The sequence below is a fragment of the Balaenoptera borealis genome (assembly GCF_965194805.1).
Source record: "Balaenoptera borealis genome assembly, contig: HAP1_SCAFFOLD_1248, whole genome shotgun sequence".
NCBI lineage: Eukaryota > Metazoa > Chordata > Mammalia > Artiodactyla > Balaenopteridae > Balaenoptera > Balaenoptera borealis.
The window spans coordinates 1-72,089 of NW_028122969.1; the positions used below are offsets into that span (position 1 = coordinate 1).

Genomic DNA, 72,089 nt, shown 5'->3' on the forward strand with positions numbered 1-72,089 from the left:
TGATGGTTTTTTGAGGTTTTGGGATGCCATCTTCTTGGATGCTGAAGATGATTCTAATCTAAGTTCTAGGATAAATCCAAAAACCTTCCTGATACATTTTAAGCTTCCTTTCTGCTTATTATATAAGCTATATTCATTGAAATATATATTTCTCCTAGGCTTAATACCTCTTACTTGCTGGGTAAAAATATGAAGGAGCACAATAATGAAACTCTTTTACACTTATTATTTTGCTGTCTGCTTCGTACCGGTTTTCATTGAAATACTTGTCTATATGTGTTGTGGCTACCTATACATGCACATTTATTGCATTCTGTTGCTTGTTATGCATTTTTTACTGACATACCTTCTCTGTCTGTATGCATTGGCTAGGAATTCATTCACCTCTATCACCTCCATCGTGTCTTCTGGTTAATAGTATTCACTAAAATAGAGTGGGCAAAATTCACTTTCATAATATTGCATGGATGGTACAGAATGCCATTTGTTAGTAAATTCATTAGGCTTCGATACTTGCCACATACCCCAGTTTTCATTAATATCTATGGATTTCTTTTTCGTTAACGTAATATGCTTGTCATGATTTTTCTTTGTCTTTCTAGAACTTATTGTATCTTCCTCCATATAAATCATACGCAATAGATCAGCTTATTCATCTATTAATTATTACTGCTATTATTATTGGTGGTGGTGTTATAACCACTTTATAGGTGAGGAATCTGAAGTAATCAGATAACTTTTCCCTTTCCAAAAGCACTTAAGAAATCCACTTTCGGGTAATCATTTTGAGGTAGGATGAGAAACCGGGCTTGAAGAGGGCAAAAATGACTCTTTCAATTCACCAGTTGGACTGAGCTGTACGTCACCTCTAGGTAATAGCGTGGGAACTGCACAAGCAAAGGGAGACACTGAAGACGACAATGGTAATAGCCGTACTGTTTTCTAATGGACAAAAAAAATGCCTATATTATAAGTTCTATTTCTCCTGCTTTCTGGCAGTATCATGCTCAGAGTGGAGTCCTGGCAAGGAAGTCAGGATACTTAGGTTCTGAAACCTGGTAATGATACTAACATAATGAGAGAACTTGAACAAGTCAACCCGACCTCTCTGAGCCTCAGTTTCCTTACTCACGAAATGAGACTGAGAACATCGAAGTTCTCTAAGGGCCTCCTAGTTCTAAAATGCTTCCAGTCTAGGAAATAGCATAGAAGTCAATACGAGTGCAGGCTGAAGGGAAAGACAGGGCAGGGAGAAGGTTGCTTCCAGCCTAGAGAACAATCTCTGAACCACACCACTTGGCTCTTCTGCCCGTCTGTGCCCAAGATGGGAGCACAGGCAGTTAATAGAGAAGAGTGGAAAACTGCTCAGTCCTTACAGCCATCATTAACTGTCTGATTTTGGGTTTCTCAGGAAGTAGTGATAGTAGAGGTGTCCTGATAGCAAGAACCTTCAGATGATGCCGTTCCTCAAACGTAGTGAGAATTTCTCAACCTCCCTGAGTTTTTCATGACCCTCTTGTTCTTACAGAAAATTTCCAACATCCATCTCTACTTGGAACTCTAAATTCTCTGCAGCATTCTCCTCCTGTGGTGAGCAATGCAACTTCCCTAACACGAAGTGTCTGCAACTTCTCCAGAGTCTCTGCCCCTGCCGTCAGTTCGGCATCGGCTACTGGTACCCCTTTCCAGACACTCATGGGTAGTGCCTACCTTTACCAACATTCTAGCACGACTATGTTATCTGGAGTTACTGACCACAGCCAGATCTCCACTTCAGCTGCTTCCTATCCAGGTGTTCTTGAGTGGGACATCACAGCAAGCACTGAAAAGAATTCTTCTTCACTCGGAGACTTTACTCTGGCACTCACTGACCGCCACACAGCTGCCTCCTCCATGTTTCTGGCAGCCCAGTATGATAAAACTTCAGACGCCAAGAACATGGTCCCTCTACATCCATCGCTTTCTGCCAGCCTTGCTCAGGGAACACCATCTCAGATTCCAAATCAGGGGCAGAGCCGCCTGCCACTTCCCTGCCAGGAAGGAAGCCAGGTATATTACTATCACCAAGGCACACTGGGGTCTTTACTGTATGGAGAACTTGGCTCCTGCCCGCAATCCTACGGCTCGGCGTCATACACAGGAAGTCGGGCCTCTGGGCAACCAGAAATGGGAATGGGACTGAAGGAGATTCAGCCCACAAATATCCGACCACCAGCTTCCACCTCTGCAGTCTGCCACCCTGTGTCTGCTCAACGCATCACAGAAACAAGTTTTCAAGGTGAGTATAACAAACGCCAGAGAAAGTTGAAGAATGAGGTCGGCACTCAAAAATGGGGTCAAATCGACAGCTGGGAAGGGGTGTAGAGGCAGGTAGAATTTAGATCCTGAGCCTTTAATAACCACTACCTTCGCTCAGTGCCCTCTGTTTTTAGACTCTCTATGAGAACACCTAGGGCTTCCCTGGTGGCGCCGTGGTTAAGAATCCGCCTGCCAATGCAATGCGGGGGACACGGGTTCGAGCCCTGGTCTGCGAAGATCCCACATGCCGTGCAGCAACTAAGCGCATGTGCCACAACGACGGAGCCTGCATTCTAGAGCCCGTGAGCCTCAACTACCGAAGCCCACGTGCCTACAGCCCATGCTCCGCAACAAAGAGAAGCCACCGCGATGAGAAGCCCGCACACCGCAACCAAGAGTAGCCCCCGCTAGCCGCCAACTAGAGAAAGCCCGTGCACAGCAATGAGAGACCCAGTGCAGCCAAAAAAATAAATACGTAGAATAAATAAGTTCAAACAGTAAATAAATACATAAACATAAATTACAAAAAAAAGAACACCTAATGCAGGTGGGAAGGTGGGAGGGCCACTGTAGAGGTCATCTATGCTACATGTACAAGAACCCCGAGAGCACACCAATCGGTACCACACTTTTCACTGCTGTAGCCGATCGTTCCCCCTGTACTGCCACACTGTAGCACTCCCTTCCCTCATCTACTGCTATAGTCTCTTCGGAAGGTGTTTCAGAACTCTTGTTATGAGAGTGCCAGTTGAACTGTCCTCACTTCCTTCATTTATACCAGGATTGAAGACCTTGTGGTCCGAGATCCTGTCCAGAGAGCAAGCAGGCTAAGACTCTGTCTTTGTTGATGTATTTCATCAGCAAGGGCTCTACCCCCTCTCCTAGTTCATGGTGTGACGTGTTCTTGGCCTCTCGGGAAAGTGGGGAGAATGGAAAGGACCCTATATGAGAATGCTAGGCTTTGTAAAACATTTCAGGTTTTTAAAAATAAGACTCATTTTGTATTGGACTTATAACAGTCCTATGAAATACAAAGCGAGCCGAGAATCAGCGACAGGAAAGGCTCACCAGTAAGAATTACAACAGTCACCGCTTACCTCGTAGCATAGGGCACTGTCCATGATCCTTAAGAAGAGTTAGTAGAAATGCCTTGCCCATCTTGCCCCTGAACCCCTTGAAAGGTACACGACTGCTGTGTTGGTGTTTAGGGGGAGCATCTCACTTACCAGGGACTGACTTCTCCCTTGATCCCTTTGTAGGGATGGAGACCTCCCCCCTGGTGATGAAAAATTCCCTGGGATTGCAACCTCCAAGCCAGACGTTTTGTGTGACACAAAGTCAAGAACTCCCCAAGTCCTGCAGTAGCAGAAACAGCCACATACTTGAGAGTAACCCACCATCTGAACTTGGGGACATTTCAGTGACAGCTCCAGTCCAGAGTGCCAGGCGTCTCCTGGCCCTGCCTCCAGCTCCAAGCCAGGGACAAATAGAGAGTAAGCACGTGGATGATATCAAAACCAAGCTTTCAAAGCCTCTGGATGCCTACCAGATCCCAACAGAGAACCAAGATCCTCCACTACTCCCTTTAGGAATCCCTGATATTCACCAGCCGCTGGCCTGCACCAATCCCCTCAGCCAAGAGGAGCAGCCTGGTTCTGAAAATGCTGATCTGGGAGAGAACAGCCGGAGTCGTCAGGACCTAGGGACACTTGAAAATGGGATTGAACCTAGCAGTGGTCTTGCAGACATTACTACACTGGCGGAGGATATTCACCTTCCCCAGCTCTTTAATCCTTTGAAAGATCTTGATCAATCCCAAGGTCCCAACGTGATCAAAGCTAAAGACACCAGAGCCATTAAGGTGAATCAGGTGCAGGAAAAGCCAAGTGTCATAAAGGTTCCCTCTGATCAACCCAGGAAGAACAAACAGAAAGCCTCTGAGCCTATCAGTGGCGCTCCCAAGGCCAAAATCCAGCCAAAGAATCCAGAGTGCCTGTTAGGGGGAGAAGTGGTTATATGCCACGCTGCAGTCAGTGACAGGGCTCCTGTGAACACGGCCAAGCACTCTCAAGGCAAACCTCAGAAAGCTGCATCCAGAAAGATCAGCAAAACTAAGAGCCACGGGCAGGAAAAGACCAAAAGGACCAGAGGGAGAAACAAGGCTGAGGAGAACAAGCAGTCAGGGAACAAAGTCAAGGCAGAAGAGAAGCCAGCAATCCCCCACACGAAGCGAAAGGAACACCAAACTGAGCTTCTCCAACAGAGCTTTCAAAAGCCTCGAACCTCCCTTGGCGTGCGCATGCTGGAGTCTGTGAAGGTTCTTCATGCGCTGGGGAAGAAGAATGAGACGAAAACTGGGCGCTCTTCCTGTCGGCTCTTGGGAAAGTCAAGCAACCCCAAAGACCCCCAGCCACCCCCAGCTATCCAGCCATGGCGGCATACCCCACGTGAGGGGAAGGGTCCTGAGAAAACGCAAGTCCAAGCCCAGAAACCAGACAGCAGTGCTGAAACAGAGTGTCCGTCTCCAGCCCAGTATGAGCGGCCTCCTCCTGGGAAGGTCAAGTTGATACCTCTGCCTTTTTCTGCCTGGGACAAGCCTCAAGCTCGACCCGCTCCTCGGAGGCCACAGTCTCTGGCCTCACATCGGCCTGCTGGGGCTTACCGTGCCCAGCCTGGTTCTACTGACTCAGCTCAACCTGCTGCAGCCAATTCATCCCAGCCAGCTCCTGCCTCTTTGCCAGGCCCCGCCAAACCAGCTCAGCCAACTGTGACCAACCCAACCCAACCGGCTTGGCCCAACCATACCCAGCCTCGTGTCCCTCAGTCTGCTGCTCCTAGGCCTGCACCCTCCAAAACTTCATCTGGCGCTCCTCTCCAGCGGGAGCCTGTTCCCCCTGCTGTGAATAAGCGCCAGTCCCCACCCAAGCTCCAAACCCACTTTCTACTCCAAGACTTCAGCAAGCAACGAGTTCCATGGAGGGAACCCAACGTGCCTGAGCCAGTCATGTCAAAGCCCATCGAACAAGAGCAGAGGCCAGAGCGAGAGGCCATGAAGAGGCGGGCTCAACAACAACGGGAGAATGCTGCCAGATACACCTCTTCGGGCAAGCTGCAATTTTTCACCGAGAGGGAAAACGAAATGGAAATTGCCGACTACTACGGATACGTCAAGTGAGAGCTGCTAGGATTCTTGGTGCCACCTTGGCTACCAGCTGTTCTTCCATACACAGGTAAGACAGGTATAGAACTGAATAAGTAAATGGAATACAATTAATAGACGAGTAACAAACCTTTCGAATTTTCAGATGCTGCTAACTGGGGCGTGAGAAAGGAAGGACTGAAAGTTGGATGGGAGAATGAAGGAAAGGGGTAAAAACTGAGCAAAGAGGAAGGAACTTGGCCCAGGGCTAGGAAGGCCAAAAGAGACGTATGGATTTAGGAAAGGAAGCAGGAGCGAGGATGAAATGGCAGAAGTAAAAAGCAGGGTCAGAGGTCTGGGTTGAAAGAACACAATTGGAGTAGAGTTGAAGGTGACAGAAGATGAGTCTAGGTTTACTAGGAGAAATAGAAAAAGTCTCTCGGGGACGCTGGCCTTAAGTCTCACAACCACCAGATAGGTATTTCAGAAAACAAGAGGTTCAGGACACATCTCTGAAAGGTCTGAGTTGCCTTATTCAGGTGTGACTGTAGTGGGGGAATAGGGAAATCTACCAGAGAAGTGGCTAGGGCTCAGAGTTATCCTAGGGGCAGCTGACGACAGGGGCAGAGCCAAGGGAACTGCTGGATCAGGAGGCCCACGAACAAAGCAGGGGCATAGCCGCCTGTCACTTCCCTGCCAGGAAGGAAGCCAGGTATATTACTGTAACCAAGGCACACTGGGGTCTTTACTGTATGGAGAACTTGGCTCCTGCCCGCAATCCTACGGCTCGGCGTCACACACAGGAAGTAGGGCCTCTGGGCAACCAGAAATGGGAATGGGACTGAAGGAGATTCAGCCCACAAATATCCGACCACCAGCTTCCACCTCTGCAGTCTGCCACCCTGTGTCTGCTCAACGCATCACAGAAACAAGTTTTCAAGGTGAGTATACAGACGGCAGAGAAAAGTTGAACAATGAGGTCAGCATTCAAAAATGGGGTCAAATCGACAGCTGGGAAGGGGTGTAGAGACAGGTAGAATTTAGATCCTGAGCCTTTAATAACCACTACCTTCTCTCAGTGCTCTCTGTTTTTAGACTCTATATGAGAACACCTAGGGCTTCCCTGGTGGCGCCTGCCAATGCAGGGGACACGGGTTCGAGCCCTGGTCTGCGAAGATCCCACATGCCGTGCAGCAACTAAGCGCATGTGCCACGACGACGGAGCCTGCATTCTAGAGCCCGTGAGCCTCAACTACCGAAGCCCACGTGCCTACAGCCCATGCTCCGCAACAAGAGAAGCCACCGCGATGAGATGCCCGCACACCGCAACCGAGAGTAGCCCCCGCTAGCCGCCAACTAGAGAAAGCCCGTGCACAGCAATGAGAGACCCAGTGCAGCCAAAAACATAAATACGTAGAATAAATAAGTTCAAACAGTAAATAAATACATAAACATAAATTACAAAAAAAAAGAACACCTAATGCAGGTGGGAAGGTGGGAGGGCCACCGTAGAGGTCATCTATGCTACATGTACAAGAACCCCGAGAGCACACCAATCGGTACCACACTTTTCACTGCTGTAGCCGATCGTTCCCCCTGTACTGCCACACTGTAGCACTCCCTTCCCTCATCTACTGCTATAGTCTCTTCGGAAGGTGTTTCCGAACTCTTGTTATGAGAGTGCCAGTTGAACTGTCCTCACTTCCTTCATTTATACCAGGATTGAAGACCTTGTGGTCCGAGATCCTGTCCAGAGAGCAAGCAGGCTAAGGCTCTGTCTTTGTTGATGTATTTCATCACAAAGGGCTCTACCCCCTCTCCTAGTTCATGGTGTGACGTGTTCTTGGCCTCTCGGGAAAGTGGGGAGAATGGAAAGGACCCTATATGAGAATGCTAGGCTCTGTAAAACATTTCAGGTTTTTAAAAATAAGACTCATTTTGTATTGGACTGACAACAGTCCTATGAAATACAAAGAAAGCCGAGAATCAGTGACAGGAAAGGATCACCAGTAAGAACTACAGCAGTCACCGCTTACCTCGTAGCATAGGGCACTGTCCGTGATCCTTAAGAAGAGTTAGTAGAAATGCCTTGCCCATCTTGCCCCTGAACCCCTTGAAAGGTACACGACTGCTGTGTTGGTGTTTAGGGGGAGCATCTCACTTACCAGGGACTGACTTCTCCCTTGATTCCTCTGTAGTGATGGAGACTTCCCCGCTGATGAAAAATTCCCTGGGATTGCAACCTCCAAGCCAGACAGCTTTCCTATGGAATGACAGAGAACTTGTCAAGGTGAAACACCAGTCTGCGGGAGAAAGGGAGGAAGAGAATGATGGAAATCGTTTCTGGGAAACTATTTTTACATTATGTGTTGTTTGTTCCCGGTAAATAAACTGAAATCTTCTTAACAGTACAACAAAATCTAAACCACTAAAGCCAACAATACAGGAGTATAACGTTCGAAAAAAATTTCTTTGGCTGCGCAGCATGTGGGATCTTAGCTCCCCAACCAGGGATTGAACCCACGCCTGCTGCGTTGGAAGCGCAGAGTCTTCACCACGGGACCACCGGGGAAGTCCCAGGACTATCACTTTTAAAGGAGAAGGTACAAACCCCTCGGTTCTATGAACTGGAGATTTTTAGTAAGAAGTCAATATATTTGTTGTTAGGCACATTTTATGTTAGGCTGTCTCCCTGCACAGGATGCAGGCGCCTTGAGAATGGAAGTCATATCCCTCTATAGTACGTCCCTCTTCTTTCTGCTTTGCAGTTTGCTGCTCCACTTGTTCAACCCCACCTAGTAATAACCTATACTTCCCTTGTTCCTGTTTTCCCATCTGGAAAACAGACAAAAGGCAACCAAACAACGCAAAGGTCTCAACAAATAAGGGATATCCAAAACCAGAGATGGCCAGAACTTCTGTACCCCTGATGAAATAGTCCTCATACAAAACCTGATAATCAAATTCCTTAATGCTAGGAATCACAGTGAAAAATAGTATCTGAACTGACTTCTGTCAGATGAGTGAGAACTAAGGTTAATTCAGTGTATCTGAAGCATAGAAAGTGAGGGCAAAAGTGGCACAAGATGGGGCTAGAGAAGCAGAGAGGATTCTAGACCACGCAGAGTCTTAAAGGCCAACAGTGTGTTTTCTATTCTCAAAACAATGCTTGTGAGCGATGTTTATGAGCAACGTTCCAACTTGCTTTGAAGGTTTCTTGTGTGAAGAGTGGATTGGAAGGAAACAAGATATATGGACACCAGTTAGGACCTAATCGCAACAGACAGGCAAGTTCAGTATTAGGAAGTTGAGGAAGAGCTGGCTGACAGATTCCAAAGAAATTCAGGAGATGAACTGAAGCGGGCTTAATGGGGTAGGAGATGGAGGAAAGGAAGGTCTTAGGGAATTCAAGGGTTTACTGCACACATGAGCAAAGTCTCAAAATTAATCATTTGAACGTACAGAGGCGGATCTCCCAAATGACACCGGTTAGGAAGCAACGGTACGCCCTTTAGAATTCCTAGAGACAACACAAATCAACTGTTTCGATGGAAAATTCGGCGGGACTCTTGATTTCCATGGGAATACAGAGAAAAGAGACACTGATCTGGCTTGCAGGTATATTTAGGAAGTTGTTAGCCGGACATCACCTACTAGTATCATGTAAGTAGGCCGTCCGAAGTAGGAAGCTTAGGGGAAAAACCTGGAGGAAAACTTAAAAGCTTAAGCCACACCTCTACACTACACCACCTTTCACAATTTCTTCTCAGATAAGCATCATCCCCATCAGTGAAGAAACTCGTTCGTACCTCATAATAGGAAAAACAGGCCTAAAGATTCAATGTGTGTCTTGGGAGGTCCCATCTATGCGATATCTTCCTGGGACCAGAAAAGGCCCCAGGAAGATCCATCTCTGCACCCCTGAAAGCTTACCACCAAGGAAAATGACTAGGTCCATAGATTTCCTCCCTCAAACCAGCTTACCTCACACATAGATCATTAGCAACTCCGCCCTTACTCACATTATCACAGTCACAAGAGTGGTTAGGGAGAAAAGCACTAACCAGGGGAACTAAAACAGAGGCAATCCAGGCCAAGCTGGGCTGGTGGCAGATATCTTGCTCCTTACGCTCGGGTGCATAATGCGACTCACCACAGTGCCTTTTTCACAGACCCTTTTGAACGTTTCTCCACAGAATCCAACAGCTCAAGTTAGTTCATGACGCTTCAAGGTCAACAATCGTCAAGAGAAAAACATGCAATATGTCTTACAATGTTGGATTCCTTACAAACAGGACAAGGAGATAACCATGTAGACAAAACCAGAGCATTTGAAAACATCTGTATTCTACAAACACACCAGTGAATGCTATAAATAAGGTACTATGACATAAAACAAAATGAAAACTAGATGTGAGACTGTTCTCTTCAGTGTACAGACTTCATGGCAGTTGCTGCACACTATCTAGCTACTTAGATCTTTAACTCTCTGTTCTGTTAATACCAAATGAGGCCCAAGTGTGTCAACCTGTTTCCCACAGAAACCAAAAAGTCTACATGCATCTCTTTTCTCCTGTGCCCTTTCACCTTACCTGCTCCCAATTCTCCACCAACGTCCTCCTCTTTCTCTAATTATTCTCCTCTTCATTTTGCTTGGCCTTGCCCCCAAGCATGCAAGACAGAGAGTCCTAGAGGTCCAAGATTCTAGAGTGGCTGTTTGCAAGGCGGAGGAGATTACAGTAACTGCCACACTGTATATACTTCTGTGCAAAGAAAAAGGGACAGTGTTCAGAATGTCTCTCACATATAACAAGAGCTGGAGATGGCAGGATACCTGTGTGGCCCAAGGAACTAGAGCTAGCAAATTATGGGCCAAACAATTGCAACCAAAGGCTGGAAGAAGAAAGGTCTGCAACCAGCTCTGTCTCCTAGCTCTCTGGTATTTGCTGCCAACGGGCAGAGTCTATTTCGTGAAGCATCAAGCACTGAAAAGAAGACTCCTGCTGCTGGAAGTTGACAGGAAGTAACGTCCAATGCAAGATCAAGGCTTGTCCTCGAAGCAATGCCCATAATGGAAGAAAAAAAAAAAAGAGAAAGCGGAAGAGAAATGTTAAGTCGCAAGTCCAACCTGGCCCCCAGCCTAGCCCAGCCCAAGGAAGGTAGGAGTCAAGGAGAAGAAACTAAAAGAGAAGAGCCTTGGACCACAACATTCTCCACAAGGTACACTCAAGAAACTTCACCCTACTCTTGAACCAAGTTACAAAGAGAGCTTCTTAATCCCTACTTTGGCTCCTTAAAAGCTGCTATCAGTTCACTCATTAGACACATCTGATTTCAGAACAACTGTAATAGTTCAAACTAGATGGCTCTTTCCTTCCTAAGGATTATTAATTAAAGAAGATCTATATAGCTCTAAGTATATGATACATAAAATAGAATACTCTGTAGAATATAAGTAACTCTTAGTTCAGTGTATTAATGAACGTCTGTAAGAAATGTTGCAATGATTTCCCTAATGGAAGAGCCTGGGGGAGGTAAATCTGTCTTCTAGGATTTCCTCCTCCCCAAAGCTCAGAAACTCAGGTGTTGTTTTAGCTCTCCTACACTCTCTTCACCCAAGCCCGCCTTCCTGTTGGGGATCGGACCTCCCTATTGGCTCTCTCATACCTTTCAACTGCCTGCTTTGTGACATCACTCTCCTCCCAAACCTACTACCACTTGGTAGAGCCTTGGGGTTTCCGTGGAGCTGTTTGGACCAGTAACCAGTGACCTCTGTACTGGACACGTGCGCCGTTCAGCTGCAGCCACTCAGACATCCTCTAGTGTTGTCTCCTCATCCCTTGTACCTGCAGTGGATGCTTCCTCTTCTCTGACCATGTCAGGTAAGAAAAGAAACTTTGGAAAGTTTTGCGTTCGATTTCTTTTGCCCCTAAATTGAGTAGGAGATTCAAAATAGCATGGAATAATGAGGGAAAGTATTGAACTACAAGTCTGGAGACCTAATTTCACTTTTGACTTTGACGTTTACTATCTGTGTGACTTTGGACAAATCACTGGCTGTCTCACAAAGCCTGTTGCTTTCCTTAACTGTTACGTTAGGATACCACGTTGGGTTGATCACTCTGATCCCCTTCTTTTCCAGTATTGAGCCTTAAAGGGTACCCATGTAGAAAACGAAATCAGACACTTCTCAAGAGTGTTTCAACAGAAACATAGAAAAGCCAGGGGACATAGAAAACTAGCAATATATACCAAGATGTTTCATCTCTAATGGTCTCCCTCCACTAGGATTTCGACTAGTTGAAAAGAGAGAATAGGGAGAGAGGATGGAGAGTACTGGGCTCTACAGGGAGGCACAGAGTCGAGCGTAAGGAAGTTTAGGATGGTTTTCATTAGCACAGGCCAACAGGCACCAAGAGATGGGAGAAAATGTAAGAATGAAGAGGGAAAGCATAGAGGAGCTCTCAAGAAAAACGGAGTTTGCAATGGAATGCTGATGGGAACCAAAGATTTTCAATTAAAGCAGAAACAGCACAGAGGGAAACCTGCTCAGAGCAGGGCAAAACCAAGTTGATGGTAGCAAACCCTTACATTAACAGACTTAAGAAGGAAAGTAAGGCCAGAACAGGGGATCACCGGGAAAGGCAGCTTATCAGAAAAGTCATACTCCGTTTTCTTTCTTTTATTGCCTCTCTGAATACAGTTGGCCACTTGACAGTTTTGAATATAAACATTTTAGAAATACGTTTTAGAAATGATGCCTCCTATAAACAAGCAACCACAGTGGTTATCTAGGGGGCTGCTTTTCAGTGTTTTATTCTTTCTAATTTTTAAACTAGGTAGACATTTCACCAATTCAACATTTTAAGTGATATCTTCTAAATTGAATCAGAAGGACTATTTTCCTTGGTGTGATATGTAGGTTCTAAGGCAAGGCTGCTTTTCATTTTTACAGTTATTTCCTTCCTAACACAGAGAGCACATTGATCAACAGCCATCGTTCGCTTGTAGAGCTTAGCTACCGAAGAAGAAGAAGAAAAAGTCAAGCCCCACATCTCTAATTCCCCCCCCCACTTAGGGAATTCCCTGGCGGTCCAGTGCTTAGGACTCGGTGCTTTCACGGCCAGGGCCACGCGGCGCGGCCAAAGAAACAAAACAAACAAACATCCACGTTTATCGAAAACCATATTGTGGAGTCCTGTGGATTTTCTTACATTTGAAAATCTTTTTTAATTGGATTCTAGGCATGATGGTTTTTTGAGGTTTTGGGATGCCATCTTCTTGGATGCTGAAGATGATTCTAATCTAAGTTCTAGGATAAATCCAAAAACCTTCCTGATACATTTTAAGCTTCCTTTCTGCTTATTATATAAGCTATATTCATTGAAATATATATTTCTCCTAGGCTTAATACCTCTTACTTGCTGGGTAAAAATATGAAGGAGCACAATAATGAAACTCTTTTACACTTATTATTTTGCTGTCTGCTTCGTACCGGTTTTCATTGAAATACTTGTCTATATGTGTTGTGGCTACCTATACATGCACATTTATTGCATTCTGTTGCTTGTTATGCATTTTTTACTGACATACCTTCTCTGTCTGTATGCATTGGCTAGGAATTCATTCACCTCTATCACCTCCATCGTGTCTTCTGGTTAATAGTATTCACTAAAATAGAGTGGGCAAAATTCACTTTCATAATATTGCATGGATGGTACAGAATGCCATTTGTTAGTAAATTCATTAGGCTTCGATACTTGCCACATACCCCAGTTTTCATTAATATCTATGGATTTCTTTTTCGTTAACGTAATATGCTTGTCATGATTTTTCTTTGTCTTTCTAGAACTTATTGTATCTTCCTCCATATAAATCATACGCAATAGATCAGCTTATTCATCTATTAATTATTACTGCTATTATTATTGGTGGTGGTGTTATAACCACTTTATAGGTGAGGAATCTGAAGTAATCAGATAACTTTTCCCTTTCCAAAAGCACTTAAGAAATCCACTTTCGGGTAATCATTTTGAGGTAGGATGAGAAACCGGGCTTGAAGAGGGCAAAAATGACTCTTTCAATTCACCAGTTGGACTGAGCTGTACGTCACCTCTAGGTAATAGCGTGGGAACTGCACAAGCAAAGGGAGACACTGAAGACGACAATGGTAATAGCCGTACTGTTTTCTAATGGACAAAAAAAATGCCTATATTATAAGTTCTATTTCTCCTGCTTTCTGGCAGTATCATGCTCAGAGTGGAGTCCTGGCAAGGAAGTCAGGATACTTAGGTTCTGAAACCTGGTAATGATACTAACATAATGAGAGAACTTGAACAAGTCAACCCGACCTCTCTGAGCCTCAGTTTCCTTACTCACGAAATGAGACTGAGAACATCGAAGTTCTCTAAGGGCCTCCTAGTTCTAAAATGCTTCCAGTCTAGGAAATAGCATAGAAGTCAATACGAGTGCAGGCTGAAGGGAAAGACAGGGCAGGGAGAAGGTTGCTTCCAGCCTAGAGAACAATCTCTGAACCACACCACTTGGCTCTTCTGCCCGTCTGTGCCCAAGATGGGAGCACAGGCAGTTAATAGAGAAGAGTGGAAAACTGCTCAGTCCTTACAGCCATCATTAACTGTCTGATTTTGGGTTTCTCAGGAAGTAGTGATAGTAGAGGTGTCCTGATAGCAAGAACCTTCAGATGATGCCGTTCCTCAAACGTAGTGAGAATTTCTCAACCTCCCTGAGTTTTTCATGACCCTCTTGTTCTTACAGAAAATTTCCAACATCCATCTCTACTTGGAACTCTAAATTCTCTGCAGCATTCTCCTCCTGTGGTGAGCAATGCAACTTCCCTAACACGAAGTGTCTGCAACTTCTCCAGAGTCTCTGCCCCTGCCGTCAGTTCGGCATCGGCTACCGGTACCCCTTTCCAGACACTCATGGGTAGTGCCTACCTTTACCAACATTCTAGCACGACTATGTTATCTGGAGTTACTGACCACAGCCAGATCTCCACTTCAGCTGCTTCCTATCCAGGTGTTCTTGAGTGGGACATCACAGCAAGCACTGAAAAGAATTCTTCTTCACTCGGAGACTTTACTCTGGCACTCACTGACCGCCACACAGCTGCCTCCTCCATGTTTCTGGCAGCCCAGTATGATAAAACTTCAGACGCCAAGAACATGGTCCCTCTACATCCATCGCTTTCTGCCAGCCTTGCTCAGGGAACACCATCTCAGATTCCAAATCAGGGGCAGAGCCGCCTGCCACTTCCCTGCCAGGAAGGAAGCCAGGTATATTACTATCACCAAGGCACACTGGGGTCTTTACTGTATGGAGAACTTGGCTCCTGCCCGCAATCCTACGGCTCGGCGTCATACACAGGAAGTCGGGCCTCTGGGCAACCAGAAATGGGAATGGGACTGAAGGAGATTCAGCCCACAAATATCCGACCACCAGCTTCCACCTCTGCAGTCTGCCACCCTGTGTCTGCTCAACGCATCACAGAAACAAGTTTTCAAGGTGAGTATAACAAACGCCAGAGAAAGTTGAAGAATGAGGTCGGCACTCAAAAATGGGGTCAAATCGACAGCTGGGAAGGGGTGTAGAGGCAGGTAGAATTTAGATCCTGAGCCTTTAATAACCACTACCTTCGCTCAGTGCCCTCTGTTTTTAGACTCTCTATGAGAACACCTAGGGCTTCCCTGGTGGCGCCGTGGTTAAGAATCCGCCTGCCAATGCAATGCGGGGGACACGGGTTCGAGCCCTGGTCTGCGAAGATCCCACATGCCGTGCAGCAACTAAGCGCATGTGCCACAACGACGGAGCCTGCATTCTAGAGCCCGTGAGCCTCAACTACCGAAGCCCACGTGCCTACAGCCCATGCTCCGCAACAAAGAGAAGCCACCGCGATGAGAAGCCCGCACACCGCAACCAAGAGTAGCCCCCGCTAGCCGCCAACTAGAGAAAGCCCGTGCACAGCAATGAGAGACCCAGTGCAGCCAAAAAAATAAATACGTAGAATAAATAAGTTCAAACAGTAAATAAATACATAAACATAAATTACAAAAAAAAGAACACCTAATGCAGGTGGGAAGGTGGGAGGGCCACTGTAGAGGTCATCTATGCTACATGTACAAGAACCCCGAGAGCACACCAATCGGTACCACACTTTTCACTGCTGTAGCCGATCGTTCCCCCTGTACTGCCACACTGTAGCACTCCCTTCCCTCATCTACTGCTATAGTCTCTTCGGAAGGTGTTTCAGAACTCTTGTTATGAGAGTGCCAGTTGAACTGTCCTCACTTCCTTCATTTATACCAGGATTGAAGACCTTGTGGTCCGAGATCCTGTCCAGAGAGCAAGCAGGCTAAGACTCTGTCTTTGTTGATGTATTTCATCAGCAAGGGCTCTACCCCCTCTCCTAGTTCATGGTGTGACGTGTTCTTGGCCTCTCGGGAAAGTGGGGAGAATGGAAAGGACCCTATATGAGAATGCTAGGCTTTGTAAAACATTTCAGGTTTTTAAAAATAAGACTCATTTTGTATTGGACTTATAACAGTCCTATGAAATACAAAGCGAGCCGAGAATCAGCGACAGGAAAGGCTCACCAGTAAGAATTACAACAGTCACCGCTTACCTCGTAGCATAGGGCACTGTCCATGATCCTTAAGAAGAGTTAGTAGAAATGCCTTGCCCATCTTGCCCCTGAACCCCTTGAAAGGTACACGACTGCTGTGTTGGTGTTTAGGGGGAGCATCTCACTTACCAGGGACTGACTTCTCCCTTGATCCCTTTGTAGGGATGGAGACCTCCCCCCTGGTGATGAAAAATTCCCTGGGATTGCAACCTCCAAGCCAGACGTTTTGTGTGACACAAAGTCAAGAACTCCCCAAGTCCTGCAGTAGCAGAAACAGCCACATACTTGAGAGTAACCCACCATCTGAACTTGGGGACATTTCAGTGACAGCTCCAGTCCAGAGTGCCAGGCGTCTCCTGGCCCTGCCTCCAGCTCCAAGCCAGGGACAAATAGAGAGTAAGCACGTGGATGATATCAAAACCAAGCTTTCAAAGCCTCTGGATGCCTACCAGATCCCAACAGAGAACCAAGATCCTCCACTACTCCCTTTAGGAATCCCTGATATTCACCAGCCGCTGGCCTGCACCGATCCCCTCAGCCAAGAGGAGCAGCCTGGTTCTGAAAATGCTGATCTGGGAGAGAACAGCCGGAGTCGTCAGGACCTAGGGACACTTGAAAATGGGATTGAACCTAGCAGTGGTCTTGCAGACATTACTACACTGGCGGAGGATATTCACCTTCCCCAGCTCTTTAATCCTTTGAAAGATCTTGATCAATCCCAAGGTCCCAACGTGATCAAAGCTAAAGACACCAGAGCCATTAAGGTGAATCAGGTGCAGGAAAAGCCAAGTGTCATAAAGGTTCCCTCTGATCAACCCAGGAAGAACAAACAGAAAGCCTCTGAGCCTATCAGTGGCGCTCCCAAGGCCAAAATCCAGCCAAAGAATCCAGAGTGCCTGTTAGGGGGAGAAGTGGTTATATGCCACGCTGCAGTCAGTGACAGGGCTCCTGTGAACACGGCCAAGCACTCTCAAGGCAAACCTCAGAAAGCTGCATCCAGAAAGATCAGCAAAACTAAGAGCCACGGGCAGGAAAAGACCAAAAGGACCAGAGGGAGAAACAAGGCTGAGGAGAACAAGCAGTCAGGGAACAAAGTCAAGGCAGAAGAGAAGCCAGCAATCCCCCACACGAAGCGAAAGGAACACCAAACTGAGCTTCTCCAACAGAGCTTTCAAAAGCCTCGAACCTCCCTTGGCGTGCGCATGCTGGAGTCTGTGAAGGTTCTTCATGCGCTGGGGAAGAAGAATGAGACGAAAACTGGGCGCTCTTCCTGTCGGCTCTTGGGAAAGTCAAGCAACCCCAAAGACCCCCAGCCACCCCCAGCTATCCAGCCATGGCGGCATACCCCACGTGAGGGGAAGGGTCCTGAGAAAACGCAAGTCCAAGCCCAGAAACCAGACAGCAGTGCTGAAACAGAGTGTCCGTCTCCAGCCCAGTATGAGCGGCCTCCTCCTGGGAAGGTCAAGTTGATACCTCTGCCTTTTTCTGCCTGGGACAAGCCTCAAGCTCGACCCGCTCCTCGGAGGCCACAGTCTCTGGCCTCACATCGGCCTGCTGGGGCTTACCGTGCCCAGCCTGGTTCTACTGACTCAGCTCAACCTGCTGCAGCCAATTCATCCCAGCCAGCTCCTGCCTCTTTGCCAGGCCCCGCCAAACCAGCTCAGCCAACTGTGACCAACCCAACCCAACCGGCTTGGCCCAACCATACCCAGCCTCGTGTCCCTCAGTCTGCTGCTCCTAGGCCTGCACCCTCCAAAACTTCATCTGGCGCTCCTCTCCAGCGGGAGCCTGTTCCCCCTGCTGTGAATAAGCGCCAGTCCCCACCCAAGCTCCAAACCCACTTTCTACTCCAAGACTTCAGCAAGCAACGAGTTCCATGGAGGGAACCCAACGTGCCTGAGCCAGTCATGTCAAAGCCCATCGAACAAGAGCAGAGGCCAGAGCGAGAGGCCATGAAGAGGCGGGCTCAACAACAACGGGAGAATGCTGCCAGATACACCTCTTCGGGCAAGCTGCAATTTTTCACCGAGAGGGAAAACGAAATGGAAATTGCCGACTACTACGGATACGTCAAGTGAGAGCTGCTAGGATTCTTGGTGCCACCTTGGCTACCAGCTGTTCTTCCATACACAGGTAAGACAGGTATAGAACTGAATAAGTAAATGGAATACAATTAATAGACGAGTAACAAACCTTTCGAATTTTCAGATGCTGCTAACTGGGGCGTGAGAAAGGAAGGACTGAAAGTTGGATGGGAGAATGAAGGAAAGGGGTAAAAACTGAGCAAAGAGGAAGGAACTTGGCCCAGGGCTAGGAAGGCCAAAAGAGACGTATGGATTTAGGAAAGGAAGCAGGAGCGAGGATGAAATGGCAGAAGTAAAAAGCAGGGTCAGAGGTCTGGGTTGAAAGAACACAATTGGAGTAGAGTTGAAGGTGACAGAAGATGAGTCTAGGTTTACTAGGAGAAATAGAAAAAGTCTCTCGGGGACGCTGGCCTTAAGTCTCACAACCACCAGATAGGTATTTCAGAAAACAAGAGGTTCAGGACACATCTCTGAAAGGTCTGAGTTGCCTTATTCAGGTGTGACTGTAGTGGGGGAATAGGGAAATCTACCAGAGAAGTGGCTAGGGCTCAGAGTTATCCTAGGGGCAGCTGACGACAGGGGCAGAGCCAAGGGAACTGCTGGATCAGGAGGCCCACGAACAAAGCAGGGGCATAGCCGCCTGTCACTTCCCTGCCAGGAAGGAAGCCAGGTATATTACTGTAACCAAGGCACACTGGGGTCTTTACTGTATGGAGAACTTGGCTCCTGCCCGCAATCCTACGGCTCGGCGTCACACACAGGAAGTAGGGCCTCTGGGCAACCAGAAATGGGAATGGGACTGAAGGAGATTCAGCCCACAAATATCCGACCACCAGCTTCCACCTCTGCAGTCTGCCACCCTGTGTCTGCTCAACGCATCACAGAAACAAGTTTTCAAGGTGAGTATACAGACGGCAGAGAAAAGTTGAACAATGAGGTCAGCATTCAAAAATGGGGTCAAATCGACAGCTGGGAAGGGGTGTAGAGACAGGTAGAATTTAGATCCTGAGCCTTTAATAACCACTACCTTCTCTCAGTGCTCTCTGTTTTTAGACTCTATATGAGAACACCTAGGGCTTCCCTGGTGGCGCCTGCCAATGCAGGGGACACGGGTTCGAGCCCTGGTCTGCGAAGATCCCACATGCCGTGCAGCAACTAAGCGCATGTGCCACGACGACGGAGCCTGCATTCTAGAGCCCGTGAGCCTCAACTACCGAAGCCCACGTGCCTACAGCCCATGCTCCGCAACAAGAGAAGCCACCGCGATGAGATGCCCGCACACCGCAACCGAGAGTAGCCCCCGCTAGCCGCCAACTAGAGAAAGCCCGTGCACAGCAATGAGAGACCCAGTGCAGCCAAAAACATAAATACGTAGAATAAATAAGTTCAAACAGTAAATAAATACATAAACATAAATTACAAAAAAAAAGAACACCTAATGCAGGTGGGAAGGTGGGAGGGCCACCGTAGAGGTCATCTATGCTACATGTACAAGAACCCCGAGAGCACACCAATCGGTACCACACTTTTCACTGCTGTAGCCGATCGTTCCCCCTGTACTGCCACACTGTAGCACTCCCTTCCCTCATCTACTGCTATAGTCTCTTCGGAAGGTGTTTCCGAACTCTTGTTATGAGAGTGCCAGTTGAACTGTCCTCACTTCCTTCATTTATACCAGGATTGAAGACCTTGTGGTCCGAGATCCTGTCCAGAGAGCAAGCAGGCTAAGGCTCTGTCTTTGTTGATGTATTTCATCACAAAGGGCTCTACCCCCTCTCCTAGTTCATGGTGTGACGTGTTCTTGGCCTCTCGGGAAAGTGGGGAGAATGGAAAGGACCCTATATGAGAATGCTAGGCTCTGTAAAACATTTCAGGTTTTTAAAAATAAGACTCATTTTGTATTGGACTGACAACAGTCCTATGAAATACAAAGAAAGCCGAGAATCAGTGACAGGAAAGGATCACCAGTAAGAACTACAGCAGTCACCGCTTACCTCGTAGCATAGGGCACTGTCCGTGATCCTTAAGAAGAGTTAGTAGAAATGCCTTGCCCATCTTGCCCCTGAACCCCTTGAAAGGTACACGACTGCTGTGTTGGTGTTTAGGGGGAGCATCTCACTTACCAGGGACTGACTTCTCCCTTGATTCCTCTGTAGTGATGGAGACTTCCCCGCTGATGAAAAATTCCCTGAGATTGCAACCTCCAAGCCAGACAGCTTTCCTATGGAATGACAGAGAACTTGTCAAGGTGAAACACCAGTCTGCGGGAGAAAGGGAGGAAGAGAATGATGGAAATCGTTTCTGGGAAACTATTTTTACATTATGTGTTGTTTGTTCCCGGTAAATAAACTGAAATCTTCTTAACAGTACAACAAAATCTAAACCACTAAAGCCAACAATACAGGAGTATAACGTTCGAAAAAAATTTCTTTGGCTGCGCAGCATGTGGGATCTTAGCTCCCCAACCAGGGATTGAACCCACGCCTGCTGCGTTGGAAGCGCAGAGTCTTCACCACGGGACCACCGGGGAAGTCCCAGGACTATCACTTTTAAAGGAGAAGGTACAAACCCCTCGGTTCTATGAACTGGAGATTTTTAGTAAGAAGTCAATATATTTGTTGTTAGGCACATTTTATGTTAGGCTGTCTCCCTGCACAGGATGCAGGCGCCTTGAGAATGGAAGTCATATCCCTCTATAGTACGTCCCTCTTCTTTCTGCTTTGCAGTTTGCTGCTCCACTTGTTCAACCCCACCTAGTAATAACCTATACTTCCCTTGTTCCTGTTTTCCCATCTGGAAAACAGACAAAAGGCAACCAAACAACGCAAAGGTCTCAACAAATAAGGGATATCCAAAACCAGAGATGGCCAGAACTTCTGTACCCCTGATGAAATAGTCCTCATACAAAACCTGATAATCAAATTCCTTAATGCTAGGAATCACAGTGAAAAATAGTATCTGAACTGACTTCTGTCAGATGAGTGAGAACTAAGGTTAATTCAGTGTATCTGAAGCATAGAAAGTGAGGGCAAAAGTGGCACAAGATGGGGCTAGAGAAGCAGAGAGGATTCTAGACCACGCAGAGTCTTAAAGGCCAACAGTGTGTTTTCTATTCTCAAAACAATGCTTGTGAGCGATGTTTATGAGCAACGTTCCAACTTGCTTTGAAGGTTTCTTGTGTGAAGAGTGGATTGGAAGGAAACAAGATATATGGACACCAGTTAGGACCTAATCGCAACAGACAGGCAAGTTCAGTATTAGGAAGTTGAGGAAGAGCTGGCTGACAGATTCCAAAGAAATTCAGGAGATGAACTGAAGCGGGCTTAATGGGGTAGGAGATGGAGGAAAGGAAGGTCTTAGGGAATTCAAGGGTTTACTGCACACATGAGCAAAGTCTCAAAATTAATCATTTGAACGTACAGAGGCGGATCTCCCAAATGACACCGGTTAGGAAGCAACGGTACGCCCTTTAGAATTCCTAGAGACAACACAAATCAACTGTTTCGATGGAAAATTCGGCGGGACTCTTGATTTCCATGGGAATACAGAGAAAAGAGACACTGATCTGGCTTGCAGGTATATTTAGGAAGTTGTTAGCCGGACATCACCTACTAGTATCATGTAAGTAGGCCGTCCGAAGTAGGAAGCTTAGGGGAAAAACCTGGAGGAAAACTTAAAAGCTTAAGCCACACCTCTACACTACACCACCTTTCACAATTTCTTCTCAGATAAGCATCATCCCCATCAGTGAAGAAACTCGTTCGTACCTCATAATAGGAAAAACAGGCCTAAAGATTCAATGTGTGTCTTGGGAGGTCCCATCTATGCGATATCTTCCTGGGACCAGAAAAGGCCCCAGGAAGATCCATCTCTGCACCCCTGAAAGCTTACCACCAAGGAAAATGACTAGGTCCATAGATTTCCTCCCTCAAACCAGCTTACCTCACACATAGATCATTAGCAACTCCGCCCTTACTCACATTATCACAGTCACAAGAGTGGTTAGGGAGAAAAGCACTAACCAGGGGAACTAAAACAGAGGCAATCCAGGCCAAGCTGGGCTGGTGGCAGATATCTTGCTCCTTACGCTCGGGTGCATAATGCGACTCACCACAGTGCCTTTTTCACAGACCCTTTTGAACGTTTCTCCACAGAATCCAACAGCTCAAGTTAGTTCATGACGCTTCAAGGTCAACAATCGTCAAGAGAAAAACATGCAATATGTCTTACAATGTTGGATTCCTTACAAACAGGACAAGGAGATAACCATGTAGACAAAACCAGAGCATTTGAAAACATCTGTATTCTACAAACACACCAGTGAATGCTATAAATAAGGTACTATGACATAAAACAAAATGAAAACTAGATGTGAGACTGTTCTCTTCAGTGTACAGACTTCATGGCAGTTGCTGCACACTATCTAGCTACTTAGATCTTTAACTCTCTGTTCTGTTAATACCAAATGAGGCCCAAGTGTGTCAACCTGTTTCCCACAGAAACCAAAAAGTCTACATGCATCTCTTTTCTCCTGTGCCCTTTCACCTTACCTGCTCCCAATTCTCCACCAACGTCCTCCTCTTTCTCTAATTATTCTCCTCTTCATTTTGCTTGGCCTTGCCCCCAAGCATGCAAGACAGAGAGTCCTAGAGGTCCAAGATTCTAGAGTGGCTGTTTGCAAGGCGGAGGAGATTACAGTAACTGCCACACTGTATATACTTCTGTGCAAAGAAAAAGGGACAGTGTTCAGAATGTCTCTCACATATAACAAGAGCTGGAGATGGCAGGATACCTGTGTGGCCCAAGGAACTAGAGCTAGCAAATTATGGGCCAAACAATTGCAACCAAAGGCTGGAAGAGGAAAGGTCTGCAACCAGCTCTGTCTCCTAGCTCTCTGGTATTTGCTGCCAACGGGCAGAGTCTATTTCGTGAAGCATCAAGCACTGAAAAGAAGACTCCTGCTGCTGGAAGTTGACAGGAAGTAACGTCCAATGCAAGATCAAGGCTTGTCCTCGAAGCAATGCCCATAATGGAAGAAAAAAAAAAAAGAGAAAGCGGAAGAGAAATGTTAAGTCGCAAGTCCAACCTGGCCCCCAGCCTAGCCCAGCCCAAGGAAGGTAGGAGTCAAGGAGAAGAAACTAAAAGAGAAGAGCCTTGGACCACAACATTCTCCACAAGGTACACTCAAGAAACTTCACCTTACTCTTGAACCAAGTTACAAAGAGAGCTTCTTAATCCCTACTTTGGCTCCTTAAAAGCTGCTATCAGTTCACTCATTAGACACATCTGATTTCAGAACAACTGTAATAGTTCAAACTAGATGGCTCTTTCCTTCCTAAGGATTATTAATTAAAGAAGATCTATATAGCTCTAAGTATATGATACATAAAATAGAATACTCTGTAGAATATAAGTAACTCTTAGTTCAGTGTATTAATGAACGTCTGTAAGAAATGTGGCAATGATTTCCCTAATGGAAGAGCCTGGGGGAGGTAAATCTGTCTTCTAGGATTTCCTCCTCCCCAAAGCTCAGAAACTCAGGTGTTGTTTTAGCTCTCCTACACTCTCTTCACCCAAGCCCGCCTTCCTGTTGGGGATCGGACCTCCCTATTGGCTCTCTCATACCTTTCAACTGCCTGCTTTGTGACATCACTCTCCTCCCAAACCTACTACCACTTGGTAGAGCCTTGGGGTTTCCGTGGAGCTGTTTGGACCAGTAACCAGTGACCTCTGTACTGGACACGTGCGCCGTTCAGCTGCAGCCACTCAGACATCCTCTAGTGTTGTCTCCTCATCCCTTGTACCTGCAGTGGATGCTTCCTCTTCTCTGACCATGTCAGGTAAGAAAAGAAACTTTGGAAAGTTTTGCGTTCGATTTCTTTTGCCCCTAAATTGAGTAGGAGATTCAAAATAGCATGGAATAATGAGGGAAAGTATTGAACTACAAGTCTGGAGACCTAATTTCACTTTTGACTTTGACGTTTACTATCTGTGTGACTTTGGACAAATCACTGGCTGTCTCACAAAGCCTGTTGCTTTCCTTAACTGTTACGTTAGGATACCACATTGGGTTGATCACTCTGATCCCCTTCTTTTCCAGTATTGAGCCTTAAAGGGTACCCATGTAGAAAACGAAATCAGACACTTCTCAAGAGTGTTTCAACAGAAACACAGAAAAGCCAGGGGACATAGAAAACTAGCAATATATACCAAGATGTTTCATCTCTAATGGTCTCCCTCCACTAGGATTTCGACTAGTTGAAAAGAGAGAATAGGGAGAGAGGATGGAGAGTACTGGGCTCTACAGGGAGGCACAGAGTCGAGCGTAAGGAAGTTTAGGACGGTTTTCATTAGCACAGGCCAACAGGCACCAAGAGATGGGAGAAAATGTAAGAATGAAGAGGGAAAGCATAGAGGAGCTCTCAAGAAAAACGGAGTTTGCAATGGAATGCTGATGGGAACCAAAGATTTTCAATTAAAGCAGAAACAGCACAGAGGGAAACCTGCTCAGAGCAGGGCAAAACCAAGTTGATGGTAGCAAACCCTTACATTAACAGACTAAGAAGGAAAGTAAGGCCAGAACAGGGGATCACCGGGAAAGGCAGCTTATCAGAAAAGTCATACTCCGTTTTCTTTCTTTTATTGCCTCTCTGAATACAGTTGGCCACTTGACAGTTTTGAATATAAACATTTTAGAAATACGTTTTAGAAATGATGCCTCCTATAAACAAGCAACCACAGTGGTTATCTAGGGGGCTGCTTTTCAGTGTTTTATTCTTTCTAATTTTTAAACTAGGTAGACATTTCACCAATTCAACATTTTAAGTGATATCTTCTAAATTGAATCAGAAGGACTATTTTCCTTGGTGTGATATGTAGGTTCTAAGGCAAGGCTGCTTTTCATTTTTACAGTTATTTCCTTCCTAACACAGAGAGCACATTGATCAACAGCATCGTTCGCTTGTAGAGCTTAGCTACCGAAGAAGAAGAAGAAAAAGTCAAGCCCCACATCTCTAATTCCCCCCCCCACTTAGGGAATTCCCTGGCGGTCCAGTGCTTAGGACTCGGTGCTTTCACGGCCAGGGCCACGCGGCGCGGCCAAAGAAACAAAACAAACAAACATCCACGTTTATCGAAAACCATATTGTGGAGTCCTGTGGATTTTCTTACATTTGAAAATCTTTTTTAATTGGATTCTAGGCATGATGGTTTTTTGAGGTTTTGGGATGCCATCTTCTTGGATGCTGAAGATGATTCTAATCTAAGTTCTAGGATAAATCCAAAAACCTTCCTGATACATTTTAAGCTTCCTTTCTGCTTATTATATAAGCTATATTCATTGAAATATATATTTCTCCTAGGCTTAATACCTCTTACTTGCTGGGTAAAAATATGAAGGAGCACAATAATGAAACTCTTTTACACTTATTATTTTGCTGTCTGCTTCGTACCGGTTTTCATTGAAATACTTGTCTATATGTGTTGTGGCTACCTATACATGCACATTTATTGCATTCTGTTGCTTGTTATGCATTTTTTACTGACATACCTTCTCTGTCTGTATGCATTGGCTAGGAATTCATTCACCTCTATCACCTCCATCGTGTCTTCTGGTTAATAGTATTCACTAAAATAGAGTGGGCAAAATTCACTTTCATAATATTGCATGGATAGTACAGAATGCCATTTGTTAGTAAATTCATTAGGCTTCGATACTTGCCACATACCTCAGTTTTCATTAATATCTATGGATTTCTTTTTCGTTAACGTAATATGCTTGTCATGATTTTTCTTTGTCTTTCTAGAACTTATTGTATCTTCCTCCATATAAATCATACGCAATAGATCAGCTTATTCATCTATTAATTATTACTGCTATTATTATTGGTGGTGGTGTTATAACCACTTTATAGGTGAGGAATCTGAAGTAATCAGATAACTTTTCCCTTTCCAAAAGCACTTAAGAAATCCACTTTCGGGTAATCATTTTGAGGTAGGATGAGAAACCAGGCTTGAAGAGGGCAAAAATGACTCTTTCAATTCACCAGTTGGACTGAGCTGTACGTCACCTCTAGGTAATAGCGTGGGAACTGCACAAGCAAAGGGAGACACTGAAGACGACCATGGTAATAGCCGTACTGTTTTCTAATGGACAAAAAAAATGCCTATATTATAAGTTCTATTTCTCCTGCTTTCTGGCAGTATCATGCTCAGAGTGGAGTCCTGGCAAGGAAGTCAGGATACTTAGGTTCTGAAACCTGGTAATGATACTAACATAATGAGAGAACTTGAACAAGTCAACCCGACCTCTCTGAGCCTCAGTTTCCTTACTCACGAAATGAGACTGAGAACATCGAAGTTCTCTAAGGGCCTCCTAGTTCTAAAATGCTTCCAGTCTAGGAAATAGCATAGAAGTCAATACGAGTGCAGGCTGAAGGGAAAGACAGGGCAGGGAGAAGGTTGCTTCCAGCCTAGAGAACAATCTCTGAACCACACCACTTGGCTCTTCTGCCCGTCTGTGCCCAAGATGGGAGCACAGGCAGTTAATAGAGAAGAGTGGAAAACTGCTCAGTCCTTACAGCCATCATTAACTGTCTGATTTTGGGTTTCTCAGGAAGTAGTGATAGTAGAGGTGTCCTGATAGCAAGAACCTTCAGATGATGCCGTTCCTCAAACGTAGTGAGAATTTCTCAACCTCCCTGAGTTTTTCATGACCCTCTTGTTCTTACAGAAAATTTCCAACATCCATCTCTACTTGGAACTCTAAATTCTCTGCAGCATTCTCCTCCTGTGGTGAGCAATGCAACTTCCCTAACACGAAGTGTCTGCAACTTCTCCAGAGTCTCTGCCCCTGCCGTCAGTTCGGCATCGGCTACTGGTACCCCTTTCCAGACACTCATGGGTAGTGCCTACCTTTACCAACATTCTAGCACGACTATGTTATCTGGAGTTACTGACCACAGCCAGATCTCCACTTCAGCTGCTTCCTATCCAGGTGTTCTTGAGTGGGACATCACAGCAAGCACTGAAAAGAATTCTTCTTCACTCGGAGACTTTACTCTGGCACTCACTGACCGCCACACAGCTGCCTCCTCCATGTTTCTGGCAGCCCAGTATGATAAAACTTCAGACGCCAAGAACATGGTCCCTCTACATCCATCGCTTTCTGCCAGCCTTGCTCAGGGAACACCATCTCAGATTCCAAATCAGGGGCAGAGCCGCCTGCCACTTCCCTGCCAGGAAGGAAGCCAGGTATATTACTATCACCAAGGCACACTGGGGTCTTTACTGTATGGAGAACTTGGCTCCTGCCCGCAATCCTACGGCTCGGCGTCATACACAGGAAGTCGGGCCTCTGGGCAACCAGAAATGGGAATGGGACTGAAGGAGATTCAGCCCACAAATATCCGACCACCAGCTTCCACCTCTGCAGTCTGCCACCCTGTGTCTGCTCAACGCATCACAGAAACAAGTTTTCAAGGTGAGTATAACAAACGCCAGAGAAAGTTGAAGAATGAGGTCGGCACTCAAAAATGGGGTCAAATCGACAGCTGGGAAGGGGTGTAGAGGCAGGTAGAATTTAGATCCTGAGCCTTTAATAACCACTACCTTCGCTCAGTGCCCTCTGTTTTTAGACTCTCTATGAGAACACCTAGGGCTTCCCTGGTGGCGCCGTGGTTAAGAATCCGCCTGCCAATGCAATGCGGGGGACACGGGTTCGAGCCCTGGTCTGCGAAGATCCCACATGCCGTGCAGCAACTAAGCGCATGTGCCACAACGACGGAGCCTGCATTCTAGAGCCCGTGAGCCTCAACTACCGAAGCCCACGTGCCTACAGCCCATGCTCCGCAACAAGAGAAGCCACCGCGATGAGAAGCCCGCACACCGCAACCGAGAGTAGCCCCCGCTAGCCGCCAACTAGAGAAAGCCCGTGCACAGCAATGAGAGACCCAGTGCAGCCAAAAAAATAAATACGTAGAATAAATAAGTTCAAACAGTAAATAAATACATAAATATAAATTACAAAAAAAAGAACACCTAATGCAGGTGGGAAGGTGGGAGGGCCACTGTAGAGGTCATCTATGCTACATGTACAAGAACCCCGAGAGCACACCAATCGGTACCACACTTTTCACTGCTGTAGCCGATCGTTCCCCCTGTACTGCCACACTGTAGCACTCCCTTCCCTCATCTACTGCTATAGTCTCTTCGGAAGGTGTTTCAGAACTCTTGTTATGAGAGTGCCAGTTGAACTGTCCTCACTTCCTTCATTTATACCAGGATTGAAGACCTTGTGGTCCGAGATCCTGTCCAGAGAGCAAGCAGGCTAAGACTCTGTCTTTGTTGATGTATTTCATCAGCAAGGGCTCTACCCCGTCTCCTAGTTCATGGTGTGACGTGTTCTTGGCCTCTCGGGAAAGTGGGGAGAATGGAAAGGACCCTATATGAGAATGCTAGGCTTTGTAAAACATTTCAGGTTTTTAAAAATAAGACTCATTTTGTATTGGACTTATAACAGTCCTATGAAATACAAAGCGAGCCGAGAATCAGCGACAGGAAAGGCTCACCAGTAAGAATTACAACAGTCACCGCTTACCTCGTAGCATAGGGCACTGTCCATGATCCTTAAGAAGAGTTAGTAGAAATGCCTTGCCCATCTTGCCCCTGAACCCCTTGAAAGGTACACGACTGCTGTGTTGGTGTTTAGGGGGAGCATCTCACTTACCAGGGACTGACTTCTCCCTTGATCCCTTTGTAGGGATGGAGACCTCCCCCCTGGTGATGAAAAATTCCCTGGGATTGCAACCTCCAAGCCAGACGTTTTGTGTGACACAAAGTCAAGAACTCCCCAAGTCCTGCAGTAGCAGAAACAGCCACATACTTGAGAGTAACCCACCATCTGAACTTGGGGACATTTCAGTGACAGCTCCAGTCCAGAGTGCCAGGCGTCTCCTGGCCCTGCCTCCAGCTCCAAGCCAGGGACAAATAGAGAGTAAGCACGTGGATGATATCAAAACCAAGCTTTCAAAGCCTCTGGATGCCTACCAGATCCCAACAGAGAACCAAGATCCTCCACTACTCCCTTTAGGAATCCCTGATATTCACCAGCCGCTGGCCTGCACCGATCCCCTCAGCCAAGAGGAGCAGCCTGGTTCTGAAAATGCTGATCTGGGAGAGAACAGCCGGAGTCGTCAGGACCTAGGGACACTTGAAAATGGGATTGAACCTAGCAGTGGTCTTGCAGACATTACTACACTGGCGGAGGATATTCACCTTCCCCAGCTCTTTAATCCTTTGAAAGATCTTGATCAATCCCAAGGTCCCAACGTGATCAAAGCTAAAGACACCAGAGCCATTAAGGTGAATCAGGTGCAGGAAAAGCCAAGTGTCATAAAGGTTCCCTCTGATCAACCCAGGAAGAACAAACAGAAAGCCTCTGAGCCTATCAGTGGCGCTCCCAAGGCCAAAATCCAGCCAAAGAATCCAGAGTGCCTGTTAGGGGGAGAAGTGGTTATATGCCACGCTGCAGTCAGTGACAGGGCTCCTGTGAACACGGCCAAGCACTCTCAAGGCAAACCTCAGAAAGCTGCATCCAGAAAGATCAGCAAAACTAAGAGCCACGGGCAGGAAAAGACCAAAAGGACCAGAGGGAGAAACAAGGCTGAGGAGAACAAGCAGTCAGGGAACAAAGTCAAGGCAGAAGAGAAGCCAGCAATCCCCCACACGAAGCGAAAGGAACACCAAACTGAGCTTCTCCAACAGAGCTTTCAAAAGCCTCGAACCTCCCTTGGCGTGCGCATGCTGGAGTCTGTGAAGGTTCTTCATGCGCTGGGGAAGAAGAATGAGACGAAAACTGGGCTCTCTTCCTGTCGGCTCTTGGGAAAGTCAAGCAACCCCAAAGACCCCCAGCCACCCCCAGCTATCCAGCCATGGCGGCATACCCCACGTGAGGGGAAGGGTCCTGAGAAAACGCAAGTCCAAGCCCAGAAACCAGACAGCAGTGCTGAAACAGAGTGTCCGTCTCCAGCCCAGTATGAGCGGCCTCCTCCTGGGAAGGTCAAGTTGATACCTCTGCCTTTTTCTGCCTGGGACAAGCCTCAAGCTCGACCCGCTCCTCGGAGGCCACAGTCTCTGGCCTCACATCGGCCTGCTGGGGCTTACCGTGCCCAGCCTGGTTCTACTGACTCAGCTCAACCTGCTGCAGCCAATTCATCCCAGCCAGCTCCTGCCTCTTTGCCAGGCCCCGCCAAACCAGCTCAGCCAACTGTGACCAACCCAACCCAACCGGCTTGGCCCAACCATACCCAGCCTCGTGTCCCTCAGTCTGCTGCTCCTAGGCCTGCACCCTCCAAAACTTCATCTGGCGCTCCTCTCCAGCGGGAGCCTGTTCCCCCTGCTGTGAATAAGCGCCAGTCCCCACCCAAGCTCCAAACCCACTTTCTACTCCAAGACTTCAGCAAGCAACGAGTTCCATGGAGGGAACCCAACGTGCCTGAGCCAGTCATGTCAAAGCCCATCGAACAAGAGCAGAGGCCAGAGCGAGAGGCCATGAAGAGGCGGGCTCAACAACAACGGGAGAATGCTGCCAGATACACCTCTTCGGGCAAGCTGCAATTTTTCACCGAGAGGGAAAACGAAATGGAAATTGCCGACTACTACGGATACGTCAAGTGAGAGCTGCTAGGATTCTTGGTGCCACCTTGGCTACCAGCTGTTCTTCCATACACAGGTAAGACAGGTATAGAACTGAATAAGTAAATGGAATACAATTAATAGACGAGTAACAAACCTTTCGAATTTTCAGATGCTGCTAACTGGGGCGTGAGAAAGGAAGGACTGAAAGTTGGATGGGAGAATGAAGGAAAGGGGTAAAAACTGAGCAAAGAGGAAGGAACTTGGCCCAGGGCTAGGAAGGCCAAAAGAGACGTATGGATTTAGGAAAGGAAGCAGGAGCGAGGATGAAATGGCAGAAGTAAAAAGCAGGGTCAGAGGTCTGGGTTGAAAGAACACAATTGGAGTAGAGTTGAAGGTGACAGAAGATGAGTCTAGGTTTACTAGGAGAAATAGAAAAAGTCTCTCGGGGACGCTGGCCTTAAGTCTCACAACCACCAGATAGGTATTTCAGAAAACAAGAGGTTCAGGACACATCTCTGAAAGGTCTGAGTTGCCTTATTCAGGTGTGACTGTAGTGGGGGAATAGGGAAATCTACCAGAGAAGTGGCTAGGGCTCAGAGTTATCCTAGGGGCAGCTGACGACAGGGGCAGAGCCAAGGGAACTGCTGGATCAGGAGGCCCACGAACAAAGCAGGGGCATAGCCGCCTGTCACTTCCCTGCCAGGAAGGAAGCCAGGTATATTACTGTAACCAAGGCACACTGGGGTCTTTACTGTATGGAGAACTTGGCTCCTGCCCGCAATCCTACGGCTCGGCGTCACACACAGGAAGTAGGGCCTCTGGGCAACCAGAAATGGGAATGGGACTGAAGGAGATTCAGCCCACAAATATCCGACCACCAGCTTCCACCTCTGCAGTCTGCCACCCTGTGTCTGCTCAACGCATCACAGAAACAAGTTTTCAAGGTGAGTATACAGACGGCAGAGAAAAGTTGAACAATGAGGTCAGCATTCAAAAATGGGGTCAAATCGACAGCTGGGAAGGGGTGTAGAGACAGGTAGAATTTAGATCCTGAGCCTTTAATAACCACTACCTTCTCTCAGTGCTCTCTGTTTTTAGACTCTATATGAGAACACCTAGGGCTTCCCTGGTGGCGCCTGCCAATGCAGGGGACACGGGTTCGAGCCCTGGTCTGCGAAGATCCCACATGCCGTGCAGCAACTAAGCGCATGTGCCACGACGACGGAGCCTGCATTCTAGAGCCCGTGAGCCTCAACTACCGAAGCCCACGTGCCTACAGCCCATGCTCCGCAACAAGAGAAGCCACCGCGATGAGATGCCCGCACACCGCAACCGAGAGTAGCCCCCGCTAGCCGCCAACTAGAGAAAGCCCGTGCACAGCAATGAGAGACCCAGTGCAGCCAAAAACATAAATACGTAGAATAAATAAGTTCAAACAGTAAATAAATACATAAACATAAATTACAAAAAAAAAGAACACCTAATGCAGGTGGGAAGGTGGGAGGGCCACCGTAGAGGTCATCTATGCTACATGTACAAGAACCCCGAGAGCACACCAATCGGTACCACACTTTTCACTGCTGTAGCCGATCGTTCCCCCTGTACTGCCACACTGTAGCACTCCCTTCCCTCATCTACTGCTATAGTCTCTTCGGAAGGTGTTTCCGAACTCTTGTTATGAGAGTGCCAGTTGAACTGTCCTCACTTCCTTCATTTATACCAGGATTGAAGACCTTGTGGTCCGAGATCCTGTCCAGAGAGCAAGCAGGCTAAGGCTCTGTCTTTGTTGATGTATTTCATCAGAAAGGGCTCTACCCCCTCTCCTAGTTCATGGTGTGAAGTGTTCTTGGCCTCTCGGGAAAGTGGGGAGAATGGAAAGGACCCTATATGAGAATGCTAGGCTCTGTAAAACATTTCAGGTTTTTAAAAATAAGACTCATTTTGTATTGGACTGACAACAGTCCTATGAAATACAAAGAAGGCCGAGAATCAGTGACAGGAAAGGATCACCAGTAAGAACTACAGCAGTCACCGCTTACCTCGTAGCATAGGGCACTGTCCGTGATCCTTAAGAAGAGTTAGTAGAAATGCCTTGCCCATCTTGCCCCTGAACCCCTTGAAAGGTACACGACTGCTGTGTTGGTGTTTAGGGGGAGCATCTCACTTACCAGGGACTGACTTCTCCCTTGATTCCTCTGTAGTGATGGAGACTTCCCCGCTGATGAAAAATTCCCTGGGATTGCAACCTCCAAGCCAGACAGCTTTCCTATGGAATGACAGAGAACTTGTCAAGGTGAAACACCAGTCTGCGGGAGAAAGGGAGGAAGAGAATGATGGAAATCGTTTCTGGGAAACTATTTTTACATTATGTGTTGTTTGTTCCCGGTAAATAAACTGAAATCTTCTTAACAGTACAACAAAATCTAAACCACTAAAGCCAACAATACAGGAGTATAACGTTCGAAAAAAATTTCTTTGGCTGCGCAGCATGTGGGATCTTAGCTCCCCAACCAGGGATTGAACCCACGCCTGCTGCATTGGAAGCGCAGAGTCTTCACCACGGGACCACCGGGGAAGTCCCAGGACTATCACTTTTAAAGGAGAAGGTACAAACCCCTCGGTTCTATGAACTGGAGATTTTTAGTAAGAAGTCAATATATTTGTTGTTAGGCACATTTTATGTTAGGCTGTCTCCCTGCACAGGATGCAGGCGCCTTGAGAATGGAAGTCATATCCCTCTATAGTACGTCCCTCTTCTTTCTGCTTTGCAGTTTGCTGCTCCACTTGTTCAACCCCACCTAGTAATAACCTATACTTCCCTTGTTCCTGTTTTCCCATCTGGAAAACAGACAAAAGGCAACCAAACAACGCAAAGGTCTCAACAAATAAGGGATATCCAAAACCAGAGATGGCCAGAACTTCTGTACCCCTGATGAAATAGTCCTCATACAAAACCTGATAATCAAATTCCTTAATGCTAGGAATCACAGTGAAAAATAGTATCTGAACTGACTTCTGTCAGATGAGTGAGAACTAAGGTTAATTCAGTGTATCTGAAGCATAGAAAGTGAGGGCAAAAGTGGCACAAGATGGGGCTAGAGAAGCAGAGAGGATTCTAGACCACGCAGAGTCTTAAAGGCCAACAGTGTGTTTTCTATTCTCAAAACAATGCTTGTGAGCGATGTTTATGAGCAACGTTCCAACTTGCTTTGAAGGTTTCTTGTGTGAAGAGTGGATTGGAAGGAAACAAGATATATGGACACCAGTTAGGACCTAATCGCAACAGACAGGCAAGTTCAGTATTAGGAAGTTGAGGAAGAGCTGGCTGACAGATTCCAAAGAAATTCAGGAGATGAACTGAAGCGGGCTTAATGGGGTAGGAGATGGAGGAAAGGAAGGTCTTAGGGAATTCAAGGGTTTACTGCACACATGAGCAAAGTCTCAAAATTAATCATTTGAACGTACAGAGGCGGATCTCCCAAATGACACCGGTTAGGAAGCAACGGTACGCCCTTTAGAATTCCTAGAGACAACACAAATCAACTGTTTCGATGGAAAATTCGGCGGGACTCTTGATTTCCATGGGAATACAGAGAAAAGAGACACTGATCTGGCTTGCAGGTATATTTAGGAAGTTGTTAGCCGGACATCACCTACTAGTATCATGTAAGTAGGCCGTCCGAAGTAGGAAGCTTAGGGGAAAAACCTGGAGGAAAACTTAAAAGCTTAAGCCACACCTCTACACTACACCACCTTTCACAATTTCTTCTCAGATAAGCATCATCCCCATCAGTGAAGAAACTCGTTCGTACCTCATAATAGGAAAAACAGGCCTAAAGATTCAATGTGTGTCTTGGGAGGTCCCATCTATGCGATATCTTCCTGGGACCAGAAAAGGCCCCAGGAAGATCCATCTCTGCACCCCTGAAAGCTTACCACCAAGGAAAATGACTAGGTCCATAGATTTCCTCCCTCAAACCAGCTTACCTCACACATAGATCATTAGCAACTCCGCCCTTACTCACATTATCACAGTCACAAGAGTGGTTAGGGAGAAAAGCACTAACCAGGGGAACTAAAACAGAGGCAATCCAGGCCAAGCTGGGCTGGTGGCAGATATCTTGCTCCTTACGCTCGGGTGCATAATGCGACTCACCACAGTGCCTTTTTCACAGACCCTTTTGAACGTTTCTCCACAGAATCCAACAGCTCAAGTTAGTTCATGACGCTTCAAGGTCAACAATCGTCAAGAGAAAAACATGCAATATGTCTTACAATGTTGGATTCCTTACAAACAGGACAAGGAGATAACCATGTAGACAAAACCAGAGCATTTGAAAACATCTGTATTCTACAAACACACCAGTGAATGCTATAAATAAGGTACTATGACATAAAACAAAATGAAAACTAGATGTGAGACTGTTCTCTTCAGTGTACAGACTTCATGGCAGTTGCTGCACACTATCTAGCTACTTAGATCTTTAACTCTCTGTTCTGTTAATACCAAATGAGGCCCAAGTGTGTCAACCTGTTTCCCACAGAAACCAAAAAGTCTACATGCATCTCTTTTCTCCTGTGCCCTTTCACCTTACCTGCTCCCAATTCTCCACCAACGTCCTCCTCTTTCTCTAATTATTCTCCTCTTCATTTTGCTTGGCCTTGCCCCCAAGCATGCAAGACAGAGAGTCCTAGAGGTCCAAGATTCTAGAGTGGCTGTTTGCAAGGCGGAGGAGATTACAGTAACTGCCACACTGTATATACTTCTGTGCAAAGAAAAAGGGACAGTGTTCAGAATGTCTCTCACATATAACAAGAGCTGGAGATGGCAGGATACCTGTGTGGCCCAAGGAACTAGAGCTAGCAAATTATGGGCCAAACAATTGCAACCAAAGGCTGGAAGAGGAAAGGTCTGCAACCAGCTCTGTCTCCTAGCTCTCTGGTATTTGCTGCCAACGGGCAGAGTCTATTTCGTGAAGCATCAAGCACTGAAAAGAAGACTCCTGCTGCTGGAAGTTGACAGGAAGTAACGTCCAATGCAAGATCAAGGCTTGTCCTCGAAGCAATGCCCATAATGGAAGAAAAAAAAAAAAGAGAAAGCGGAAGAGAAACGTTAAGTCGCAAGTCCAACCTGGCCCCCAGCCTAGCCCAGCCCAAGGAAGGTAGGAGTCAAGGAGAAGAAACTAAAAGAGAAGAGCCTTGGACCACAACATTCTCCACAAGGTACACTCAACAAACTTCACCCTACTCTTGAACCAAGTTACAAAGAGAGCTTCTTAATCCCTACTTTGGCTCCTTAAAAGCTGCTATCAGTTCACTCATTAGACACATCTGATTTCAGAACAACTGTAATAGTTCAAACTAGATGGCTCTTTCCTTCCTAAGGATTATTAATTAAAGAAGATCTATATAGCTCTAAGTATATGATACATAAAATAGAATACTCTGTAGAATATAAGTAACTCTTAGTTCAGTGTATTAATGAACGTCTGTAAGAAATGTGGCAATGATTTCCCTAATGGAAGAGCCTGGGGGAGGTAAATCTGTCTTCTAGGATTTCCTCCTCCCCAAAGCTCAGAAACTCAGGTGTTGTTTTAGCTCTCCTACACTCTCTTCACCCAAGCCCGCCTTCCTGTTGGGGATCGGACCTCCCTATTGGCTCTCTCATACCTTTCAACTGCCTGCTTTGTGACATCACTCTCCTCCCAAACCTACTACCACTTGGTAGAGCCTTGGGGTTTCCGTGGAGCTGTTTGGACCAGTAACCAGTGACCTCTGTACTGGACACGTGCGCCGTTCAGCTGCAGCCACTCAGACATCCTCTAGTGTTGTCTCCTCATCCCTTGTACCTGCAGTGGATGCTTCCTCTTCTCTGACCATGTCAGGTAAGAAAAGAAACTTTGGAAAGTTTTGCGTTCGATTTCTTTTGCCCCTAAATTGAGTAGGAGATTCAAAATAGCATGGAATAATGAGGGAAAGTATTGAACTACAAGTCTGGAGACCTAATTTCACTTTTGACTTTGACGTTTACTATCTGTGTGACTTTGGACAAATCACTGGCTGTCTCACAAAGCCTGTTGCTTTCCTTAACTGTTACGTTAGGATACCACATTGGGTTGATCACTCTGATCCCCTTCTTTTCCAGTATTGAGCCTTAAAGGGTACCCATGTAGAAAACGAAATCAGACACTTCTCAAGAGTGTTTCAACAGAAACACAGAAAAGCCAGGGGACATAGAAAACTAGCAATATATACCAAGATGTTTCATCTCTAATGGTCTCCCTCCACTAGGATTTCGACTAGTTGAAAAGAGAGAATAGGGAGAGAGGATGGAGAGTACTGGGCTCTACAGGGAGGCACAGAGTCGAGCGTAAGGAAGTTTAGGACGGTTTTCATTAGCACAGGCCAACAGGCACCAAGAGATGGGAGAAAATGTAAGAATGAAGAGGGAAAGCATAGAGGAGCTCTCAAGAAAAACGGAGTTTGCAATGGAATGCTGATGGGAACCAAAGATTTTCAATTAAAGCAGAAACAGCACAGAGGGAAACCTGCTCAGAGCAGGGCAAAACCAAGTTGATGGTAGCAAACCCTTACATTAACAGACTTAAGAAGGAAAGTAAGGCCAGAACAGGGGATCACCGGGAAAGGCAGCTTATCAGAAAAGTCATACTCCGTTTTCTTTCTTTTATTGCCTCTCTGAATACAGTTGGCCACTTGACAGTTTTGAATATAAACATTTTAGAAATACGTTTTAGAAATGATGCCTCCTATAAACAAGCAACCACAGTGGTTATCTAGGGGGCTGCTTTTCAGTGTTTTATTCTTTCTAATTTTTAAACTAGGTAGACATTTCACCAATTCAACATTTTAAGTGATATCTTCTAAATTGAATCAGAAGGACTATTTTCCTTGGTGTGATATGTAGGTTCTAAGGCAAGGCTGCTTTTCATTTTTACAGTTATTTCCTTCCTAACACAGAGAGCACATTGATCAACAGCCATCGTTCGCTTGTAGAGCTTAGCTACCGAAGAAGAAGAAGAAAAAGTCAAGCCCCACATCTCTAATTCCCCCCCCCACTTAGGGAATTCCCTGGCGGTCCAGTGCTTAGGACTCGGTGCTTTCACGGCCAGGGCCACGCGGCGCGGCCAAAGAAACAAAACAAACAAACATCCACGTTTATCGAAAACCATATTGTGGAGTCCTGTGGATTTTCTTACATTTGAAAATCTTTTTTAATTGGATTCTAGGCATGATGGTTTTTTGAGGTTTTGGGATGCCATCTTCTTGGATGCTGAAGATGATTCTAATCTAAGTTCTAGGATAAATCCAAAAACCTTCCTGATACATTTTAAGCTTCCTTTCTGCTTATTATATAAGCTATATTCATTGAAATATATATTTCTCCTAGGCTTAATACCTCTTACTTGCTGGGTAAAAATATGAAGGAGCACAATAATGAAACTCTTTTACACTTATTATTTTGCTGTCTGCTTCGTACCGGTTTTCATTGAAATACTTGTCTATATGTGTTGTGGCTACCTATACATGCACATTTATTGCATTCTGTTGCTTGTTATGCATTTTTTACTGACATACCTTCTCTGTCTGTATGCATTGGCTAGGAATTCATTCACCTCTATCACCTCCATCGTGTCTTCTGGTTAATAGTATTCACTAAAATAGAGTGGGCAAAATTCACTTTCATAATATTGCATGGATGGTACAGAATGCCATTTGTTAGTAAATTCATTAGGCTTCGATACTTGCCACATACCCCAGTTTTCATTAATATCTATGGATTTCTTTTTCGTTAACGTAATATGCTTGTCATGATTTTTCTTTGTCTTTCTAGAACTTATTGTATCTTCCTCCATATAAATCATACGCAATAGATCAGCTTATTCATCTATTAATTATTACTGCTATTATTATTGGTGGTGGTGTTATAACCACTTTATAGGTGAGGAATCTGAAGTAATCAGATAACTTTTCCCTTTCCAAAAGCACTTAAGAAATCCACTTTCGGGTAATCATTTTGAGGTAGGATGAGAAACCGGGCTTGAAGAGGGCAAAAATGACTCTTTCAATTCACCAGTTGGACTGAGCTGTACGTCACCTCTAGGTAATAGCGTGGGAACTGCACAAGCAAAGGGAGACACTGAAGACGACAATGGTAATAGCCGTACTGTTTTCTAATGGACAAAAAAAATGCCTATATTATAAGTTCTATTTCTCCTGCTTTCTGGCAGTATCATGCTCAGAGTGGAGTCCTGGCAAGGAAGTCAGGATACTTAGGTTCTGAAACCTGGTAATGATACTAACATAATGAGAGAACTTGAACAAGTCAACCCGACCTCTCTGAGCCTCAGTTTCCTTACTCACGAAATGAGACTGAGAACATCGAAGTTCTCTAAGGGCCTCCTAGTTCTAAAATGCTTCCAGTCTAGGAAATAGCATAGAAGTCAATACGAGTGCAGGCTGAAGGGAAAGACAGGGCAGGGAGAAGGTTGCTTCCAGCCTAGAGAACAATCTCTGAACCACACCACTTGGCTCTTCTGCCCGTCTGTGCCCAAGATGGGAGCACAGGCAGTTAATAGAGAAGAGTGGAAAACTGCTCAGTCCTTACAGCCATCATTAACTGTCTGATTTTGGGTTTCTCAGGAAGTAGTGATAGTAGAGGTGTCCTGATAGCAAGAACCTTCAGATGATGCCGTTCCTCAAACGTAGTGAGAATTTCTCAACCTCCCTGAGTTTTTCATGACCCTCTTGTTCTTACAGAAAATTTCCAACATCCATCTCTACTTGGAACTCTAAATTCTCTGCAGCATTCTCCTCCTGTGGTGAGCAATGCAACTTCCCTAACACGAAGTGTCTGCAACTTCTCCAGAGTCTCTGCCCCTGCCGTCAGTTCGGCATCGGCTACTGGTACCCCTTTCCAGACACTCATGGGTAGTGCCTACCTTTACCAACATTCTAGCACGACTATGTTATCTGGAGTTACTGACCACAGCCAGATCTCCACTTCAGCTGCTTCCTATCCAGGTGTTCTTGAGTGGGACATCACAGCAAGCACTGAAAAGAATTCTTCTTCACTCGGAGACTTTACTCTGGCACTCACTGACCGCCACACAGCTGCCTCCTCCATGTTTCTGGCAGCCCAGTATGATAAAACTTCAGACGCCAAGAACATGGTCCCTCTACATCCATCGCTTTCTGCCAGCCTTGCTCAGGGAACACCATCTCAGATTCCAAATCAGGGGCAGAGCCGCCTGCCACTTCCCTGCCAGGAAGGAAGCCAGGTATATTACTATCACCAAGGCACACTGGGGTCTTTACTGTATGGAGAACTTGGCTCCTGCCCGCAATCCTACGGCTCGGCGTCATACACAGGAAGTCGGGCCTCTGGGCAACCAGAAATGGGAATGGGACTGAAGGAGATTCAGCCCACAAATATCCGACCACCAGCTTCCACCTCTGCAGTCTGCCACCCTGTGTCTGCTCAACGCATCACAGAAACAAGTTTTCAAGGTGAGTATAACAAACGCCAGAGAAAGTTGAAGAATGAGGTCGGCACTCAAAAATGGGGTCAAATCGACAGCTGGGAAGGGGTGTAGAGGCAGGTAGAATTTAGATCCTGAGCCTTTAATAACCACTACCTTCGCTCAGTGCCCTCTGTTTTTAGACTCTCTATGAGAACACCTAGGGCTTCCCTGGTGGCGCCGTGGTTAAGAATCCGCCTGCCAATGCAATGCGGGGGACACGGGTTCGAGCCCTGGTCTGCGAAGATCCCACATGCCGTGCAGCAACTAAGCGCATGTGCCACAACGACGGAGCCTGCATTCTAGAGCCCGTGAGCCTCAACTACCGAAGCCCACGTGCCTACAGCCCATGCTCCGCAACAAAGAGAAGCCACCGCGATGAGAAGCCCGCACACCGCAACCAAGAGTAGCCCCCGCTAGCCGCCAACTAGAGAAAGCCCGTGCACAGCAATGAGAGACCCAGTGCAGCCAAAAAAATAAATACGTAGAATAAATAAGTTCAAACAGTAAATAAATACATAAACATAAATTACAAAAAAAAGAACACCTAATGCAGGTGGGAAGGTGGGAGGGCCACTGTAGAGGTCATCTATGCTACATGTACAAGAACCCCGAGAGCACACCAATCGGTACCACACTTTTCACTGCTGTAGCCGATCGTTCCCCCTGTACTGCCACACTGTAGCACTCCCTTCCCTCATCTACTGCTATAGTCTCTTCGGAAGGTGTTTCAGAACTCTTGTTATGAGAGTGCCAGTTGAACTGTCCTCACTTCCTTCATTTATACCAGGATTGAAGACCTTGTGGTCCGAGATCCTGTCCAGAGAGCAAGCAGGCTAAGACTCTGTCTTTGTTGATGTATTTCATCAGCAAGGGCTCTACCCCCTCTCCTAGTTCATGGTGTGACGTGTTCTTGGCCTCTCGGGAAAGTGGGGAGAATGGAAAGGACCCTATATGAGAATGCTAGGCTTTGTAAAACATTTCAGGTTTTTAAAAATAAGACTCATTTTGTATTGGACTTATAACAGTCCTATGAAATACAAAGCGAGCCGAGAATCAGCGACAGGAAAGGCTCACCAGTAAGAATTACAACAGTCACCGCTTACCTCGTAGCATAGGGCACTGTCCATGATCCTTAAGAAGAGTTAGTAGAAATGCCTTGCCCATCTTGCCCCTGAACCCCTTGAAAGGTACACGACTGCTGTGTTGGTGTTTAGGGGGAGCATCTCACTTACCAGGGACTGACTTCTCCCTTGATCCCTTTGTAGGGATGGAGACCTCCCCCCTGGTGATGAAAAATTCCCTGGGATTGCAACCTCCAAGCCAGACGTTTTGTGTGACACAAAGTCAAGAACTCCCCAAGTCCTGCAGTAGCAGAAACAGCCACATACTTGAGAGTAACCCACCATCTGAACTTGGGGACATTTCAGTGACAGCTCCAGTCCAGAGTGCCAGGCGTCTCCTGGCCCTGCCTCCAGCTCCAAGCCAGGGACAAATAGAGAGTAAGCACGTGGATGATATCAAAACCAAGCTTTCAAAGCCTCTGGATGCCTACCAGATCCCAACAGAGAACCAAGATCCTCCACTACTCCCTTTAGGAATCCCTGATATTCACCAGCCGCTGGCCTGCACCGATCCCCTCAGCCAAGAGGAGCAGCCTGGTTCTGAAAATGCTGATCTGGGAGAGAACAGCCGGAGTCGTCAGGACCTAGGGACACTTGAAAATGGGATTGAACCTAGCAGTGGTCTTGCAGACATTACTACACTGGCGGAGGATATTCACCTTCCCCAGCTCTTTAATCCTTTGAAAGATCTTGATCAATCCCAAGGTCCCAACGTGATCAAAGCTAAAGACACCAGAGCCATTAAGGTGAATCAGGTGCAGGAAAAGCCAAGTGTCATAAAGGTTCCCTCTGATCAACCCAGGAAGAACAAACAGAAAGCCTCTGAGCCTATCAGTGGCGCTCCCAAGGCCAAAATCCAGCCAAAGAATCCAGAGTGCCTGTTAGGGGGAGAAGTGGTTATATGCCACGCTGCAGTCAGTGACAGGGCTCCTGTGAACACGGCCAAGCACTCTCAAGGCAAACCTCAGAAAGCTGCATCCAGAAAGATCAGCAAAACTAAGAGCCACGGGCAGGAAAAGACCAAAAGGACCAGAGGGAGAAACAAGGCTGAGGAGAACAAGCAGTCAGGGAACAAAGTCAAGGCAGAAGAGAAGCCAGCAATCCCCCACACGAAGCGAAAGGAACACCAAACTGAGCTTCTCCAACAGAGCTTTCAAAAGCCTCGAACCTCCCTTGGCGTGCGCATGCTGGAGTCTGTGAAGGTTCTTCATGCGCTGGGGAAGAAGAATGAGACGAAAACTGGGCTCTCTTCCTGTCGGCTCTTGGGAAAGTCAAGCAACCCCAAAGACCCCCAGCCACCCCCAGCTATCCAGCCATGGCGGCATACCCCACGTGAGGGGAAGGGTCCTGAGAAAACGCAAGTCCAAGCCCAGAAACCAGACAGCAGTGCTGAAACAGAGTGTCCGTCTCCAGCCCAGTATGAGCGGCCTCCTCCTGGGAAGGTCAAGTTGATACCTCTGCCTTTTTCTGCCTGGGACAAGCCTCAAGCTCGACCCGCTCCTCGGAGGCCACAGTCTCTGGCCTCACATCGGCCTGCTGGGGCTTACCGTGCCCAGCCTGGTTCTACTGACTCAGCTCAACCTGCTGCAGCCAATTCATCCCAGCCAGCTCCTGCCTCTTTGCCAGGCCCCGCCAAACCAGCTCAGCCAACTGTGACCAACCCAACCCAACCGGCTTGGACCAACCATACCCAGCCTCGTGTCCCTCAGTCTGCTGCTCCTAGGCCTGCACCCTCCAAAACTTCATCTGGCGCTCCTCTCCAGCGGGAGCCTGTTCCCCCTGCTGTGAATAAGCGCCAGTCCCCACCCAAGCTCCAAACCCACTTTCTACTCCAAGACTTCAGCAAGCAACGAGTTCCATGGAGGGAACCCAACGTGCCTGAGCCAGTCATGTCAAAGCCCATCGAACAAGAGCAGAGGCCAGAGCGAGAGGCCATGAAGAGGCGGGCTCAACAACAACGGGAGAATGCTGCCAGATACACCTCTTCGGGCAAGCTGCAATTTTTCACCGAGAGGGAAAACGAAATGGAAATTGCCGACTACTACGGATACGTCAAGTGAGAGCTGCTAGGATTCTTGGTGCCACCTTGGCTACCAGCTGTTCTTCCATACACAGGTAAGACAGGTATAGAACTGAATAAGTAAATGGAATACAATTAATAGACGAGTAACAAACCTTTCGAATTTTCAGATGCTGCTAACTGGGGCGTGAGAAAGGAAGGACTGAAAGTTGGATGGGAGAATGAAGGAAAGGGGTAAAAACTGAGCAAAGAGGAAGGAACTTGGCCCAGGGCTAGGAAGGCCCAAAGAGACGTATGGATTTAGGAAAGGAAGCAGGAGCGAGGATGAAATGGCAGAAGTAAAAAGCAGGGTCAGAGGTCTGGGTTGAAAGAACACAATTGGAGTAGAGTTGAAGGTGACAGAAGATGAGTCTAGGTTTACTAGGAGAAATAGAAAAAGTCTCTCGGGGACGCTGGCCTTAAGTCTCACAACCACCAGATAGGTATTTCAGAAAACAAGAGGTTCAGGACACATCTCTGAAAGGTCTGAGTTGCCTTATTCAGGTGTGACTGTAGTGGGGGAATAGGGAAATCTACCAGAGAAGTGGCTAGGGCTCAGAGTTATCCTAGGGGCAGCTGACGACAGGGGCAGAGCCAAGGGAACTGCTGGATCAGGAGGCCCACGAACAAAGCAGGGGCATAGCCGCCTGTCACTTCCCTGCCAGGAAGGAAGCCAGGTATATTACTGTAACCAAGGTACACTGGGGTCTTTACTGTATGGAGAACTTGGCTCCTGCCCGCAATCCTACGGCTCGGCGTCACACACAGGAAGTAGGGCCTCTGGGCAACCAGAAATGGGAATGGGACTGAAGGAGATTCAGCCCACAAATATCCGACCACCAGCTTCCACCTCTGCAGTCTGCCACCCTGTGTCTGCTCAACGCATCACAGAAACAAGTTTTCAAGGTGAGTATACAGACGGCAGAGAAAAGTTGAACAATGAGGTCAGCATTCAAAAATGGGGTCAAATCGACAGCTGGGAAGGGGTGTAGAGACAGGTAGAATTTAGATCCTGAGCCTTTAATAACCACTACCTTCTCTCAGTGCTCTCTGTTTTTAGACTCTATATGAGAACACCTAGGGCTTCCCTGGTGGCGCCTGCCAATGCAGGGGACACGGGTTCGAGCCCTGGTCTGCGAAGATCCCACATGCCGTGCAGCAACTAAGCGCATGTGCCACGACGACGGAGCCTGCATTCTAGAGCCCGTGAGCCTCAACTACCGAAGCCCACGTGCCTACAGCCCATGCTCCGCAACAAGAGAAGCCACCGCGATGAGATGCCCGCACACCGCAACCGAGAGTAGCCCCCGCTAGCCGCCAACTAGAGAAAGCCCGTGCACAGCAATGAGAGACCCAGTGCAGCCAAAAACATAAATACGTAGAATAAATAAGTTCAAACAGTAAATAAATACATAAACATAAATTACAAAAAAAAAGAACACCTAATGCAGGTGGGAAGGTGGGAGGGCCACCGTAGAGGTCATCTATGCTACATGTACAAGAACCCCGAGAGCACACCAATCGGTACCACACTTTTCACTGCTGTAGCCGATCGTTCCCCCTGTACTGCCACACTGTAGCACTCCCTTCCCTCATCTACTGCTATAGTCTCTTCGGAAGGTGTTTCCGAACTCTTGTTATGAGAGTGCCAGTTGAACTGTCCTCACTTCCTTCATTTATACCAGGATTGAAGACCTTGTGGTCCGAGATCCTGTCCAGAGAGCAAGCAGGCTAAGGCTCTGTCTTTGTTGATGTATTTCATCAGAAAGGGCTCTACCCCCTCTCCTAGTTCATGGTGTGAAGTGTTCTTGGCCTCTCGGGAAAGTGGGGAGAATGGAAAGGACCCTATATGAGAATGCTAGGCTCTGTAAAACATTTCAGGTTTTTAAAAATAAGACTCATTTTGTATTGGACTGACAACAGTCCTATGAAATACAAAGAAGGCCGAGAATCAGTGACAGGAAAGGATCACCAGTAAGAACTACAGCAGTCACCGCTTACCTCGTAGCATAGGGCACTGTCCGTGATCCTTAAGAAGAGTTAGTAGAAATGCCTTGCCCATCTTGCCCCTGAACCCCTTGAAAGGTACACGACTGCTGTGTTGGTGTTTAGGGGGAGCATCTCACTTACCAGGGACTGACTTCTCCCTTGATTCCTCTGTAGTGATGGAGACTTCCCCGCTGATGAAAAATTCCCTGGGATTGCAACCTCCAAGCCAGACAGCTTTCCTATGGAATGACAGAGAACTTGTCAAGGTGAAACACCAGTCTGCGGGAGAAAGGGAGGAAGAGAATGATGGAAATCGTTTCTGGGAAACTATTTTTACATTATGTGTTGTTTGTTCCCGGTAAATAAACTGAAATCTTCTTAACAGTACAACAAAATCTAAACCACTAAAGCCAACAATACAGGAGTATAACGTTCGAAAAAAATTTCTTTGGCTGCGCAGCATGTGGGATCTTAGCTCCCCAACCAGGGATTGAACCCACGCCTGCTGCATTGGAAGCGCAGAGTCTTCACCACGGGACCACCGGGGAAGTCCCAGGACTATCACTTTTAAAGGAGAAGGTACAAACCCCTCGGTTCTATGAACTGGAGATTTTTAGTAAGAAGTCAATATATTTGTTGTTAGGCACATTTTATGTTAGGCTGTCTCCCTGCACAGGATGCAGGCGCCTTGAGAATGGAAGTCATATCCCTCTATAGTACGTCCCTCTTCTTTCTGCTTTGCAGTTTGCTGCTCCACTTGTTCAACCCCACCTAGTAATAACCTATACTTCCCTTGTTCCTGTTTTCCCATCTGGAAAACAGACAAAAGGCAACCAAACAACGCAAAGGTCTCAACAAATAAGGGATATCCAAAACCAGAGATGGCCAGAACTTCTGTACCCCTGATGAAATAGTCCTCATACAAAACCTGATAATCAAATTCCTTAATGCTAGGAATCACAGTGAAAAATAGTATCTGAACTGACTTCTGTCAGATGAGTGAGAACTAAGGTTAATTCAGTGTATCTGAAGCATAGAAAGTGAGGGCAAAAGTGGCACAAGATGGGGCTAGAGAAGCAGAGAGGATTCTAGACCACGCAGAGTCTTAAAGGCCAACAGTGTGTTTTCTATTCTCAAAACAATGCTTGTGAGCGATGTTTATGAGCAACGTTCCAACTTGCTTTGAAGGTTTCTTGTGTGAAGAGTGGATTGGAAGGAAACAAGATATATGGACACCAGTTAGGACCTAATCGCAACAGACAGGCAAGTTCAGTATTAGGAAGTTGAGGAAGAGCTGGCTGACAGATTCCAAAGAAATTCAGGAGATGAACTGAAGCGGGCTTAATGGGGTAGGAGATGGAGGAAAGGAAGGTCTTAGGGAATTCAAGGGTTTACTGCACACATGAGCAAAGTCTCAAAATTAATCATTTGAACGTACAGAGGCGGATCTCCCAAATGACACCGGTTAGGAAGCAACGGTACGCCCTTTAGAATTCCTAGAGACAACACAAATCAACTGTTTCGATGGAAAATTCGGCGGGACTCTTGATTTCCATGGGAATACAGAGAAAAGAGACACTGATCTGGCTTGCAGGTATATTTAGGAAGTTGTTAGCCGGACATCACCTACTAGTATCATGTAAGTAGGCCGTCCGAAGTAGGAAGCTTAGGGGAAAAACCTGGAGGAAAACTTAAAAGCTTAAGCCACACCTCTACACTACACCACCTTTCACAATTTCTTCTCAGATAAGCATCATCCCCATCAGTGAAGAAACTCGTTCGTACCTCATAATAGGAAAAACAGGCCTAAAGATTCAATGTGTGTCTTGGGAGGTCCCATCTATGCGATATCTTCCTGGGACCAGAAAAGGCCCCAGGAAGATCCATCTCTGCACCCCTGAAAGCTTACCACCAAGGAAAATGACTAGGTCCATAGATTTCCTCCCTCAAACCAGCTTACCTCACACATAGATCATTAGCAACTCCGCCCTTACTCACATTATCACAGTCACAAGAGTGGTTAGGGAGAAAAGCACTAACCAGGGGAACTAAAACAGAGGCAATCCAGGCCAAGCTGGGCTGGTGGCAGATATCTTGCTCCTTACGCTCGGGTGCATAATGCGACTCACCACAGTGCCTTTTTCACAGACCCTTTTGAACGTTTCTCCACAGAATCCAACAGCTCAAGTTAGTTCATGACGCTTCAAGGTCAACAATCGTCAAGAGAAAAACATGCAATATGTCTTACAATGTTGGATTCCTTACAAACAGGACAAGGAGATAACCATGTAGACAAAACCAGAGCATTTGAAAACATCTGTATTCTACAAACACACCAGTGAATGCTATAAATAAGGTACTATGACATAAAACAAAATGAAAACTAGATGTGAGACTGTTCTCTTCAGTGTACAGACTTCATGGCAGTTGCTGCACACTATCTAGCTACTTAGATCTTTAACTCTCTGTTCTGTTAATACCAAATGAGGCCCAAGTGTGTCAACCTGTTTCCCACAGAAACCAAAAAGTCTACATGCATCTCTTTTCTCCTGTGCCCTTTCACCTTACCTGCTCCCAATTCTCCACCAACGTCCTCCTCTTTCTCTAATTATTCTCCTCTTCATTTTGCTTGGCCTTGCCCCCAAGCATGCAAGACAGAGAGTCCTAGAGGTCCAAGATTCTAGAGTGGCTGTTTGCAAGGCGGAGGAGATTACAGTAACTGCCACACTGTATATACTTCTGTGCAAAGAAAAAGGGACAGTGTTCAGAATGTCTCTCACATATAACAAGAGCTGGAGATGGCAGGATACCTGTGTGGCCCAAGGAACTAGAGCTAGCAAATTATGGGCCAAACAATTGCAACCAAAGGCTGGAAGAGGAAAGGTCTGCAACCAGCTCTGTCTCCTAGCTCTCTGGTATTTGCTGCCAACGGGCAGAGTCTATTTCGTGAAGCATCAAGCACTGAAAAGAAGACTCCTGCTGCTGGAAGTTGACAGGAAGTAACGTCCAATGCAAGATCAAGGCTTGTCCTCGAAGCAATGCCCATAATGGAAGAAAAAAAAAAAAGAGAAAGCGGAAGAGAAATGTTAAGTCGCAAGTCCAACCTGGCCCCCAGCCTAGCCCAGCCCAAGGAAGGTAGGAGTCAAGGAGAAGAAACTAAAAGAGAAGAGCCTTGGACCACAACATTCTCCACAAGGTACACTCAAGAAACTTCACCTTACTCTTGAACCAAGTTACAAAGAGAGCTTCTTAATCCCTACTTTGGCTCCTTAAAAGCTGCTATCAGTTCACTCATTAGACACATCTGATTTCAGAACAACTGTAATAGTTCAAACTAGATGGCTCTTTCCTTCCTAAGGATTATTAATTAAAGAAGATCTATATAGCTCTAAGTATATGATACATAAAATAGAATACTCTGTAGAATATAAGTAACTCTTAGTTCAGTGTATTAATGAACGTCTGTAAGAAATGTGGCAATGATTTCCCTAATGGAAGAGCCTGGGGGAGGTAAATCTGTCTTCTAGGATTTCCTCCTCCCCAAAGCTCAGAAACTCAGGTGTTGTTTTAGCTCTCCTACACTCTCTTCACCCAAGCCCGCCTTCCTGTTGGGGATCGGACCTCCCTATTGGCTCTCTCATACCTTTCAACTGCCTGCTTTGTGACATCACTCTCCTCCCAAACCTACTACCACTTGGTAGAGCCTTGGGGTTTCCGTGGAGCTGTTTGGACCAGTAACCAGTGACCTCTGTACTGGACACGTGCGCCGTTCAGCTGCAGCCACTCAGACATCCTCTAGTGTTGTCTCCTCATCCCTTGTACCTGCAGTGGATGCTTCCTCTTCTCTGACCATGTCAGGTAAGAAAAGAAACTTTGGAAAGTTTTGCGTTCGATTTCTTTTGCCCCTAAATTGAGTAGGAGATTCAAAATAGCATGGAATAATGAGGGAAAGTATTGAACTACAAGTCTGGAGACCTAATTTCACTTTTGACTTTGACGTTTACTATCTGTGTGACTTTGGACAAATCACTGGCTGTCTCACAAAGCCTGTTGCTTTCCTTAACTGTTACGTTAGGATACCACATTGGGTTGATCACTCTGATCCCCTTCTTTTCCAGTATTGAGCCTTAAAGGGTACCCATGTAGAAAACGAAATCAGACACTTCTCAAGAGTGTTTCAACAGAAACACAGAAAAGCCAGGGGACATAGAAAACTAGCAATATATACCAAGATGTTTCATCTCTAATGGTCTCCCTCCACTAGGATTTCGACTAGTTGAAAAGAGAGAATAGGGAGAGAGGATGGAGAGTACTGGGCTCTACAGGGAGGCACAGAGTCGAGCGTAAGGAAGTTTAGGACGGTTTTCATTAGCACAGGCCAACAGGCACCAAGAGATGGGAGAAAATGTAAGAATGAAGAGGGAAAGCATAGAGGAGCTCTCAAGAAAAACGGAGTTTGCAATGGAATGCTGATGGGAACCAAAGATTTTCAATTAAAGCAGAAACAGCACAGAGGGAAACCTGCTCAGAGCAGGGCAAAACCAAGTTGATGGTAGCAAACCCTTACATTAACAGACTAAGAAGGAAAGTAAGGCCAGAACAGGGGATCACCGGGAAAGGCAGCTTATCAGAAAAGTCATACTCCGTTTTCTTTCTTTTATTGCCTCTCTGAATACAGTTGGCCACTTGACAGTTTTGAATATAAACATTTTAGAAATACGTTTTAGAAATGATGCCTCCTATAAACAAGCAACCACAGTGGTTATCTAGGGGGCTGCTTTTCAGTGTTTTATTCTTTCTAATTTTTAAACTAGGTAGACATTTCACCAATTCAACATTTTAAGTGATATCTTCTAAATTGAATCAGAAGGACTATTTTCCTTGGTGTGATATGTAGGTTCTAAGGCAAGGCTGCTTTTCATTTTTACAGTTATTTCCTTCCTAACACAGAGAGCACATTGATCAACAGCATCGTTCGCTTGTAGAGCTTAGCTACCGAAGAAGAAGAAGAAAAAGTCAAGCCCCACATCTCTAATTCCCCCCCCCACTTAGGGAATTCCCTGGCGGTCCAGTGCTTAGGACTCGGTGCTTTCACGGCCAGGGCCACGCGGCGCGGCCAAAGAAACAAAACAAACAAACATCCACGTTTATCGAAAACCATATTGTGGAGTCCTGTGGATTTTCTTACATTTGAAAATCTTTTTTAATTGGATTCTAGGCATGATGGTTTTTTGAGGTTTTGGGATGCCATCTTCTTGGATGCTGAAGATGATTCTAATCTAAGTTCTAGGATAAATCCAAAAACCTTCCTGATACATTTTAAGCTTCCTTTCTGCTTATTATATAAGCTATATTCATTGAAATATATATTTCTCCTAGGCTTAATACCTCTTACTTGCTGGGTAAAAATATGAAGGAGCACAATAATGAAACTCTTTTACACTTATTATTTTGCTGTCTGCTTCGTACCGGTTTTCATTGAAATACTTGTCTATATGTGTTGTGGCTACCTATACATGCACATTTATTGCATTCTGTTGCTTGTTATGCATTTTTTACTGACATACCTTCTCTGTCTGTATGCATTGGCTAGGAATTCATTCACCTCTATCACCTCCATCGTGTCTTCTGGTTAATAGTATTCACTAAAATAGAGTGGGCAAAATTCACTTTCATAATATTGCATGGATAGTACAGAATGCCATTTGTTAGTAAATTCATTAGGCTTCGATACTTGCCACATACCTCAGTTTTCATTAATATCTATGGATTTCTTTTTCGTTAACGTAATATGCTTGTCATGATTTTTCTTTGTCTTTCTAGAACTTATTGTATCTTCCTCCATATAAATCATACGCAATAGATCAGCTTATTCATCTATTAATTATTACTGCTATTATTATTGGTGGTGGTGTTATAACCACTTTATAGGTGAGGAATCTGAAGTAATCAGATAACTTTTCCCTTTCCAAAAGCACTTAAGAAATCCACTTTCGGGTAATCATTTTGAGGTAGGATGAGAAACCAGGCTTGAAGAGGGCAAAAATGACTCTTTCAATTCACCAGTTGGACTGAGCTGTACGTCACCTCTAGGTAATAGCGTGGGAACTGCACAAGCAAAGGGAGACACTGAAGACGACCATGGTAATAGCCGTACTGTTTTCTAATGGACAAAAAAAATGCCTATATTATAAGTTCTATTTCTCCTGCTTTCTGGCAGTATCATGCTCAGAGTGGAGTCCTGGCAAGGAAGTCAGGATACTTAGGTTCTGAAACCTGGTAATGATACTAACATAATGAGAGAACTTGAACAAGTCAACCCGACCTCTCTGAGCCTCAGTTTCCTTACTCACGAAATGAGACTGAGAACATCGAAGTTCTCTAAGGGCCTCCTAGTTCTAAAATGCTTCCAGTCTAGGAAATAGCATAGAAGTCAATACGAGTGCAGGCTGAAGGGAAAGACAGGGCAGGGAGAAGGTTGCTTCCAGCCTAGAGAACAATCTCTGAACCACACCACTTGGCTCTTCTGCCCGTCTGTGCCCAAGATGGGAGCACAGGCAGTTAATAGAGAAGAGTGGAAAACTGCTCAGTCCTTACAGCCATCATTAACTGTCTGATTTTGGGTTTCTCAGGAAGTAGTGATAGTAGAGGTGTCCTGATAGCAAGAACCTTCAGATGATGCCGTTCCTCAAACGTAGTGAGAATTTCTCAACCTCCCTGAGTTTTTCATGACCCTCTTGTTCTTACAGAAAATTTCCAACATCCATCTCTACTTGGAACTCTAAATTCTCTGCAGCATTCTCCTCCTGTGGTGAGCAATGCAACTTCCCTAACACGAAGTGTCTGCAACTTCTCCAGAGTCTCTGCCCCTGCCGTCAGTTCGGCATCGGCTACTGGTACCCCTTTCCAGACACTCATGGGTAGTGCCTACCTTTACCAACATTCTAGCACGACTATGTTATCTGGAGTTACTGACCACAGCCAGATCTCCACTTCAGCTGCTTCCTATCCAGGTGTTCTTGAGTGGGACATCACAGCAAGCACTGAAAAGAATTCTTCTTCACTCGGAGACTTTACTCTGGCACTCACTGACCGCCACACAGCTGCCTCCTCCATGTTTCTGGCAGCCCAGTATGATAAAACTTCAGACGCCAAGAACATGGTCCCTCTACATCCATCGCTTTCTGCCAGCCTTGCTCAGGGAACACCATCTCAGATTCCAAATCAGGGGCAGAGCCGCCTGCCACTTCCCTGCCAGGAAGGAAGCCAGGTATATTACTATCACCAAGGCACACTGGGGTCTTTACTGTATGGAGAACTTGGCTCCTGCCCGCAATCCTACGGCTCGGCGTCATACACAGGAAGTCGGGCCTCTGGGCAACCAGAAATGGGAATGGGACTGAAGGAGATTCAGCCCACAAATATCCGACCACCAGCTTCCACCTCTGCAGTCTGCCACCCTGTGTCTGCTCAACGCATCACAGAAACAAGTTTTCAAGGTGAGTATAACAAACGCCAGAGAAAGTTGAAGAATGAGGTCGGCACTCAAAAATGGGGTCAAATCGACAGCTGGGAAGGGGTGTAGAGGCAGGTAGAATTTAGATCCTGAGCCTTTAATAACCACTACCTTCGCTCAGTGCCCTCTGTTTTTAGACTCTCTATGAGAACACCTAGGGCTTCCCTGGTGGCGCCGTGGTTAAGAATCCGCCTGCCAATGCAATGCGGGGGACACGGGTTCGAGCCCTGGTCTGCGAAGATCCCACATGCCGTGCAGCAACTAAGCGCATGTGCCACAACGACGGAGCCTGCATTCTAGAGCCCGTGAGCCTCAACTACCGAAGCCCACGTGCCTACAGCCCATGCTCCGCAACAAGAGAAGCCACCGCGATGAGAAGCCCGCACACCGCAACCGAGAGTAGCCCCCGCTAGCCGCCAACTAGAGAAAGCCCGTGCACAGCAATGAGAGACCCAGTGCAGCCAAAAAAATAAATACGTAGAATAAATAAGTTCAAACAGTAAATAAATACATAAATATAAATTACAAAAAAAAGAACACCTAATGCAGGTGGGAAGGTGGGAGGGCCACTGTAGAGGTCATCTATGCTACATGTACAAGAACCCCGAGAGCACACCAATCGGTACCACACTTTTCACTGCTGTAGCCGATCGTTCCCCCTGTACTGCCACACTGTAGCACTCCCTTCCCTCATCTACTGCTATAGTCTCTTCGGAAGGTGTTTCAGAACTCTTGTTATGAGAGTGCCAGTTGAACTGTCCTCACTTCCTTCATTTATACCAGGATTGAAGACCTTGTGGTCCGAGATCCTGTCCAGAGAGCAAGCAGGCTAAGACTCTGTCTTTGTTGATGTATTTCATCAGCAAGGGCTCTACCCCGTCTCCTAGTTCATGGTGTGACGTGTTCTTGGCCTCTCGGGAAAGTGGGGAGAATGGAAAGGACCCTATATGAGAATGCTAGGCTTTGTAAAACATTTCAGGTTTTTAAAAATAAGACTCATTTTGTATTGGACTTATAACAGTCCTATGAAATACAAAGCGAGCCGAGAATCAGCGACAGGAAAGGCTCACCAGTAAGAATTACAACAGTCACCGCTTACCTCGTAGCATAGGGCACTGTCCATGATCCTTAAGAAGAGTTAGTAGAAATGCCTTGCCCATCTTGCCCCTGAACCCCTTGAAAGGTACACGACTGCTGTGTTGGTGTTTAGGGGGAGCATCTCACTTACCAGGGACTGACTTCTCCCTTGATCCCTTTGTAGGGATGGAGACCTCCCCCCTGGTGATGAAAAATTCCCTGGGATTGCAACCTCCAAGCCAGACGTTTTGTGTGACACAAAGTCAAGAACTCCCCAAGTCCTGCAGTAGCAGAAACAGCCACATACTTGAGAGTAACCCACCATCTGAACTTGGGGACATTTCAGTGACAGCTCCAGTCCAGAGTGCCAGGCGTCTCCTGGCCCTGCCTCCAGCTCCAAGCCAGGGACAAATAGAGAGTAAGCACGTGGATGATATCAAAACCAAGCTTTCAAAGCCTCTGGATGCCTACCAGATCCCAACAGAGAACCAAGATCCTCCACTACTCCCTTTAGGAATCCCTGATATTCACCAGCCGCTGGCCTGCACCGATCCCCTCAGCCAAGAGGAGCAGCCTGGTTCTGAAAATGCTGATCTGGGAGAGAACAGCCGGAGTCGTCAGGACCTAGGGACACTTGAAAATGGGATTGAACCTAGCAGTGGTCTTGCAGACATTACTACACTGGCGGAGGATATTCACCTTCCCCAGCTCTTTAATCCTTTGAAAGATCTTGATCAATCCCAAGGTCCCAACGTGATCAAAGCTAAAGACACCAGAGCCATTAAGGTGAATCAGGTGCAGGAAAAGCCAAGTGTCATAAAGGTTCCCTCTGATCAACCCAGGAAGAACAAACAGAAAGCCTCTGAGCCTATCAGTGGCGCTCCCAAGGCCAAAATCCAGCCAAAGAATCCAGAGTGCCTGTTAGGGGGAGAAGTGGTTATATGCCACGCTGCAGTCAGTGACAGGGCTCCTGTGAACACGGCCAAGCACTCTCAAGGCAAACCTCAGAAAGCTGCATCCAGAAAGATCAGCAAAACTAAGAGCCACGGGCAGGAAAAGACCAAAAGGACCAGAGGGAGAAACAAGGCTGAGGAGAACAAGCAGTCAGGGAACAAAGTCAAGGCAGAAGAGAAGCCAGCAATCCCCCACACGAAGCGAAAGGAACACCAAACTGAGCTTCTCCAACAGAGCTTTCAAAAGCCTCGAACCTCCCTTGGCGTGCGCATGCTGGAGTCTGTGAAGGTTCTTCATGCGCTGGGGAAGAAGAATGAGACGAAAACTGGGCTCTCTTCCTGTCGGCTCTTGGGAAAGTCAAGCAACCCCAAAGACCCCCAGCCACCCCCAGCTATCCAGCCATGGCGGCATACCCCACGTGAGGGGAAGGGTCCTGAGAAAACGCAAGTCCAAGCCCAGAAACCAGACAGCAGTGCTGAAACAGAGTGTCCGTCTCCAGCCCAGTATGAGCGGCCTCCTCCTGGGAAGGTCAAGTTGATACCTCTGCCTTTTTCTGCCTGGGACAAGCCTCAAGCTCGACCCGCTCCTCGGAGGCCACAGTCTCTGGCCTCACATCGGCCTGCTGGGGCTTACCGTGCCCAGCCTGGTTCTACTGACTCAGCTCAACCTGCTGCAGCCAATTCATCCCAGCCAGCTCCTGCCTCTTTGCCAGGCCCCGCCAAACCAGCTCAGCCAACTGTGACCAACCCAACCCAACCGGCTTGGCCCAACCATACCCAGCCTCGTGTCCCTCAGTCTGCTGCTCCTAGGCCTGCACCCTCCAAAACTTCATCTGGCGCTCCTCTCCAGCGGGAGCCTGTTCCCCCTGCTGTGAATAAGCGCCAGTCCCCACCCAAGCTCCAAACCCACTTTCTACTCCAAGACTTCAGCAAGCAACGAGTTCCATGGAGGGAACCCAACGTGCCTGAGCCAGTCATGTCAAAGCCCATCGAACAAGAGCAGAGGCCAGAGCGAGAGGCCATGAAGAGGCGGGCTCAACAACAACGGGAGAATGCTGCCAGATACACCTCTTCGGGCAAGCTGCAATTTTTCACCGAGAGGGAAAACGAAATGGAAATTGCCGACTACTACGGATACGTCAAGTGAGAGCTGCTAGGATTCTTGGTGCCACCTTGGCTACCAGCTGTTCTTCCATACACAGGTAAGACAGGTATAGAACTGAATAAGTAAATGGAATACAATTAATAGACGAGTAACAAACCTTTCGAATTTTCAGATGCTGCTAACTGGGGCGTGAGAAAGGAAGGACTGAAAGTTGGATGGGAGAATGAAGGAAAGGGGTAAAAACTGAGCAAAGAGGAAGGAACTTGGCCCAGGGCTAGGAAGGCCAAAAGAGACGTATGGATTTAGGAAAGGAAGCAGGAGCGAGGATGAAATGGCAGAAGTAAAAAGCAGGGTCAGAGGTCTGGGTTGAAAGAACACAATTGGAGTAGAGTTGAAGGTGACAGAAGATGAGTCTAGGTTTACTAGGAGAAATAGAAAAAGTCTCTCGGGGACGCTGGCCTTAAGTCTCACAACCACCAGATAGGTATTTCAGAAAACAAGAGGTTCAGGACACATCTCTGAAAGGTCTGAGTTGCCTTATTCAGGTGTGACTGTAGTGGGGGAATAGGGAAATCTACCAGAGAAGTGGCTAGGGCTCAGAGTTATCCTAGGGGCAGCTGACGACAGGGGCAGAGCCAAGGGAACTGCTGGATCAGGAGGCCCACGAACAAAGCAGGGGCATAGCCGCCTGTCACTTCCCTGCCAGGAAGGAAGCCAGGTATATTACTGTAACCAAGGCACACTGGGGTCTTTACTGTATGGAGAACTTGGCTCCTGCCCGCAATCCTACGGCTCGGCGTCACACACAGGAAGTAGGGCCTCTGGGCAACCAGAAATGGGAATGGGACTGAAGGAGATTCAGCCCACAAATATCCGACCACCAGCTTCCACCTCTGCAGTCTGCCACCCTGTGTCTGCTCAACGCATCACAGAAACAAGTTTTCAAGGTGAGTATACAGACGGCAGAGAAAAGTTGAACAATGAGGTCAGCATTCAAAAATGGGGTCAAATCGACAGCTGGGAAGGGGTGTAGAGACAGGTAGAATTTAGATCCTGAGCCTTTAATAACCACTACCTTCTCTCAGTGCTCTCTGTTTTTAGACTCTATATGAGAACACCTAGGGCTTCCCTGGTGGCGCCTGCCAATGCAGGGGACACGGGTTCGAGCCCTGGTCTGCGAAGATCCCACATGCCGTGCAGCAACTAAGCGCATGTGCCACGACGACGGAGCCTGCATTCTAGAGCCCGTGAGCCTCAACTACCGAAGCCCACGTGCCTACAGCCCATGCTCCGCAACAAGAGAAGCCACCGCGATGAGATGCCCGCACACCGCAACCGAGAGTAGCCCCCGCTAGCCGCCAACTAGAGAAAGCCCGTGCACAGCAATGAGAGACCCAGTGCAGCCAAAAACATAAATACGTAGAATAAATAAGTTCAAACAGTAAATAAATACATAAACATAAATTACAAAAAAAAAGAACACCTAATGCAGGTGGGAAGGTGGGAGGGCCACCGTAGAGGTCATCTATGCTACATGTACAAGAACCCCGAGAGCACACCAATCGGTACCACACTTTTCACTGCTGTAGCCGATCGTTCCCCCTGTACTGCCACACTGTAGCACTCCCTTCCCTCATCTACTGCTATAGTCTCTTCGGAAGGTGTTTCCGAACTCTTGTTATGAGAGTGCCAGTTGAACTGTCCTCACTTCCTTCATTTATACCAGGATTGAAGACCTTGTGGTCCGAGATCCTGTCCAGAGAGCAAGCAGGCTAAGGCTCTGTCTTTGTTGATGTATTTCATCAGAAAGGGCTCTACCCCCTCTCCTAGTTCATGGTGTGAAGTGTTCTTGGCCTCTCGGGAAAGTGGGGAGAATGGAAAGGACCCTATATGAGAATGCTAGGCTCTGTAAAACATTTCAGGTTTTTAAAAATAAGACTCATTTTGTATTGGACTGACAACAGTCCTATGAAATACAAAGAAGGCCGAGAATCAGTGACAGGAAAGGATCACCAGTAAGAACTACAGCAGTCACCGCTTACCTCGTAGCATAGGGCACTGTCCGTGATCCTTAAGAAGAGTTAGTAGAAATGCCTTGCCCATCTTGCCCCTGAACCCCTTGAAAGGTACACGACTGCTGTGTTGGTGTTTAGGGGGAGCATCTCACTTACCAGGGACTGACTTCTCCCTTGATTCCTCTGTAGTGATGGAGACTTCCCCGCTGATGAAAAATTCCCTGGGATTGCAACCTCCAAGCCAGACAGCTTTCCTATGGAATGACAGAGAACTTGTCAAGGTGAAACACCAGTCTGCGGGAGAAAGGGAGGAAGAGAATGATGGAAATCGTTTCTGGGAAACTATTTTTACATTATGTGTTGTTTGTTCCCGGTAAATAAACTGAAATCTTCTTAACAGTACAACAAAATCTAAACCACTAAAGCCAACAATACAGGAGTATAACGTTCGAAAAAAATTTCTTTGGCTGCGCAGCATGTGGGATCTTAGCTCCCCAACCAGGGATTGAACCCACGCCTGCTGCATTGGAAGCGCAGAGTCTTCACCACGGGACCACCGGGGAAGTCCCAGGACTATCACTTTTAAAGGAGAAGGTACAAACCCCTCGGTTCTATGAACTGGAGATTTTTAGTAAGAAGTCAATATATTTGTTGTTAGGCACATTTTATGTTAGGCTGTCTCCCTGCACAGGATGCAGGCGCCTTGAGAATGGAAGTCATATCCCTCTATAGTACGTCCCTCTTCTTTCTGCTTTGCAGTTTGCTGCTCCACTTGTTCAACCCCACCTAGTAATAACCTATACTTCCCTTGTTCCTGTTTTCCCATCTGGAAAACAGACAAAAGGCAACCAAACAACGCAAAGGTCTCAACAAATAAGGGATATCCAAAACCAGAGATGGCCAGAACTTCTGTACCCCTGATGAAATAGTCCTCATACAAAACCTGATAATCAAATTCCTTAATGCTAGGAATCACAGTGAAAAATAGTATCTGAACTGACTTCTGTCAGATGAGTGAGAACTAAGGTTAATTCAGTGTATCTGAAGCATAGAAAGTGAGGGCAAAAGTGGCACAAGATGGGGCTAGAGAAGCAGAGAGGATTCTAGACCACGCAGAGTCTTAAAGGCCAACAGTGTGTTTTCTATTCTCAAAACAATGCTTGTGAGCGATGTTTATGAGCAACGTTCCAACTTGCTTTGAAGGTTTCTTGTGTGAAGAGTGGATTGGAAGGAAACAAGATATATGGACACCAGTTAGGACCTAATCGCAACAGACAGGCAAGTTCAGTATTAGGAAGTTGAGGAAGAGCTGGCTGACAGATTCCAAAGAAATTCAGGAGATGAACTGAAGCGGGCTTAATGGGGTAGGAGATGGAGGAAAGGAAGGTCTTAGGGAATTCAAGGGTTTACTGCACACATGAGCAAAGTCTCAAAATTAATCATTTGAACGTACAGAGGCGGATCTCCCAAATGACACCGGTTAGGAAGCAACGGTACGCCCTTTAGAATTCCTAGAGACAACACAAATCAACTGTTTCGATGGAAAATTCGGCGGGACTCTTGATTTCCATGGGAATACAGAGAAAAGAGACACTGATCTGGCTTGCAGGTATATTTAGGAAGTTGTTAGCCGGACATCACCTACTAGTATCATGTAAGTAGGCCGTCCGAAGTAGGAAGCTTAGGGGAAAAACCTGGAGGAAAACTTAAAAGCTTAAGCCACACCTCTACACTACACCACCTTTCACAATTTCTTCTCAGATAAGCATCATCCCCATCAGTGAAGAAACTCGTTCGTACCTCATAATAGGAAAAACAGGCCTAAAGATTCAATGTGTGTCTTGGGAGGTCCCATCTATGCGATATCTTCCTGGGACCAGAAAAGGCCCCAGGAAGATCCATCTCTGCACCCCTGAAAGCTTACCACCAAGGAAAATGACTAGGTCCATAGATTTCCTCCCTCAAACCAGCTTACCTCACACATAGATCATTAGCAACTCCGCCCTTACTCACATTATCACAGTCACAAGAGTGGTTAGGGAGAAAAGCACTAACCAGGGGAACTAAAACAGAGGCAATCCAGGCCAAGCTGGGCTGGTGGCAGATATCTTGCTCCTTACGCTCGGGTGCATAATGCGACTCACCACAGTGCCTTTTTCACAGACCCTTTTGAACGTTTCTCCACAGAATCCAACAGCTCAAGTTAGTTCATGACGCTTCAAGGTCAACAATCGTCAAGAGAAAAACATGCAATATGTCTTACAATGTTGGATTCCTTACAAACAGGACAAGGAGATAACCATGTAGACAAAACCAGAGCATTTGAAAACATCTGTATTCTACAAACACACCAGTGAATGCTATAAATAAGGTACTATGACATAAAACAAAATGAAAACTAGATGTGAGACTGTTCTCTTCAGTGTACAGACTTCATGGCAGTTGCTGCACACTATCTAGCTACTTAGATCTTTAACTCTCTGTTCTGTTAATACCAAATGAGGCCCAAGTGTGTCAACCTGTTTCCCACAGAAACCAAAAAGTCTACATGCATCTCTTTTCTCCTGTGCCCTTTCACCTTACCTGCTCCCAATTCTCCACCAACGTCCTCCTCTTTCTCTAATTATTCTCCTCTTCATTTTGCTTGGCCTTGCCCCCAAGCATGCAAGACAGAGAGTCCTAGAGGTCCAAGATTCTAGAGTGGCTGTTTGCAAGGCGGAGGAGATTACAGTAACTGCCACACTGTATATACTTCTGTGCAAAGAAAAAGGGACAGTGTTCAGAATGTCTCTCACATATAACAAGAGCTGGAGATGGCAGGATACCTGTGTGGCCCAAGGAACTAGAGCTAGCAAATTATGGGCCAAACAATTGCAACCAAAGGCTGGAAGAGGAAAGGTCTGCAACCAGCTCTGTCTCCTAGCTCTCTGGTATTTGCTGCCAACGGGCAGAGTCTATTTCGTGAAGCATCAAGCACTGAAAAGAAGACTCCTGCTGCTGGAAGTTGACAGGAAGTAACGTCCAATGCAAGATCAAGGCTTGTCCTCGAAGCAATGCCCATAATGGAAGAAAAAAAAAAAAGAGAAAGCGGAAGAGAAACGTTAAGTCGCAAGTCCAACCTGGCCCCCAGCCTAGCCCAGCCCAAGGAAGGTAGGAGTCAAGGAGAAGAAACTAAAAGAGAAGAGCCTTGGACCACAACATTCTCCACAAGGTACACTCAAGAAACTTCACCCTACTCTTGAACCAAGTTACAAAGAGAGCTTCTTAATCCCTACTTTGGCTCCTTAAAAGCTGCTATCAGTTCACTCATTAGACACATCTGATTTCAGAACAACTGTAATAGTTCAAACTAGATGGCTCTTTCCTTCCTAAGGATTATTAATTAAAGAAGATCTATATAGCTCTAAGTATATGATACATAAAATAGAATACTCTGTAGAATATAAGTAACTCTTAGTTCAGTGTATTAATGAACGTCTGTAAGAAATGTGGCAATGATTTCCCTAATGGAAGAGCCTGGGGGAGGTAAATCTGTCTTCTAGGATTTCCTCCTCCCCAAAGCTCAGAAACTCAGGTGTTGTTTTAGCTCTCCTACACTCTCTTCACCCAAGCCCGCCTTCCTGTTGGGGATCGGACCTCCCTATTGGCTCTCTCATACCTTTCAACTGCCTGCTTTGTGACATCACTCTCCTCCCAAACCTACTACCACTTGGTAGAGCCTTGGGGTTTCCGTGGAGCTGTTTGGACCAGTAACCAGTGACCTCTGTACTGGACACGTGCGCCGTTCAGCTGCAGCCACTCAGACATCCTCTAGTGTTGTCTCCTCATCCCTTGTACCTGCAGTGGATGCTTCCTCTTCTCTGACCATGTCAGGTAAGAAAAGAAACTTTGGAAAGTTTTGCGTTCGATTTCTTTTGCCCCTAAATTGAGTAGGAGATTCAAAATAGCATGGAATAATGAGGGAAAGTATTGAACTACAAGTCTGGAGACCTAATTTCACTTTTGACTTTGACGTTTACTATCTGTGTGACTTTGGACAAATCACTGGCTGTCTCACAAAGCCTGTTGCTTTCCTTAACTGTTACGTTAGGATACCACATTGGGTTGATCACTCTGATCCCCTTCTTTTCCAGTATTGAGCCTTAAAGGGTACCCATGTAGAAAACGAAATCAGACACTTCTCAAGAGTGTTTCAACAGAAACACAGAAAAGCCAGGGGACATAGAAAACTAGCAATATATACCAAGATGTTTCATCTCTAATGGTCTCCCTCCACTAGGATTTCGACTAGTTGAAAAGAGAGAATAGGGAGAGAGGATGGAGAGTACTGGGCTCTACAGGGAGGCACAGAGTCGAGCGTAAGGAAGTTTAGGACGGTTTTCATTAGCACAGGCCAACAGGCACCAAGAGATGGGAGAAAATGTAAGAATGAAGAGGGAAAGCATAGAGGAGCTCTCAAGAAAAACGGAGTTTGCAATGGAATGCTGATGGGAACCAAAGATTTTCAATTAAAGCAGAAACAGCACAGAGGGAAACCTGCTCAGAGCAGGGCAAAACCAAGTTGATGGTAGCAAACCCTTACATTAACAGACTTAAGAAGGAAAGTAAGGCCAGAACAGGGGATCACCGGGAAAGGCAGCTTATCAGAAAAGTCATACTCCGTTTTCTTTCTTTTATTGCCTCTCTGAATACAGTTGGCCACTTGACAGTTTTGAATATAAACATTTTAGAAATACGTTTTAGAAATGATGCCTCCTATAAACAAGCAACCACAGTGGTTATCTAGGGGGCTGCTTTTCAGTGTTTTATTCTTTCTAATTTTTAAACTAGGTAGACATTTCACCAATTCAACATTTTAAGTGATATCTTCTAAATTGAATCAGAAGGACTATTTTCCTTGGTGTGATATGTAGGTTCTAAGGCAAGGCTGCTTTTCATTTTTACAGTTATTTCCTTCCTAACACAGAGAGCACATTGATCAACAGCCATCGTTCGCTTGTAGATCTTAGCTACCGAAGAAGAAGAAGAAGAAGAAGAAAAAGTCAAGCCCCACATCTCTAATTCCCCCCACTTAGGGAATTCCCTGGCGGTCCAGTGCTTAGGACTCGGTGCTTTCACGGCCAGGGCCACGCGGCGCGGCCAAAGAAACAAAACAAACAAACATCCACATTTATCGAAAACCATATTGTGGAGTCCTGTGGATTTTCTTACATTTGAAAATCTTTTTTAATTGGATTCTAGGCATGATGGTTTTTTGAGGTTTTGGGATGCCATCTTCTTGGATGCTGAAGATGATTCTAATCTAAGTTCTAGGATAAATCCAAAAACCTTCCTGATACATTTTAAGCTTCCTTTCTGCTTATTATATAAGCTATATTCATTGAAATATATATTTCTCCTAGGCTTAATACCTCTTACTTGCTGGGTAAAAATATGAAGGAGCACAATAATGAAACTCTTTTACACTTATTATTTTGCTGTCTGCTTCGTACCGGTTTTCATTGAAATACTTGTCTATATGTGTTGTGGCTACCTATACATGCACATTTATTGCATTCTGTTGCTTGTTATGCATTTTTTACTGACATACCTTCTCTGTCTGTATGCATTGGCTAGGAATTCATTCACCTCTATCACCTCCATCGTGTCTTCTGGTTAATAGTATTCACTAAAATAGAGTGGGCAAAATTCACTTTCATAATATTGCATGGATGGTACAGAATGCCATTTGTTAGTAAATTCATTAGGCTTCGATACTTGCCACATACCCCAGTTTTCATTAATATCTATGGATTTCTTTTTCGTTAACGTAATATGCTTGTCATGATTTTTCTTTGTCTTTCTAGAACTTATTGTATCTTCCTCCATATAAATCATACGCAATAGATCAGCTTATTCATCTATTAATTATTACTGCTATTATTATTGGTGGTGGTGTTATAACCACTTTATAGGTGAGGAATCTGAAGTAATCAGATAACTTTTCCCTTTCCAAAAGCACTTAAGAAATCCACTTTCGGGTAATCATTTTGAGGTAGGATGAGAAACCGGGCTTGAAGAGGGCAAAAATGACTCTTTCAATTCACCAGTTGGACTGAGCTGTACGTCACCTCTAGGTAATAGCGTGGGAACTGCACAAGCAAAGGGAGACACTGAAGACGACAATGGTAATAGCCGTACTGTTTTCTAATGGACAAAAAAAATGCCTATATTATAAGTTCTATTTCTCCTGCTTTCTGGCAGTATCATGCTCAGAGTGGAGTCCTGGCAAGGAAGTCAGGATACTTAGGTTCTGAAACCTGGTAATGATACTAACATAATGAGAGAACTTGAACAAGTCAACCCGACCTCTCTGAGCCTCAGTTTCCTTACTCACGAAATGAGACTGAGAACATCGAAGTTCTCTAAGGGCCTCCTAGTTCTAAAATGCTTCCAGTCTAGGAAATAGCATAGAAGTCAATACGAGTGCAGGCTGAAGGGAAAGACAGGGCAGGGAGAAGGTTGCTTCCAGCCTAGAGAACAATCTCTGAACCACACCACTTGGCTCTTCTGCCCGTCTGTGCCCAAGATGGGAGCACAGGCAGTTAATAGAGAAGAGTGGAAAACTGCTCAGTCCTTACAGCCATCATTAACTGTCTGATTTTGGGTTTCTCAGGAAGTAGTGATAGTAGAGGTGTCCTGATAGCAAGAACCTTCAGATGATGCCGTTCCTCAAACGTAGTGAGAATTTCTCAACCTCCCTGAGTTTTTCATGACCCTCTTGTTCTTACAGAAAATTTCCAACATCCATCTCTACTTGGAACTCTAAATTCTCTGCAGCATTCTCCTCCTGTGGTGAGCAATGCAACTTCCCTAACACGAAGTGTCTGCAACTTCTCCAGAGTCTCTGCCCCTGCCGTCAGTTCGGCATCGGCTACTGGTACCCCTTTCCAGACACTCATGGGTAGTGCCTACCTTTACCAACATTCTAGCACGACTATGTTATCTGGAGTTACTGACCACAGCCAGATCTCCACTTCAGCTGCTTCCTATCCAGGTGTTCTTGAGTGGGACATCACAGCAAGCACTGAAAAGAATTCTTCTTCACTCGGAGACTTTACTCTGGCACTCACTGACCGCCACACAGCTGCCTCCTCCATGTTTCTGGCAGCCCAGTATGATAAAACTTCAGACGCCAAGAACATGGTCCCTCTACATCCATCGCTTTCTGCCAGCCTTGCTCAGGGAACACCATCTCAGATTCCAAATCAGGGGCAGAGCCGCCTGCCACTTCCCTGCCAGGAAGGAAGCCAGGTATATTACTATCACCAAGGCACACTGGGGTCTTTACTGTATGGAGAACTTGGCTCCTGCCCGCAATCCTACGGCTCGGCGTCATACACAGGAAGTCGGGCCTCTGGGCAACCAGAAATGGGAATGGGACTGAAGGAGATTCAGCCCACAAATATCCGACCACCAGCTTCCACCTCTGCAGTCTGCCACCCTGTGTCTGCTCAACGCATCACAGAAACAAGTTTTCAAGGTGAGTATAACAAACGCCAGAGAAAGTTGAAGAATGAGGTCGGCACTCAAAAATGGGGTCAAATCGACAGCTGGGAAGGGGTGTAGAGGCAGGTAGAATTTAGATCCTGAGCCTTTAATAACCACTACCTTCGCTCAGTGCCCTCTGTTTTTAGACTCTCTATGAGAACACCTAGGGCTTCCCTGGTGGCGCCGTGGTTAAGAATCCGCCTGCCAATGCAATGCGGGGGACACGGGTTCGAGCCCTGGTCTGCGAAGATCCCACATGCCGTGCAGCAACTAAGCGCATGTGCCACAACGACGGAGCCTGCATTCTAGAGCCCGTGAGCCTCAACTACCGAAGCCCACGTGCCTACAGCCCATGCTCCGCAACAAAGAGAAGCCACCGCGATGAGAAGCCCGCACACCGCAACCAAGAGTAGCCCCCGCTAGCCGCCAACTAGAGAAAGCCCGTGCACAGCAATGAGAGACCCAGTGCAGCCAAAAAAATAAATACGTAGAATAAATAAGTTCAAACAGTAAATAAATACATAAACATAAATTACAAAAAAAAGAACACCTAATGCAGGTGGGAAGGTGGGAGGGCCACTGTAGAGGTCATCTATGCTACATGTACAAGAACCCCGAGAGCACACCAATCGGTACCACACTTTTCACTGCTGTAGCCGATCGTTCCCCCTGTACTGCCACACTGTAGCACTCCCTTCCCTCATCTACTGCTATAGTCTCTTCGGAAGGTGTTTCAGAACTCTTGTTATGAGAGTGCCAGTTGAACTGTCCTCACTTCCTTCATTTATACCAGGATTGAAGACCTTGTGGTCCGAGATCCTGTCCAGAGAGCAAGCAGGCTAAGACTCTGTCTTTGTTGATGTATTTCATCAGCAAGGGCTCTACCCCCTCTCCTAGTTCATGGTGTGACGTGTTCTTGGCCTCTCGGGAAAGTGGGGAGAATGGAAAGGACCCTATATGAGAATGCTAGGCTTTGTAAAACATTTCAGGTTTTTAAAAATAAGACTCATTTTGTATTGGACTTATAACAGTCCTATGAAATACAAAGCGAGCCGAGAATCAGCGACAGGAAAGGCTCACCAGTAAGAATTACAACAGTCACCGCTTACCTCGTAGCATAGGGCACTGTCCATGATCCTTAAGAAGAGTTAGTAGAAATGCCTTGCCCATCTTGCCCCTGAACCCCTTGAAAGGTACACGACTGCTGTGTTGGTGTTTAGGGGGAGCATCTCACTTACCAGGGACTGACTTCTCCCTTGATCCCTTTGTAGGGATGGAGACCTCCCCCCTGGTGATGAAAAATTCCCTGGGATTGCAACCTCCAAGCCAGACGTTTTGTGTGACACAAAGTCAAGAACTCCCCAAGTCCTGCAGTAGCAGAAACAGCCACATACTTGAGAGTAACCCACCATCTGAACTTGGGGACATTTCAGTGACAGCTCCAGTCCAGAGTGCCAGGCGTCTCCTGGCCCTGCCTCCAGCTCCAAGCCAGGGACAAATAGAGAGTAAGCACGTGGATGATATCAAAACCAAGCTTTCAAAGCCTCTGGATGCCTACCAGATCCCAACAGAGAACCAAGATCCTCCACTACTCCCTTTAGGAATCCCTGATATTCACCAGCCGCTGGCCTGCACCGATCCCCTCAGCCAAGAGGAGCAGCCTGGTTCTGAAAATGCTGATCTGGGAGAGAACAGCCGGAGTCGTCAGGACCTAGGGACACTTGAAAATGGGATTGAACCTAGCAGTGGTCTTGCAGACATTACTACACTGGCGGAGGATATTCACCTTCCCCAGCTCTTTAATCCTTTGAAAGATCTTGATCAATCCCAAGGTCCCAACGTGATCAAAGCTAAAGACACCAGAGCCATTAAGGTGAATCAGGTGCAGGAAAAGCCAAGTGTCATAAAGGTTCCCTCTGATCAACCCAGGAAGAACAAACAGAAAGCCTCTGAGCCTATCAGTGGCGCTCCCAAGGCCAAAATCCAGCCAAAGAATCCAGAGTGCCTGTTAGGGGGAGAAGTGGTTATATGCCACGCTGCAGTCAGTGACAGGGCTCCTGTGAACACGGCCAAGCACTCTCAAGGCAAACCTCAGAAAGCTGCATCCAGAAAGATCAGCAAAACTAAGAGCCACGGGCAGGAAAAGACCAAAAGGACCAGAGGGAGAAACAAGGCTGAGGAGAACAAGCAGTCAGGGAACAAAGTCAAGGCAGAAGAGAAGCCAGCAATCCCCCACACGAAGCGAAAGGAACACCAAACTGAGCTTCTCCAACAGAGCTTTCAAAAGCCTCGAACCTCCCTTGGCGTGCGCATGCTGGAGTCTGTGAAGGTTCTTCATGCGCTGGGGAAGAAGAATGAGACGAAAACTGGGCTCTCTTCCTGTCGGCTCTTGGGAAAGTCAAGCAACCCCAAAGACCCCCAGCCACCCCCAGCTATCCAGCCATGGCGGCATACCCCACGTGAGGGGAAGGGTCCTGAGAAAACGCAAGTCCAAGCCCAGAAACCAGACAGCAGTGCTGAAACAGAGTGTCCGTCTCCAGCCCAGTATGAGCGGCCTCCTCCTGGGAAGGTCAAGTTGATACCTCTGCCTTTTTCTGCCTGGGACAAGCCTCAAGCTCGACCCGCTCCTCGGAGGCCACAGTCTCTGGCCTCACATCGGCCTGCTGGGGCTTACCGTGCCCAGCCTGGTTCTACTGACTCAGCTCAACCTGCTGCAGCCAATTCATCCCAGCCAGCTCCTGCCTCTTTGCCAGGCCCCGCCAAACCAGCTCAGCCAACTGTGACCAACCCAACCCAACCGGCTTGGACCAACCATACCCAGCCTCGTGTCCCTCAGTCTGCTGCTCCTAGGCCTGCACCCTCCAAAACTTCATCTGGCGCTCCTCTCCAGCGGGAGCCTGTTCCCCCTGCTGTGAATAAGCGCCAGTCCCCACCCAAGCTCCAAACCCACTTTCTACTCCAAGACTTCAGCAAGCAACGAGTTCCATGGAGGGAACCCAACGTGCCTGAGCCAGTCATGTCAAAGCCCATCGAACAAGAGCAGAGGCCAGAGCGAGAGGCCATGAAGAGGCGGGCTCAACAACAACGGGAGAATGCTGCCAGATACACCTCTTCGGGCAAGCTGCAATTTTTCACCGAGAGGGAAAACGAAATGGAAATTGCCGACTACTACGGATACGTCAAGTGAGAGCTGCTAGGATTCTTGGTGCCACCTTGGCTACCAGCTGTTCTTCCATACACAGGTAAGACAGGTATAGAACTGAATAAGTAAATGGAATACAATTAATAGACGAGTAACAAACCTTTCGAATTTTCAGATGCTGCTAACTGGGGCGTGAGAAAGGAAGGACTGAAAGTTGGATGGGAGAATGAAGGAAAGGGGTAAAAACTGAGCAAAGAGGAAGGAACTTGGCCCAGGGCTAGGAAGGCCCAAAGAGACGTATGGATTTAGGAAAGGAAGCAGGAGCGAGGATGAAATGGCAGAAGTAAAAAGCAGGGTCAGAGGTCTGGGTTGAAAGAACACAATTGGAGTAGAGTTGAAGGTGACAGAAGATGAGTCTAGGTTTACTAGGAGAAATAGAAAAAGTCTCTCGGGGACGCTGGCCTTAAGTCTCACAACCACCAGATAGGTATTTCAGAAAACAAGAGGTTCAGGACACATCTCTGAAAGGTCTGAGTTGCCTTATTCAGGTGTGACTGTAGTGGGGGAATAGGGAAATCTACCAGAGAAGTGGCTAGGGCTCAGAGTTATCCTAGGGGCAGCTGACGACAGGGGCAGAGCCAAGGGAACTGCTGGATCAGGAGGCCCACGAACAAAGCAGGGGCATAGCCGCCTGTCACTTCCCTGCCAGGAAGGAAGCCAGGTATATTACTGTAACCAAGGTACACTGGGGTCTTTACTGTATGGAGAACTTGGCTCCTGCCCGCAATCCTACGGCTCGGCGTCACACACAGGAAGTAGGGCCTCTGGGCAACCAGAAATGGGAATGGGACTGAAGGAGATTCAGCCCACAAATATCCGACCACCAGCTTCCACCTCTGCAGTCTGCCACCCTGTGTCTGCTCAACGCATCACAGAAACAAGTTTTCAAGGTGAGTATACAGACGGCAGAGAAAAGTTGAACAATGAGGTCAGCATTCAAAAATGGGGTCAAATCGACAGCTGGGAAGGGGTGTAGAGACAGGTAGAATTTAGATCCTGAGCCTTTAATAACCACTACCTTCTCTCAGTGCTCTCTGTTTTTAGACTCTATATGAGAACACCTAGGGCTTCCCTGGTGGCGCCTGCCAATGCAGGGGACACGGGTTCGAGCCCTGGTCTGCGAAGATCCCACATGCCGTGCAGCAACTAAGCGCATGTGCCACGACGACGGAGCCTGCATTCTAGAGCCCGTGAGCCTCAACTACCGAAGCCCACGTGCCTACAGCCCATGCTCCGCAACAAGAGAAGCCACCGCGATGAGATGCCCGCACACCGCAACCGAGAGTAGCCCCCGCTAGCCGCCAACTAGAGAAAGCCCGTGCACAGCAATGAGAGACCCAGTGCAGCCAAAAACATAAATACGTAGAATAAATAAGTTCAAACAGTAAATAAATACATAAACATAAATTACAAAAAAAAAGAACACCTAATGCAGGTGGGAAGGTGGGAGGGCCACCGTAGAGGTCATCTATGCTACATGTACAAGAACCCCGAGAGCACACCAATCGGTACCACACTTTTCACTGCTGTAGCCGATCGTTCCCCCTGTACTGCCACACTGTAGCACTCCCTTCCCTCATCTACTGCTATAGTCTCTTCGGAAGGTGTTTCCGAACTCTTGTTATGAGAGTGCCAGTTGAACTGTCCTCACTTCCTTCATTTATACCAGGATTGAAGACCTTGTGGTCCGAGATCCTGTCCAGAGAGCAAGCAGGCTAAGGCTCTGTCTTTGTTGATGTATTTCATCAGAAAGGGCTCTACCCCCTCTCCTAGTTCATGGTGTGAAGTGTTCTTGGCCTCTCGGGAAAGTGGGGAGAATGGAAAGGACCCTATATGAGAATGCTAGGCTCTGTAAAACATTTCAGGTTTTTAAAAATAAGACTCATTTTGTATTGGACTGACAACAGTCCTATGAAATACAAAGAAGGCCGAGAATCAGTGACAGGAAAGGATCACCAGTAAGAACTACAGCAGTCACCGCTTACCTCGTAGCATAGGGCACTGTCCGTGATCCTTAAGAAGAGTTAGTAGAAATGCCTTGCCCATCTTGCCCCTGAACCCCTTGAAAGGTACACGACTGCTGTGTTGGTGTTTAGGGGGAGCATCTCACTTACCAGGGACTGACTTCTCCCTTGATTCCTCTGTAGTGATGGAGACTTCCCCGCTGATGAAAAATTCCCTGGGATTGCAACCTCCAAGCCAGACAGCTTTCCTATGGAATGACAGAGAACTTGTCAAGGTGAAACACCAGTCTGCGGGAGAAAGGGAGGAAGAGAATGATGGAAATCGTTTCTGGGAAACTATTTTTACATTATGTGTTGTTTGTTCCCGGTAAATAAACTGAAATCTTCTTAACAGTACAACAAAATCTAAACCACTAAAGCCAACAATACAGGAGTATAACGTTCGAAAAAAATTTCTTTGGCTGCGCAGCATGTGGGATCTTAGCTCCCCAACCAGGGATTGAACCCACGCCTGCTGCATTGGAAGCGCAGAGTCTTCACCACGGGACCACCGGGGAAGTCCCAGGACTATCACTTTTAAAGGAGAAGGTACAAACCCCTCGGTTCTATGAACTGGAGATTTTTAGTAAGAAGTCAATATATTTGTTGTTAGGCACATTTTATGTTAGGCTGTCTCCCTGCACAGGATGCAGGCGCCTTGAGAATGGAAGTCATATCCCTCTATAGTACGTCCCTCTTCTTTCTGCTTTGCAGTTTGCTGCTCCACTTGTTCAACCCCACCTAGTAATAACCTATACTTCCCTTGTTCCTGTTTTCCCATCTGGAAAACAGACAAAAGGCAACCAAACAACGCAAAGGTCTCAACAAATAAGGGATATCCAAAACCAGAGATGGCCAGAACTTCTGTACCCCTGATGAAATAGTCCTCATACAAAACCTGATAATCAAATTCCTTAATGCTAGGAATCACAGTGAAAAATAGTATCTGAACTGACTTCTGTCAGATGAGTGAGAACTAAGGTTAATTCAGTGTATCTGAAGCATAGAAAGTGAGGGCAAAAGTGGCACAAGATGGGGCTAGAGAAGCAGAGAGGATTCTAGACCACGCAGAGTCTTAAAGGCCAACAGTGTGTTTTCTATTCTCAAAACAATGCTTGTGAGCGATGTTTATGAGCAACGTTCCAACTTGCTTTGAAGGTTTCTTGTGTGAAGAGTGG

The 72,089-nt window shown here is 46.6% G+C and overlaps 1 long non-coding RNA gene across 2 annotated transcripts; it reads right to left on the reverse strand.

Annotated features, from left to right (window-relative positions):
* Positions 1-7,608: 7,608 nt before the first annotated feature.
* Positions 7,609-33,036, reverse strand: LOC309621949. 2 transcript variants are annotated; one of them, XR_014240341.1, is made up of 3 exons: positions 32,968-33,036; positions 20,287-20,424; positions 7,609-7,740 (listed from the first exon to the last, which is right to left on the reverse strand). It is a non-coding gene; the product is annotated as an uncharacterized lncRNA (long non-coding RNA). The 2 variants fall into 2 exon arrangements; XR_014240342.1 differs by having other exon boundaries at positions 7,619-7,700.
* Positions 33,037-72,089: the final 39,053 nt, after the last annotated feature.